Here is a 67308-nt window from a genome sequence, read left to right on the forward strand (position 1 = left end):
CCCAAGACAGCCGGGGAAGGGGGCTTGGGGTAGTGAAGGGAGGTTCACCCCAAGGACCCGAGGCCCCGGATCAGAGGGCAGGGGTGCGGCACACACAGTCCAGGGCTCCCCCTACCCAGCCCAGCGCCGGCTGGAACGTGGGCCATTTCCCAGAGTAAACCACACCTGCCCCTCGGTCCCGGCTCCCCACTGTGGTCCTGGCAGACAACCCCCCCCCCAGAGGGCTGGTTTTGGGGGGGACCTTCTCTTCAGCCAGGGGTGAGGGAGGACCAAGAGGCCGCTTGGCCCTGAGTGTTTAATCAAGACTGGACACTGGGGCGGCTTTGGGGGGGGGCACCACCTACGTCATCCAAAGTTTCCCCCCCCCTCCCCGATGCTAGATGCTAGAGGGAACAGAAGCCCTGTCCCTCCCACCCTCAGGTGACAGGCTTAAAAGTTAAAAAAAAAAAAAAATCATCGTCATTGTTAACCACTGCTGTGCTGGATTTGTTGTTTTGTTTTTCTCCAATAAATTATTTTGTACTCACTCACCTGGACGTGTGTGTCGGCGGCGGGGAGGGGAGGCGTGGGGCGCGGGGAGGGGAGGAAGTCTGTCTTTGGGCCGCCCCCCCCCCCCAGCCGCCCCGTGGGGACGCGACCCGAAGCAGAGGGGAACACACCTGCTTGGGGACGAGGCTGCCCGGGGTCGAACGCTCGCGGGTCCACGGAGCACCCCCAACCCCGAGGGCGTGGAAGCCCCCCCCCCCCCAGCCGCGCGCGGCGTCCCCCCACCCCCGCCCCGGGGCGGCGGCGGGGCTCCTCCTGCAAATCCCGCCTGGGCCACTAGAGGTCGGTGTTCGGGGCTTTAGCGGGAAAGCCGGTCGCGGGACCGCGGACGCGACAGGTGCAGGAAAGGAACGAGCCTGGCGCAGCCCTGGGGAAGGTGGACCCTGGTTTATTAGCAACACAAAGGGACGTGGAGCCTAGTCCCCCCGGGGAAGGCCGCGCAGGCCGGCGGGCGGGTGCGACGCGGGGCGGGTCACTGCTCCTCGGGGGTCGGGGGTCGGGGAGGGGCTGCCCCGCCGCCTCGGGCGCCACTGCGCCCTCCCCGGGCCCCGGCAGTCACCCCCCGGGGGACACCTTGCCCCCCTCGTCCGCGGGCTGCTGGGGGGGCGGGGGAGCCCCCGACGGCCCCGGCGCGCTCCCCCTGGACCACCGTGAGTCCTCCCGCTCCCCCCGCAACGTCTCCTGGGACGCCCCGGACCGCCAGCCCCCGCGGGGAGCCGGGGATCTGAGGACGGCGGGCTGCTCGTCCCCCGTCCCTCGAGGACACCTTGCCCCGGTGCTGGTGCCCCGTCTTCCCCAGGAACGACATCTTCCTGGAGCACCGGGGGGACTCCTGGATGCTCGGGGACGGTTCTTCGTGGCGCGGGATTATCTGGCCCCTCAGCATGTCGCTGTCGCCCCCCGGCGCCCTGCGCAGAATCGTGCCCTGCGTGATGAGCTCCGCGTAGCCCTCGCGGTGGGAGAAGGCGTAGCTGGAGCGCCGCCGGCGCGACTCCCGGCGGAGGTAGGGCGCGGCTTCCACCGCTGTGATGTCCTGGCTCGGGGCCTCCTCCACCTCCTGCCCGGCCCGGAGGAAAGCGGCGGTCAGCAGGCTCCCACGCCGTGCCCACTGCCCTCAGGTCCCTGCTGCCGGTGGGGGCAGTCGGAGCCCCTCCTTGGCCACCACCCATCGACCAGGCCTTCCCTCCCTGAGCAGAGCCGGTTAGAGTCCCCTCCCAGGCTGACTTTGGGCCAACCCATCAGATTCCTTCCCCGGCACCCCACTCTGGACCAGCCGCCACCAGGTGCCTCGGGTGCCCTCTGGTGGCAAAGCCGGGAGAGGTGAGCCGGGGACAGCCAGGTGTGGCAGAAGACGGCAGGTTTATGGCCATGTTTGGTCGCTATTCCAGTCACTTCTGGGGCCCATGGCGGCTGCAGCCTGCCCTTCTGGGTCCTTAGGGTCACGTGAGCCCCTAAGTTCCCACGCACGCCTTTTTGCACGGCAGCAGAATGCACATAACACGAGATGTACCCATTTAACCGTCTCCAAGCACACAGCTCAGAGGCGTCAGGCACAGTCACACTGTCGTGCACCCACCCTCCATCCATCTCCAGAACTTTCCATCTCCCCAGACTGAGGCCCTGTCCCCATGAAGCATGGACTCCCCGCCCCTGGCTCCCACCATCCACTCTCTGTCCCTGTGGACGGGACTCCTCCGGGGACCCCCTGTGAGTGGGGTCACGCGGGACGTGTCCTTCTGTGTCCGGCTCCCGTCACTGTGCACGGTGTCCTCCGGGTCCATCCACATGGTGGCAGGATGTCCTAACTTTCTCAGGCTGAACGAGATTCCAGCGTGTGGAGGGACACGTTGCGTTTACGCTTCATCCACACGTGGACCCAGGGTTGTTTCTAAGTCCCTTCTCTTCCCTAAGCCATTTCCTGGTTTCTCTGTCATCTCGACCCCCAAGCCCCAGTCGTCTGGGCAGAAGTCCGGTGATGCTGGAGTGCGCCTCGTCGTGCTCCTGGCCAGCCCCACCCTAGGAAGGGGTGGTTTTCCCTGGGGAGCCTGGGGCCTGTCATTTGGTCCCCCTGAGGGCCCTGGCCATGCACCTGGGTCTCCATTCCCACCACCCCCAGCCCCGCATGTCCGGGAGTGTCTGCTCCGGGCACAGGCTCTGCCTGGTGGGGTCCCGGGAATGTGCGATGGGGACCCCAGCCCTCACCTTGGGGCGTGGCTTCTCGAGGGCTTGGTAAATGACACGCAGGGCCAGTGTAGGCAGGGTGTTTAGTGACACATTCAGCAGGATCACCAGCAGGATGGAGGGGTGGGACAGCACATTGCGGTCAGCATCTGGGGACAAGACAGGGTCACAGGCCGGCCCGGGGTGGAGCCTCCCCAGAGCCTGCTTGGTGGCCCCTCCTCCTGTCACCCCACCTCTCCCTCCTCTCCCTCACCCCCGGACACCTTTGTGCAGATTCCCAAAAGGCACCGATTCCCCCTGCACGGGACACCGCCCCCCCCCCCACACACACACACACAGTCGAGAAGACAGAGGCTCACAGAGGCACGAAGCGGACATTTTGACGTGGACGCACCCGTCCCCCAGGGCCCGCCACCCCACCCCCTGCTGGGGGCTCACACAGGAACGGGAAGGTCTCAGGGGAGATTTGGAAGAGCCAGAAACTCTGGCAACCCCAAGTGACGACCATGTAGAGGCAGAAACTGAGGAGTATGGCGAGCACAGACAGGGCCGTCCAGTATTTGATGATGAGTATGGCCTGAACAGGGAGAGAAGATCAAGCCAGGGTGGGGGCCGGAGGCTCGGGGCAGGGCTCATGGAGGCGGGTGGGGGCTGAGTCCCCAGGGCCCACGAACAGCAGGCCCTCGGCAGGGTCACCTGAGCAGTGACATCTCAGTGGCTCACGTCCAAGGCCCCACGGGGGGGGGGGGGGGGGAGACAGGCCGGTGGCCCCGCCTACCTCCATGGTGATGGACAGCAGGCTCGACAGGGCCACGACCGCAGAGAAAGACTGATAGTCACTGAAGCTGGTGGGCCCGGCCGAGTCGTGGCTGACCCACAGGGTCACGAAGAAGTTGACCAGGGAGGTGGCCGTGCCATGGGCAAGGGCCTGGAGAAAGACCCAGTAGTTAAAGAGCTCGTCCTTCTGGCCTGCGATGTATAGCTGGGGCAGCTGCAGACTCCGCTCGGCACTCACGTCCTGGGGGTGGGGCACAGGGGGGAGGGGCAGGCTCTTGGGACCCGGTGGCGCGTGGGGGACGGCCCCAGCCCCGCTCCCGGCCCCCAGGGGGAGGAACGTAGGGCAGAGACAGGGGCATCTACCGGAAAGGAGGAAGCGAGGCCTTGACTGGCTCACCTGCTCGAAGAGACCAATGTAGAGGACCGGGAGTGTGCTGAACAGCAGGTTGAAGAGTGCCAGGAACCAGCCTTCATACAGAGGCTGGCACGGGAGGGGGAGGGAGAACGTGGTCAGCCTTCAGGAGCCAAATGGCCAGAAACAGAAACGTGTGTTGCCCGAGGAGACCCACCCAAGCTGGCTGGACCCCCTGGGGAGGATGCCAGGTGAGCTGGGAAGTCAAGGCACGATGAAGGTTGGTGCTAAGGCCGGGGATGGGTCACAGGAGGCTTGATAAAGGCCGGAAGAGAACCAGGCAGAGAGGAAAACATAGTCTGATTGTTTCGAAACTTCGCCTTTGAGCCCTTGTTTTAGCTGGATGGCTGCGATGCGGAACTACAGCGGGGGGGGGGGGTGGAAATGGCTAGAGAATGTGTTTTCTGGCCGTTCCCGGTCTCGGGGGATCACCGCGTGGAAGAGCCCTCAGGGACAAGTAGCCCCCCTAATGACCAATCCAATCCGGTTGACAGAATAAGGGCTTCAGTTCCAAAACCCGCTTCATGTGCGTGCTGGAACTGAACGCATAAGTAACAACCAAACACTTTACAAGAACCAAGTTTTTCACTGGGGCGGAAAAGAATCACAAAGTGGGTCCGTGGAAAAGGCTAAGCTGAGCCCGGTCCCGTGGGACTGGACTCAAACATATTGCTGTGGACTCCGTTTCCAGTATTCACAAAGACAGAGGGATAGATACAGACAAGACAGAGAGACGGATGCGCCTCTCTACGAGGTCAATATGTGTCCACCTCCCCGCTCTTGTCCACTGAGAGAGTAATCCGGCAGCATCCCGGGACCGATGAGCACACCAAGCACTTAGATCTTGGCATCTAACTACCAAGAACCGGGGCTCCTTATGGAACCCGCCGATCGCAGGGGCGGGGCGGGGAGGGTACAAAATGAGCGGGGCAGTTCCGGTGGCACCAGAAAGAGGGGGTGTACCCGGAAAAGACCAGGTGCACGTCAAAAGGACAAACTGGGGATGATGTCAGCGACAAAATATACAAGAAAGTAATATCCGCGAGCCTGCACTGACAGGCGTCCGTACTGAATAAATAAACAGAGGAGAAGGAACAAATGTGGAAAAACCGAACGCCGCCCCCACGAAGATCCAGAACAAAAGAGGAAGCCTGCGTTCGACACTGGACCGGAAGTCCTAGCCAGAGAAATTTCCTCAAGAAGAGGAAATAAATGTTCCTCGAACAGAAAAGGGAGAAGTGAGGTGCCTGCGGGGGGCGCAGTCGGTTGAGCGTCCGACTTCGGCTCAGGTCACGATCTCGCGGTTCGCGGGTTCGAGCCCCGCGTCCGGCTCTGTGCTGACGGCTCGGGGACTGGAGCCCGCTTCGGGTTCTGCGTCTCCCTGTCTCTCTGCCCCTCCCCCACTGGGGTGTGCATGCGTGTGTGTGTGTGCGCGCGCGCTCTCTCTCTCAAAAATAAATAAACATTAAAAAATTATAAAAGAAAGGAAGGAAGGAAGAAAGAAAAAGGAAAGAAGGAAGGAAACAAAGCAAGAGGTAAGACTCTCTCTTTGCAGAGGACACAATCCTATATGCAGAAACTCCCCGAGGATCCACAAGGAAGCTGCTAGAATCAACCAACAGACCAGCAAAGTTTGTCTCCATACACCTGCTGGGGTGAGCAATCCCAAAAGCAAATTAAGAACATTCCAGCTTACAGAAACATCGAAGAAATACCTGTACACGAAACAGCGGAGCAGCCAAGCAGTGTCTACTGATCTACGGCGCCCCCCGTAAAGCTCCCTCTCACACGCTGGGGTTTGGGGGACAGGGAGCTCCTTCCCTGTCTCGGGCCGTCTATTTTGAGACAGCTTCCTGGCACGCAGGGAAAACTCCCCTTCCAAAGCTCCAGAGTCTTGCGGTCAGGGACCCAGCCCCCCCCCAGCCCCCAACCTCTCAGTGGCTCAAATCCTCCTCTTCTCCCCTCGAAGGAAGGACTTTGGAGCACCTGCCCCCCCCCCGCCCCCCACCCCCGGCTTCAAAGCTCCAATTCGCCAAGCATCCCCGGAGACCTTGGGCACAGAGCGGGGGCAGGACCCCTCCTCCCTGCCCGGCGCGCGTGGCCGCGCACCTGGGCGGTGAAGCCGCTGTAGAAGGCGAACCAGACCTGCGCCATCATGCTGGCCAGCGTCTTGTAGACGAAGTAGCGAAGGAACTTGCACACCCGCACGTAGGACCAGCGGCCGTGCACCAGCAGCAGGCGCTTCAGGAAGCAGAACTGGGCCAGCGCGTAGTCGCTGTTCTGAACCGCCTGCATGCCCTCCGGGCCCGCCAGCCCCACGCCGATGTCCGCGGCTGCGGGGACGCGCGCGCGCGGCCGGTCAGCCCGGGCTCTCCCCCCCCCCCCCCCGCAACCACCACCCCCATCCCGCCGCCACCCCCCTGCTGCCCCGCCACGCACTCTTGATCATGTTGACGTCGTTGGCGCCGTCCCCGATGGCCAGGGTCACCGCGCGCTGGTATTTCTTGACCAGCGCCACGATCAGAGCCTTCTGCTTGGGCGTCACGCGGCAGCAGATGACCGCTTGGCAACGGGCGGCCAGCTCCACGAAGGCCCGCTCGCGCCGCACCTCGGGGCCGTCGCGGGCGCCGGAGTCCTTGACCCGCGGCCCCAGCCCCGTGCCCCTCAACTGGGTCCCGAGGGTCCGCCACATCAGGGACACCCTCTGGGCGCGCAGGAAGTCCGTCGTCCGCTCGCCGGGCTCCCGCCAGGCCTCCTCCACGTCCACGTCCACGTCCTCGTCCCGCACCAGCGCCCGCGGCTCCTTGCGCAGGGACAGCAGCAGCTGGTCCTGGCCGGCGGGGGCGGGGCGGGGCGGGGGCGCGTCACCCTGCACCCCTCCGCTCCGGGCAAGGCCCCGCGGCCCCAAGCCAGGCTGGACTTGACCGCGACCCGCCCCTCCCCTGCTCCGGCCCCTTCCGCATCGCCCCGTCCAGCAGCTCCCGCGGCCGGTGCGCCTCCCGGCCCCCTGCCCTTCACCAGGGGCACTGCCGTGGCCCCGAGCGGACACTGACCAGGAACTCCCCGTTGATGACCATGGCCACCTTGGTCTGCTGCAGGAAGCGGCTCTGCAGGGGGCCCTGGCCGGCCAGCAGGCCGCCGTTGCTCCCCCAGTAGGCCTCCAGGATCCGACTGCGGGGGGGGGGGGGCCGGGTCAGCAGCCGCAGGGCACGGCCTCCCGCCCCCCGACCCCCCCCCCCACGCCCCTGTCTCGTTGTGCCGGGGTCCCCTGCTCCGGGAGTCCCGCCGGGCAGCGGCTTCGGCACTCCGCAGACCCCCCGGGGCCGCTCGTATGCCGTGGGTGCGGCCCCCTCCCCATCCCCGGCTCGCCCGCCCGCCCGCACCCCGACCTCTTACGTGATCTCCTTCTCCTCCAGAATGAGCATGTTCTCCGACAGCAGCTGGCAGGCAAAACCGACGTTCACGGCCGTCTCTGCAAACCAGCCCAGCTCAGCGCCCCTGGGGGGCCACGCCCACCCTGCTGCGTGGACCCGGGCCCCCACAACCACATCAGCATGCCCCTCCCCCTGGCCACGGGGATCGGTTCAGAAGAGGGCCCGTGACTCAGGCCGGCCAATGGCAGCCAGCCCTGAGTTTTTTGGCTGCCGCTCTGAGCAAAGGGGGCTCGGCTTTGGTGCGTGGCCGGGGCTGGGCTCCTGGACGAAGGGAGGGTGGGGCGCGGGGCCAAGAGGCCATTGGGCATAGCCTGCCTAGACCCCACGGGCCCTTCTTGGAGCCCACGCAAATGACTTGATTTCTTTTAAAATCAGAAGAAAACATAAATGATAATGACTGTGATCCAGGTTGGATATTTGTCTTGGTCCCAACGCAGCTGCAAGACGTCATTTTAAGTATTTTGTGTGCATGTGCCTGGTGCCCACGTAAGTCCCAATGCGGCCCCGGGGGGCCACAAAGAACCCACAGGGCAGTGGAGGAGATTCGGGGCTCCAGGACCAAGGGACCGGCGGGCCCACGCCACTTTGGCCCCGAGTCACTGGGCAACCTCCAGCGCCTGCTCCCAGCCCTCTGAGCCCGGCTCCGCCCACCTGTCACACAGGGGCAACCCGGCCACTCAGGAAGCCTCCGCACAGGGCCAGCCCGCCCGACGGAGGTGTCGGGGGGACCCCGGCATTAATCGTGCCCGTTCCTCCCTTCCCGGCTTGACGCGGAGGGCAACGCCGAGCCGGGACAAATGGGACAGGAGGGCGGTGGCCTGTCCGGGCAGGTGAGGGGCCCTCTCCCACCCATCCCCCTTCTCTCGGCGCCCCGGGGACCCACCTTGCTTATCCCCTGTGAGTACCCACACTTTGACGTTCCCCTGCTTGAGACACCGGATGGTGTCGCAGACGCCGTCCTGGAGTCTGTCCTCGATGGCTGTGGCTCCCAGCAGCTGGGGGCGGGGCCGGGGGGGGGTCAGCGCCCTGGCAGAGACGGGGCGCCCGGCCCGGCCCCTCCGCGCTCCGCCCACCTGCAGGCCTTTCTCCATCTCCTCGTACACCTGGTGCAGGGCGTGGGCCCGGTTCTGCATCCGCAGGCTGGCTTCCCGGTGCCGCTGGCGCCACTCCTCGTACGCGTCCTCGTCCACCCTCTTGTAGGCCAGGCACAGGGTCCGCAGGGTCTCCTCGGCAAAGGACTGGGGGCCGGGTGGGGGGGCCCTGGCACCACCCCGTCGCCACTCTGCCTCCCTGACACTCTTCCGGCCCTGCTCCCTGCTTGGGGTCCCCGAACCTTGCCCCCCACCCCCAGGGGGGCTGCTCTGGCTCAGCCCCCCACCCCCACCCCTACCCAGCTCTGTCCTGCCTCCACACCTCTGCACCTGCCCTGCCTCTTGTGGGGAACCCCCTCCCTTTGCTTTGGCTTTGCATGGCCATTTCTAACTGTTCCTCAAGACCCTCAGCACAGCCCGGCCAGACCCTTCCCCGGGACCCCGACAGCCCCTGACCCTTCCCCTGATCCCTGGGCTTTGGAATGTCCGCACCGCACACAACCTGGACAACTGCACGTGGCCAGCCTGGGTGCCTGCCACTTCTCGGCACACTCTCCTCCTCTGCCCGCCCCTCCCCGCCCCTCACCCCCTGCCTTACCCCAACAGCCTCTCCCCCCCGCCCCCCAAGCAGGGACTCACAGCCAAGGCCTTCTCCGTGGTCCACTCTGTCATGCCTTTCTTGCTCAAGCGCTCAAAGATGACCACGTCGGCGCCTTTGGTGTAGAGGTAGATGGCGCCCTCGGGGTTTCGGACTGCAGAGGGAGAGGCCAGGCTGCCCACACACACTCTCCCCTGCCCGCCCACCCCCCCCCCCCCGCGCGGGGCGCGAGCACTCACCCAGCACCGACATGCGCTTCCGCATGCTGTTGAAGTCCATCATGGCGAGGACCTGGTACACCCGTTCGTCCCCCAGCTCCATCACCGTGATGCTGTCCCGCGTGCGCGCCACGAACACGTAGCCAAAATTCCGGGCCGCCGTGACCAGCGCCTCCTCGTCCGGGGATGCCGCCTGGTACACCGGCTGGTCTGCTGGGGGAGGGAACCGCGGCTGGGGCGGGCGTGTCCCCCGAGAGCTTTCCTCCATCGGGACCGCCGCCCAATCTCCAGAGCGCAAAGGAGGGAACCAGACGTTCACAGGACGGTGGTCTCTCGGGCCGGTACGAGCTCTAAGCCCGGCAGAGGGAGGTAGGTGCGTGGACCCCGGTCCGAAGGGCCCCCCGCTTCCCACAGCAACAGATCTCGAGCCTCGGGCCTGGACACCCCTAGGCCCAGAAGAGGTGGGGCTTGGGACAGGGCCTAAGCACCCTCCAAGCCCAAGGAAGGGAGCCCTGGGGAGTGGGCTGGAGCGTCTCGGGAGCCCCAGGGCCGGAGCACCGCCCCAGGCGGGGAAAAGGAGGTGGGCGCACTCACGGTCTTTCTCCTGGACCATCACAGTGTGACAGATGGCCAGCAGACGCCAGAACTCCTGCACCGCCTCGTCCGTGCGGCCCCGAACGGCTCGCAGGAGCTCCGCGTTCCGGTAAGGGAACTTCCCGTCGGCAAATTTGTTCCAGAGGTAGGGGCTCCCCTGAGGGGTTGGGAGGGGACAGGCCGGCTCTGGGTGGGCCACTGCCCACCCCCACCCCTATCCCGTGCTGCAGGGCGGCCGGGGCTCACCTTACATGGGGCCGCCTCCTCGTCGTCGGGGCCTGGGGAAAGACCCAGCTTCAGGCCTCAGCCGCCGCGCCCACGGGGATCCCGCAGCGCCCACCCCCCACTGACAGGCTTCCCGGGGCCACTGAGACGGCCAGACAAGCGGGCCCGGGCCTCTGGACCCGACACCCCAACAACCAAGGACCCCCCCGGCCACAGCTTTGCCTTCTACACGAAGGAGAGAAAAGAGTGGCATGGCTTCCAGAGGTCGCGGCAGCACGGCCGGGGTGGAGCCCAGCCTCACGCAGGCGTTTTGTTTGATGTCTTCACGGTGTCTTTTTACAACTTGGACCTGCCTGCCTACTTTGAAAGATTGGGGTGATGTCACACACACACACACACACACACACCGGGTCCACAGCCCTTCTAGAAACATCAGAAGACCTGGCCTGGGGCCGATGCTGCTTGCCGCAGGCCCCGCTGCTCCCTATCGCCCCTGAGACCCCGGCTGAGGGTGGGGTGGGCTTTACCAGAGGGCATGGGCCCATTTCCGTCTTCCTGTTACTACCCCGGTGGGTGCTCTGTCACGTCCTGACCAAAACTACGTCCCCCACGTTATGACGGCCAAGAGGACACTGCCCCACCACTTTTTGCGTGGTCTGCGAGCCAAGAATGGTTTCCACGTTTCTGGGGCACCTGGGTGGCTCAGTTGGTCGAGCACCTGCCCTCAGTTCAGGTCATGATCCCGTGGTTTGTGAGTTCAAATCCCACATCAGGCCCTGTGCTGCCAGCGCGAGGCCCACTTGAGATCTTCTGTCCCCCTCGCCCCGCCCCTCCCCTGCTTTCGCTCTCCTAAAAATAAATACATATTTTTTAAAAAGAGAGAGAGAGGGGCGCCTGGGTGGCGCAGTCGGTTGAGCGTCCGACTTCAGCCAGGTCACGATCTCGCGGTCCGTGAGTTCGAGCCCCGCGTCGGGCTCTGGGCTGATGGCTCGGAGCCTGGAGCCTGTTTCCGATTCTGTGTCTCCCTCTCTCTCTGCCCCTCCCCCGTTCATGCTCTGTCTCTCTCTGTCCCAAAAATAAATAAACGTTGAAAAAAAAAATTTAAAAAGAGAGAGAGAGGGGCGCCTGAGTGGCTCATTCGGTTGAGTGTCCGACTTCGGTTCAGGTCATGATCTCACGGGTTCAAGAGTTCAAGCCCCGCATCGGGCTCTGTGTTGACGGCTCAGAGCCTGGAGCCTGCTTTGGATTCTGTGTCTCCCTCTCTCTCTCATCCTCCCCTGCTCACACTCTGTCTCTCTGTCTCTCTCTCTCTCAAAATAAACATTTTAAAAAAAGAGAGAGAGAGAGAGAGAATGTTTCTCACATTTCTAAATCTCTGGGAAAACATCGCAAGACAATCATCTCGTGCCACGTGAAAATGTTAATGAAATTCCAAATTCAGGACTGGCCCGGTCGGGTAGGCGTCCGACTCTCCATTCTGGCTCAGGTCGTGATCTCACAGGTCGTGAGTTCGGGCCCCGTGTTGGGTTCTGTGCTGACAGTGCTGAGCCTGCTTGGGATTCTCTCTCTCTCTCTCTCTCTCTCTCTCTCTCTCTCTCCCCCCCCGCAGCCCCACCCCACTTGTTCTCCCTCCCCTGCTTCGCAAAAATACATAAACTTAAGAAAATAAAATAAAGAAATTGCACATTCAGCGTCCCCAAGGAGAGGTCTGTCTGTGAAAACTGAAAGAATCCTATTCCGTGACACGTGTAGACGCTGACACCCCACGTCCCGCGTCCACACGCAGGCTGCTGTCGCGGGGCAACGGCCGACCCGAGTCTCCGCTGGGGCCGGGTGAGCCGAGAGGCCCACAGTATCGCTCCGTGGGCAACGTGGGACGATGCCGCGTGGCCACAGTTCCGTGGCCCAGAAGCACAGGGCGTGGGGCCGGCGTCCCCGGGACCCGCGGGGTGGGACCCACCGTAGATGATGCCGCCGATGCAGCACTTCTTGAAGGTCATGACGTTCTGCGTGAGCGTGCCCGTCTTGTCCGAGAACACGTACCCCACCTGGCCCAGCTGGTCGTTGAGGCTGGTGCTGCGGGCCTTGGCGGGCACGTCCTGTGGCGCGTAGTACATCTGTACGTCCCAGTTGATGAACATGCTGTTGCCCAGGTAGATGAACTCGACCCTGCGACACACTCCGGGTCACAGCTCCGCCCCCGCTCCTGAGGGGAGGGCAGGAGGGGGCGGGGCGGGGGTGGGGGGAGCCGGCCAGGGCCTCACATGATGAACATGGCCATGGGCACCATGACGCTGAGCAGGATGAAGAAGCCCCAGAAGGTGAGGAAGGTCTCGGCGGCCACGCTCTGCACGTGCCTGGGGGACACGTAGTGGTGCTTGGCCTTGAACTCCTTCACCTTGAACCAGAAGCCCAAGCTCAACGCCACGGAGATCAGCACCAGGGACAGAAAGATCTGGAAGGCAAGTGGTGGTGACACAGGGGCGCCCCGGGGGACTCACCGACAGGGGCACTCAGTGGGGACGGGTGGGCGGGGCAGGGGCGCTGCGGGGGGGGGGGGGGGGGGGTGCGTACCCGGGGAGGGGAACTTGCAGGCTCTTTGTCGGCCTCCTGAGCTGCTGTTGTTTCAATTGTTATTACAATAACTTCAGAAAAGAGAACTAATCGGGCAAAACCCGCCAGCCGCCTACGTTGAGCGCAGGCCATCTTATTATCTCCTGCGGGCCTGGAGGGCGTCAGAGTTGGGGCCACGAGGACGTCACTGCTTGGCCCTCATCCTAACAAGAGATCCTCCGGCCCACAGACCCGTCTGAGGATCAGGACGCACGCGCTTTTGCACAGGAGGGAAACGGAGGCCCGGAAGAGGACGGCGGGGGCCCCGGGCGCCTCACCAGGGCCACCAGCCTGTTCAGTAGACGATCTATCCTGCTTCTCTTCGGATGGATCTTGCCACAGTTCCTCATGATCTTGGTGTCGAAACCTGTGGGGTTTGCGTCCGCTTGTCGCCCGCCCGTCCTCCTGGCCTGCACCCCCCGCCCCCCGGGCCGCCCCGGGCCGCACCGGCGTAGATGACCAGCCCGTAGCAGGTGTCCGTGTTCCGGACCTTGCAGCCGCGCAGGAGCACGTTGCCGATGTCCAGGGGGTGCTTCCTGCCCTTCCACTCCAGGCACCCCACAAAGTGGTGCAACCTGCTGTTGGGTTCCTCACACACCACCTTGCCTGGGGGCCACGTGGGGGGAATGTCAGGTAGCCACAGGCTCGTTGGGGGGGGGGCTCGGCCTGCCCTTTCTGAGTTGGGGCGGGGGGGACGCCGCTGTCCCCCTCCGGCCCCAGCCACCCGCACGGGGCCCGCCCTGCCCCACTCCGGCCCCGCTCACCCCTGCACCACCCCCAGGCAGCCTCCTCCTGCTCCAGAGCCGGCCCCTTCCAGCCGCGGGGGTCTTGGGTGCGCGGCCCCCGGCCCCCCGGACTCAACCTCCTCAGAGAAGCCCCTCCCTCCCTGAGCCCCCTTCCCCATGGTGACACCCCTGGGACGACATCATCAACCTGAGCTCTGCGGGGGTAGGTGCCAGCCTGGTCTTGGTGACGCGGAGGCCCCGGGGCCCAGCCTCGCGCCTGGCCCACAGCAGGTGCTCAATAAATGTGTAAGGAGGGAAAGAAGGAAGGGACACCGACATCCAACTCCCTGAAGCCACAGGGGACAAATGCAGGCACTGTCGTTTTCCAGAAGGTGGTGGGAGAGGTCCTTCCCACCACCAGTCCCGCTCGTGTTCGAGGAAATCAAGGCAGGAGGAGAGGCTGGGCCAGCGCAGGGTTAAAAGGGCCACGGGGTGTGGACCGGGACCCTGGCAAGGAGCAAGCCCACACCTCCCGCCACCTCTCTGACCCCAGTCTCCTCCTCTGAAAAATGGGGCCACGCCTTGCAGCACCGCTCAGTCAGGTCAGGGCCTGGAGGGAGCGGTGGGGACACGGGCAGCCACCGTCCCCACGAGCGAGGCTTTCCCCCAGATATCAGGCATGCAGCCGGTGCGTGGATGTCAGGGGCGAAGGGGCTGTGGCTCAGGACAGACATTCGGCTCCCGAACCAATCAGAGCAGCCTGCCTTTGCAACGAGACAGGAAAAAATAAGGCATCCCCTTGCTGGGTCACCGTGCAGGCGAATCGCGAGCCCATGTGCGCAGGCCGCCTTCTCAATTAAACCACCAAAACTGTTGGACCCGAAGCGGCCGTGTTTCATAAATAAAATGTAAAGCCTGATAAGACGCTGCCCTGCGTATCGTAACAATAGAGAGAATGTCCCGAAAGTCACGTTGATTGAGGGGCCATGAAACACGAATCCCGACCCCCAACGCCCCCTAGACGCCCCATTGCCACGCCCCAAAACCCAGCGAGGTGGGGAAGTTTTGCACCCGCTGCCCAGAGGGGCAGGCCCACACGGGGCGGGGGTGTCTGCTGTTCCTTGCTTGCCGCCTCTCACCTTGGAAGGATGCCATCTTCCCTATACTGGTCAGCTCGTGGTGGGTGACCGGCGGGGCCTGCCTGAACTTCAGGTTGGTCTCCCTGGGGATGAGACGGGGAGCAGGTGAAGGTACGGATGGACGGTACCGGGGCAGGACACCCGCAGCCCTTCCCAGAGTCCCTCAGACACTCTCGCTAAGCACCGACGGTGTGCCGGCTGCCGACCAGAACGCCGAGGCCCAGAGAGGGAGAGGGCCTCGCCCAAGGACGCACAGCGTTTTTGCCACAGGGCTGAGGCCACGCCCTAGGCCTTCTCACGCTCAGGCTGGCGCACACGAGGGCCTCCAGAAACGTCGGCACAAAGGTAGGTCCCTTGCTCTGGCCCAACATTTGGCCCAGCTGGCTTGCAGGCACCCCGCCACCGTCCCCGGGGCGAACGACCTAACCCTTCGGCCGCTGGGGAAGTTCTGGCTTAGACCCCTAGTGATGGCCCACGGCTCACCCATCGATGTCCGCAGTTTCCACGTAGCACAAACTGCTGGGCTCGGTGCTGGCCAGCAGGAGTAAGTCGGCCTGGGGTTGGGAGGGGTGGGGGGCAACAGCATTGCTCAGGGGGGACACAGGAGGAAGGCGAGCAGGAGGCAGCCCGTCCCCCCTGCGGTCGGCCGCCAGCTCACCGGGACGATGTTGTCTTTGTGCAGGCAGACCACGTCTCCCACGTACAGGTCCTCCCACTTTCTCCACAGGAAGCTGCAGGGGCGGGGGCGGGGGTGGCAGCGGGGGGGGGGTCCCTCCCAGGCCCAGCCTTGGCCACCCCAGCCGGGAGAGCGGGGCTTCCGGTCTGCAGGTCCTGGCCGCCCGCCCCCGGTCCTCCTGGAGGTCCGGCCTTCCCGGCCCCCCGGCCCCGGGTCCCAGGCCCTTTCAGATCTTCCCCGCCCCCGTCTTCAGCTGAACCCCCATCACAGGGCCCGTCCCGGCCTTGGTAGACAGCAGGCGCTTAAGTAGTGCCGGCTGGGCCGCTGTCAGGCTCAGCCAGGATGTCCAGGAACACAGAAGGTTCCGGGCCCTCTGAGAGGCACTCCTCCCTGGCCTGTCCCCGGTCCCGGCAAGCCGTGCTGGGGGCCTCTTGCCCCGGGATGGACCCCACACATCCACGGGGCCACGAGGCCTCACCTCTTCCCCACCAGGATCTGGCAAGGCCTGTTGTTGATGATTCTGTCGCTTCTGTGTCGCCCCTGGGCTGACAGGGGAGCGGGTCAGAGGGACGGCCCCGCCCCCAGCCGGGCCCCCACGCCACCCCGGGGGGGGGGGGGGGGGCGGGAAGGGCTGCTGGGCAGGAAGGCAGATTCTGCCTGGCCACACCACGCCCCTGGCGGTCTCTCATGCGACCTACCACAGCCCGGCACCCCCCCACACCCAGGGCTCTGAGGACCCAGCCGGCCCCCTCCACTCGCCAGGCACCCCGGCCACTTACGATGTCGTCCACCAGATCTCGGGTGGCCCGGATGACGAGGAGGCAGATGAGCGGGACAAAAAGAGTGAACCAGGGCAGCGTGGAGATCTCGGGGAGGCCCTGACGTGGAGGGCGGGTCATGCCGGCCGCCCCCCAGGCACCACCCTGCCCGCCTCCCGCTGCCCTCCCACCCGGCACACCCAGCCTTGCAGCCTGGCATCCCGTGTCCACCTGCTGACCACCCCAGCCCAGGGCCAGGCCCCTGTGCCCCCAGACCTTGGGACAACCACCCTCCTGTCCCTCTGGCCCCGGTCCCCATCACTGGTCCCTACCCCGTGGTTTGATGTCACCCCTGCCTGCCCGAGGCACCTGAAAACACGCGTCAGGGCCACTGCTGGGTCCCCAGTGCCCAGCACACAGTAGGTGCTCAATAAACGTTCACTGGATCTTTACTCGGAACAGAATGAGACGCTGGGTCAGGGTTCCCTGGAAACTGCCCACCCACCGAGAGAGGAAGGTGTCCAGGCTGGATGCCGGCCCCCCTCGTGCCCCACCCAGATGCCCCAGACAGTGGGAAGGGCCCCCACAGGTCCTGAGAACGCGCTTTGACCCCTGATTGCTCCTTGCCCTCTGGGTTTGGCTCGGAGGGCTGGGGCCAAAGGCGGTATGTCTGAAGCTGTCCATCCTGACGGGGGGGGGGGGGGGCGGGGGCGGCGTGCCCTCCTTGACCTGAAGGAGCCACGCACACACCTCCCATAATTCCTCATGCATCGAGCACTCCTCTGTGCCAGGCCGTGGGCTGTGCAGTGGGGACCCAGCAATGAGCGTGGGGGGACAGACCTTGCTCCACAAACCACACAGACAACTGCACAGTGAAACTGCCCTGGGTCTACAGAGCCGTGGGGCAAAGGGTAGTCAGGGAGGGCTCCCTGGAGGAGGCAATGCGGGCAGGCGGCTGACCCCTCCACACCTGGAGAATGATGATAAAAAGGAAGTAGAGGTTGGACACGCGGTGGAACTGCTCATACAGGTTCAGGGGCAAGAAGGAGAAGACGTTGTACTTGGCCGTGTGGATGACATTGCTCTGGAACGACAGCCAGCGTGGGATTGCTGCCCGGGCCGGGAGGCCCCACGCCCGCCTGCCCCGCCTTCTGGCCGCTACCAGCATTGATTGAGCACCTACTGAATGCAAGGTCTTGAGCCAGAGTTTACTGAGTGCCCAAGGGAGGCAAAGCCTTAAGCCAGCATTGACCGAGCCCCTCCTGGGCGCAAAGACTCGGGGAGCAGAGCCGTGAGCTCAGCGTTTCCCAAAGCGAGGCGCACGCAAGAGGTTTTAGGTGGGGCCCCGTGAACATATTGCACTTTAGAGGTTTCGTATTAATATAACTTAACCCAAACTGGGGTGGGATGGGGGGGGGGGCGCCAGCACCCAGCTGGGGGTGCTACAGTCCTGGGGACTGAAGTTCAGGGCGGGTGCTGCGGGGGAGGGGGGCAGAGACCGGGGCGCCCACCTTATACTTCCTCCTCTGCCAGCACAGGAAAGACTTCTCCTTGAACTGGCTGTTGTAGTCCCTGCTGTTGGCTTCCAGCTCCCAGGTGAACGCTGAAGCCAGAGAGAGCGGGGCATCACGCAGGGCAGCAAACACAGGCTAACGACACCCCAGAGGAGGGCCCGAGGGGCCCCAGGGGGACCCAGCCCTGGGGACACTCAGCTCACGGACAGGGAGCTGGTAAACAAACAGGACGGCCCGCGGCCCCCCCCGCGCACAGTAAACTCAGGGGGAGCGCCCCTCGTCCCGCCGCCCTGGGCCAGTCCCTAGGCCAAGAAGAGAACAGGCTCTGGGGGACCCCTTCACACCCACTCCTTCCTCAGAGCGCTAAACTGGGGCCCAGCACCGGGCTCCAAGGTGTCCAAGGCTACAGGCCCCGAATCCTGAGTCTAGCATTCGGCCATCGGCTTTGGGACCGTCAGCCGGCGAGCACCCACACTGGGCCTCCTCGGTCCCCCCCCCTCAGCCACTGCACTTCGTGATGGCCCTCGGCCCCCTCGCCAGGACCCAGGACACGCACCGGAGTTCTTCTCCTCCTCGAGGTCCTCTCGGTAGGCGAGGCTGCCCATGCTGGTGGGGCTGCGGGGAGAGGGCCCCAGGTCGCACCAGCAGCCCGGACGGTGCCCACTTCTCTGCCCCGTCCCAGGGCTCTGACGTTCCGGCCGCCGGACGTGTCCTTCTCTGGCCGTCCTCAGGCCCGGCGGGGCCCCGGCTGCCCCCCAAACCTGCGACAGCCTCACACCCAGCAGCTCCCAAGCTAGCAACCCAAGGTCGCCTCGTCTGCCCCCGTTACGGCCCATCGCTGGGGTGAGGGGTTCTACCTCGGGCCGCTGCTCCCCGCCAGCCCCCGTCAGCTCTCCTGGGAGGCCCACACCCACGTCCTCCCGGGTCTTCCTGCCGCCCCTCCTGCCCCACTCCCCGCCCGGCACACCCAGCCCACGGAGGTGCTCACCAGTGTTTGCTGAGTGACTAAATGGGGCCCCAGGGCTGTATGTTAGATCTCACGTACACGAGGGCCAAGCTACCCAGAGAGGTCTGAGCATGGTCTCGGGGCAGCTAACCCTGACGGGGGAGATGCAGGCGACCCCAGACCTCCCACGGAGCCTGGAACCTTCCCACCATCTAGCTCACGCTTGGCCCTTGCCCTTAGACGCCAGGAATCGGAGTCCGCCCAGGGGACCCACAGCAGCCACCAGCACTCAGCAGCCCCCCGCCTCCGGGCACTGGGCTGGCTGTCCCCCTGGAGGGGCTTTCCCCGCATGCGCGGTCAGTGCGTCCTCACCGTTCTGGTCTCAGCTCGTACTTCTCAGACCGGCCGCGCTTCTTCAGGCGCCTCCTCTGGGCTCCCCCTCTACCTGGGGCGTCCCCCATCCCAGTCCTGCTCCCCCTCCCTCCTCTGCTTCTCTCCCTGTCTGGGCTGCCTGCTGAACTCAGAACCTCTCAGGGCAAAGACGGCTGGCATCTGAGCCAACCGTGTCCCCAGGCCCCGAGTGGGAGGACCTGGCTCACCACCAGTCCTGCTGCTCCCGGGAGCCTGAGCGGGGCCAGTGCCCATTCACCGGATGGGGAAAAGTGAGGCTCAGGGCGAGCGAGGCTTAGCCCGCGGGACCCAGAGCCCGGGAGACCCAGCGGAGGGCAGACGGGGTCGGAGGAAAGCTGAGGTGGACGGAATCCACCCCACGTTTATGGGGGGAGGGGGGACAGGAAGACGCCCCCCACCAGGGCTGGCTTCCCCTTCCTTCCCACCCTCAGCTCACCGGAAGCCTCGAGCATCCCGCAGCGGCGGCGGCCCAGACGCCGGGGCCTCCACAGGACCCCGGGCGCTCCGGCACCCCCACTGGGCTCCGCTCCGCGAGAACCTCCAGGGACGCCCCGCCGCGGCCGCCGCGACCTCACGCCCTCAGGCCGGGCGGAGTCCAGAGAGGGTGCGAGGGCACCCGAGGACGCACAGCAGCGGGAGCGCCGCCGCTCACCCGCGCGGGCCGGGGCGGGTGGTCCTCGGGCGGCCAGGGCGGCGGACGCGCCGGAGCTGTTAGCCGGGTGCCAACCGGCCTGAAACGGGCGGCGCGGGCGCGGGACGGGGCTGGGGCGGCGCGGGGGCGGGCCCGGGGGCGGGGCCTTGTCACGCTGGGCGGTCCCGAGGGGCGGGGCTTTTGCCGTGCTGGGCGGGCCCGAGGGGCGGGCCCGGGTGGGCTTAGGGGCGGGGCTTTGTCGTGCTGGGCGGGCCCGAGGCGGGCCGGGGGGCGGGGTCCTGAGAAACAGGGCGGGCCCGCGGGATCGGGGGCAGGGCTGGTGGGGTCTTGCAGAGAGCAGGAGGTGAGGCGGGGTTTCACCGGGCGAACCTAGACAGAAGTCAAGGTGGGGCGAGGCGGGGCGGAGACTTACGGAGAGGACCGGGGTGGTGGGGACCCGGCAGAGATGGAGGCTTGGCGGGGGTGGGGGGGGGGCCTCTGGAGTGGTGGCAGGCGGCGGTGCGGGGGTGGGGAGCGGCAGGCCCAGATCCAGGGTTGGGTCTTTGCAAGGAGCTGAGGGTTGTCAAGATAGGGGCAGGCTGGGACTGGGGAGGATCAGTGGGCGGGACCTTGCACCGCAGGGCGGGATAGGGGGGCCTCGATTCGGGCCTGGGTACTAATCGGCCCGTAATTTAGGGGCGGAACCTTGTAAAGCAGACCCTCCGTAGAGTGGATTGGCCCTGGCCGAGGTTGGACGGGACCAGAGTGGGGCTAGGGACACAGGAAGGACCCACAGGTAATCACAGGTCTGAGCTGCGTCCTGGGTTGTCACTCCCTCATCCGGCAGCCATTAATGAGCACCTTCTAAGCTCAGGTGCAGTGTTAGGTGCTGGGCTGGGGGAGGTAAAAGAGACCGTTAGAGGAAGCCCACGAAGTTCTGGCCCGGTGTGAACCCACCCAGCGGGCGACCAGGGCTCTGAGGGCCTTCCTGAAGGTGACAGGGGTGGGAGACAACCAGGAGGCTGGGGGAGCTGGGGGGGGGGGCTTGAGCCAGGGTGGGGGGACTGCTGAAGCTAGGGTCCCCAGCAGTGGGGACTCAGGGAGAGGGGCAAACTTGGGCGGACACAAGAGATGATTGAACGCTTTCATATTTTCACTCTTAGAAATCCTCTGGGAAATATGGAAATTAGGAAGGTAGTTGGTTCTGGGCACTTTCACACTGTCACCACCTTACCCCCTCTGCCCTGCGCTGGACTCCATGCCCAGCCTCCCCTCTCCACCTGGCACTGGGGCCCTTCATAGCATCACCTATGAGCAAATGTTGGTGATGAGGGAGCGATGGGGTGGTGAGGACAGCACACAGGCTGTGACCACCCCCCAACCCCCCCCCCCCGTCAAAGCAGCAACCTCCCCACTCCCTCTTCCTAGGAAGCCTGGTGTGCACACCCTCCTTGGCCTTTGAGGGTGGGCGGGGGGATGGGCACTGGTAAACCTCTTATTCATTCACTCAACAAACACCCAGCCCGTACCCAGTGGTTAATGAGAAGGACCCAGGGGACCCCATTCCCTCCCTGCAGCCCCGAGAGCCTCATTGGCCAGCTGAAAGCTTGCACCCCTCCTCTGGGTCTCCCTGGGGGGCTCGTTATGCTCTGGGGAAAGGGAACGACACCACACAGAAACAGAAATGGCCCTGCACCATTTATTTAGAAAGTTACTTGTTTACAGAAGAGGTGGGAGAAAGTCAAATGGTCAGAACAGCCTCAGGGGGACACAACAGTGGCCGGGGGCCCCGACTCAGTCACCACTCCCCAGTGAGGGCCCCTCAGGATCTGGAGGGCACCCAGTCCTCAGCAGCGCTGGCCCAGGGCGCTTCGGGGGTAGAGGCTGCCGTGTCCTCGGCCTGGGACCCTGCCCTCTTGGCCTTTAGCAGAAGCCAAAGTGGGAGTGGCAGGGGCCCTCCTCCAAAAGCCCTCCTGCCTCCACACATAGGGCGCCCCCCACCTGCCCCTCCACGGGCTCATCGCTGGCTGCACTTTGTGTCTTAAATGGACTAACCGTGGAGACCTCAACACCCCCAAGAGGCACAAGTGACAGGCCGAGTCCATCACTGAGCCCCGTGCACACAAGCACCTCCCGGGAGCAGCGGGCCGGCACTTGGGGAGGGGGCAGGTGGCCACCCTCCCCTGTCCGCGTTAGCTCCTCAGACACAGCACGGTGGCTCTCCAGGGCTCCTCGCTCCCCACCCCACGGATAAGCAAGACAGCCAGCCAAGCCAGCTCCGCTCACAGGACTGGGTCACCACCTCCACCATCGCAGAGCCCCAAGGGGGCCAGAAGCGTGACGGGCCCGGGGACCGCAGGAGATGGTTTTCGGGAAGATGAACAAGGTTCCATTTCCGCTTCCCCAATTAGGGGCAGACCCGACCCTGGGGGCAGCTGAGTGTGGAGCCTCACCAGGCACCAAGAACACCACCAGACGCCACGAGATCTAAAATCCATACAAACATTTATTCTGTTCCTGCCTCGGGTCAGGGGACCAGGGGTCAGGGCCCTAGGGGGGCTGCAGGCCTTTACAGACAGCCCCTGGAGGGGGAGGGCGGGGCTCCAGCAGGAAGACAGGGTCCAGAGCCTGGTGGGCCCTGGAGGGGTCCTGAAGGCGAGGCCCTGGGGGGTGGCGGGGGTGGGGGGCTGGCTTCGTTCCCAGAGGTCACGGAGTCCAGGTGGGTCTGGGGAGGCCAGTTTCCACCCGCTCGGCCCGGGCCAGACTGGACTCTCCGTCCTGGTGGCTGCCAAGGTGCCGGCTTCCGGCCCCCCGACTTCTCCCCCCCCCCACCTGCTCCCCCACCCCCAACGGGGAAGGCAGCACCAGGGTCTTCCTTTTCCGGTGGGGAAAGACAACTGTGCGAATCGCCAGGTTTAAATTACAAATAATAAAAATAACAATACAAAATAAAAAAAGACAGCCCCTGTCTCAAACACACCCGTGAAAAGCCTGCCCGGCAGGAGAAGGGGCAGGGGCGGGAGGCCTGGCTGCCAGGGACTCCGCGGGGCCCTCTGGGTGCCGGTGGGGTCTGTCCCGGTCCCGTCTGGGAATGAGCAGCAGTCTCCGGAGGGCAGAGTTGGGGGGGTGGGGGGGAGAGGCGGGGGCGGCGCAAGGGGGCCATGTCGGGGGGGTGGGGGGGGGGCGGTCAGGGCTCCAGGTGGTCTCGGCTTGGGGCTCCTGTGCCGCCGGCTCGTCCCGCTCTCTCTGTTTCCATGTCTCGGCGACGTGGACAGGGTTAGCTCTCGAGATTTATTGCACTGTTTTGGAAGAGGCCTGGGGTAGAGGCCGGGCCGGGGCTGCGGGAGAGGCGGGCAGGCGGCGGTCACCGCTTGGTCTTGGCGTCTTCTCGGATCTTCCAGATCACCAGGTGCATGCAGGCGCTGGCGTCCTCGCTGGAGCTGTGCCCGTCCACTGCAGGCGGATGGACGCGTCAGAGTGGGTGCGCCCCCGGGCCCAGCCACCGCCCCCCCCCCCCCCCCCCGCCGCCCCCCGCCGGCCGCTCACCGTTGTCCTGGATGATCCGTCTGAGGTAGTCAGCCATGAGGTTCCGCAGGGAGCGCTTGTAGGGGAGGCCCAGGCGGTGCGGGAAGAGCACGGACGTGTCCACCACGGTGCTGTGAATGACCTGCGGGCGGGCGGGCAGAGACCACAGGTCCAGGGCCCCGGGAGGGCCAGGGTAGGAAGGTGCCTGGGGCTCAGACCCGCCCCCACAGCTCCCATTCCCAGGACCCCCGGGAGCGGGCAGTACCTTCAAGGCCAGCAGGTCGCTCTCCAGGCTGTGTCCGATGAGGACGGTGTCAGCGCTGAACATGCTCAGCAGGACGGCCTGGACATCCCGGAGCGAGATGCTCGTGTCCACGAGGTCAGCCTCAGTGACCCCTGAAAACCTGGCGTGGGCGGAGCGGGGAGCCTGAAGGTAGCCAGGGAGGGAGGCGGGTGCCCGCTCCTGGGGGGGGTTGGGGGGGGCGTGGCCACACCTGGTGTTGTAGTCGACGATCTCGTTGTCCGGCTTGACAAAGGTGTCGTAGACCACCCGCATGTCTGTGTCCACCACCGTGACGCGCGTCAGCTCCAGGCCATACGTGGTGTAGGACTGCGGGGCCGAGAGGGCTCCCGTGACCGTGCGCCCCGCCCCGCACCCAGGGCTCCCAGGACGAGGCCGCCCCGGTCCCCGAGGCCTCTGGCTGGCGTTCCAGTACCCAGCAAGGGCCGTGTCATACAGCCCGCAGCGTGGGCTGAGGGGGGAGGTCAGAGCGTCTACTTGGCTGGAGGTGGGGGGTGGCGGGGGGGGGGGGAGCCCTCTCTCAGAAGTTGCCGGCAAGGCCTCGAGGAGGCGCAACGGACGCAGCCCGGCACACGGCGTGGGCGGGGTGGGGGGGGGCGTTGGCAGGACCCCCCTTCTGCTCCCGGCTCCTCCCTCTACCTGCTCTCTATCCTAAGACCCCCCACCCCCACCCCCACCTCAAAGCTGTGGGCGCAGCAGCGGGACGACCACCGAACAGAACACCCACGGCAGCCAGCTCACCATTTCACAGTCAAGGGCATAAACGCCCGGGTGAGCATCTTCCGAAAGCTCTTTGTCAAAAGTTTTCACAAAGCCTTCCAGGTTCTCCTTCCGGCCGTCCTGCACATGTTGCTGAGGACAGAGAGGGGAGGGGAGGGGAGGGGAGGGGAGGGGAGGGGAGGGGAGGGGAGGGGAGGGGAGGGGAAGGGAGGGGAAGGGAGGGGAAGGGAGGGGAAGGGAGGGGAGAGGAGGGGAGGGTGGGTGAGGGCGGCAGGCTCCAGGGTCCAGGCTGGTGCCGGGCTTTCTCCAGGGGATGTCCCCCTCTTTCCAAGGCCACCGCCAGAGTCGGGGACAGACCGATTGAAGGACAGAAACGGGGGATCAGGGGGCCGGCCCTGGTTGCACCTCATTTCCAGGCAGGCTGGGGGCCCTTCCTGAGATGAGGGAGCATCGGCGGGCCCAGGAGACCTACCTTGGCGACCTGACAGCCGGCAGAGCCAATGGCAGCCGAGCAGCACGTGTACTGAGTCTCCCAGCCGCCAGCCACTGGAAGGGAGGTGGCAGCGGTCAGGGCCGGGCCTCCCCCGTGCCCCAGGCACAGCCCCGACACCCACTGTGCTGGGGTGGGGGGGGGGGGGGCTCACCTCGGTTCCGGCGGAGCCGCCCCCAGTGGTAGTAACACTCCTCTTCGCGCACGCAGCGGCCGGATGAGGACACCAGGTACTCGGTGCCACAGCGGCAGCAGATTCTACAGGCGGCTACGGGGCGGGAGGGGAAGCATCAGGCCCTGCCACTCCCTGTCCCCACGCGGCCCTCCCGGAGCCACCGTCTCCCTGCCCCTCCTCGAGCACAGGTGGGGCTGAAGGCCACTCACAGTCCTTGGGCTTCTTGTCCTCGGCCGTGAAGATGACTGCGCCCCCCGGCCGCTCGGGGTGAGGGAAGGGGTAGCCGTTCTCCTTGAGCTGGTCCTCGGTGAGCAGGTATTCCTTGAGGCGGCCATACAGGGCGGCCCCTGGGGACAGCGGGCATAGGTGGTCAGCCCACAGGGAGGCCGGAACAGCCGTGGCGGGGAGGGGGGGACAGGAGCTCGGCCACGGCAGCCACTGCTGGGCCCCCAGGTGGCCCGGGGGTGGGGGTGGGTGGGAGGGGCAGGCAGGTCACCTTTCAGATCCTCCACCCGGGGGCTGCTCGGGCGGCTGAGTGAGAAGCTGGTTTTGGTGGCCAACTTGCCCCCCAGCACCATCTCGTGGGACACAACCCTCCGGCCGCTGGTTTCTGGAAGGGGGAGGGGTAAAAACTACACTCAGCCTCCTTCGTCCCTCCCACATGCACCCTCCCCCTCCATACTGCCCTGTCCCCTGGCCTGCTCCTCGCTGGTCAGGAGAGGCCTGACCTCCTGTGACCTCAACTCTTCTGGGACGGGCTGCAAGTGGCCTGGAAGTCCCGGGCCTCCTGGGGCCCCTGGAACCTGCCCAGGGGGAGCTGTAGGGGGTGGAGGGGCCGGGGCCGGAGCCAAGGCAAGAGCAGGAGAGCCGGGAGGCCTGCAGACGGACACGGCAGCGTGCCCGCGAGAGGCAGTCCTGAAACGTCCTCCCCGTCCCCACCCCGAGCTTAACGCACAGAGCGGGCCCCACCGAGCTCCGCCTCTGAAGAGGCCGCCCCATTAGCTGGTGGCCTTCGGCTCGAGAGACCCAGCTCTCTAAGGAGCGTGGTCAACAGCGAGAAGAGGCTGCTCTGAGGGCACGGCACCAAGCCGTCTCCGACAGAGGCCCGACAAGCGGGAGCCTGCACCCGCCACCCACGTTCCCCGCAGGCTTTTGTCCCCGTCTGCTCCCCCCCCCCCCCCGGCCCCGGGAGCGGCAGAGAGCTGGCGGCTGGGGTCCCCGCCCCACCGCTCCCACACCCCGGGTGGGGAGCAGCCCCAGCACGTCGGGGGAGCCCGTGGCCCTCTGCTAGAGGCGCAGACCCGAATCTCGCAGACGTGACACCCTGGCCGCCCAGCCCCGATTTACTGTTGAGACCAGGTGTGGAGCTGGGGACCAGGCCCCGGAGCTTCTTGAGGGTATTCACAGCTACGTTCAGATAGATGTTCTTGCTGGGGCTGCGGTCGTAGGCCACCTTCTCCTCGTTCAGCGCCTGAGGACACACACCACAGCCCTGTGGCCCTGTGCTCGGCGGGGGGGGGTGGGGGGGGTGGGGGGGGTGGAAGGTCCCAGCCCCTCGGCCTAGGACCTGGTAGGACCTGGCCACCCCTACACACACCCCAGCCCGCTGTCCCCCCAGCCAGCCCGCGGCCACCTCCCAGGGTCACGCACCTTCTCTACGGCTTCCTGGTTTGAAGAGCAGAATTTGAGACACTCCTCAATAAACAGGTTGAGATACCGCTGGCGGATGACGGTGGGGACCTTGCCCCCAAACTCTTTTGGGATAATGGGCTTCTTTAAACTCTAGAGAAGACAGACCCATCACAGACGGCCTATACCGTGCCTGGTCCCCTGACGTGTATCTCAGAACCCACGGGACACCGCACACGCAGGATGGACCCTGCTGGGACCTCTGGGCTTCGGGGCCCGAGAGAGCTCATCCCTGGCTCACTGAGGCCAGCACAGCCACGGCAGCGTTGGCCAAAGGGGAAACTGAGGGCAGGCGTGGCGGGGGGCAGGGGGGTACGTGGCCGCGTGCCCGCTGCTCAGTGTCTATGAACTGAAGCCGCCCTGGGCGAGGGGAGTCTGTTAGCAAAGGCAGCAGAGGGAGCCGGAAGGGGAGGAGCGCCCACGCGGCACAGGGGCGTCGGCAAGCCAGGCGCCCAGGTTCCCGCGGCAGGGGACCCGGGGGGGCGGGCGCTCACCTGTAAAGACGGGCTGTGGGCAACACGCTTGGGGGTGACGGTGGCGGTGGTCTTGGACGCCATGCCGGACAGCGTGCGCGCCTTCAGGGGCTGGCCGCCCGGTTCGGGGCCATTGGGAGGCTGGCCGCTGCTGGCGGCGAGGGTCCTCTTGGCACCTGTGGGGGCTGGCGGGGCACAGGGGACGTGAGAGCAGGAAGAGAGCACACCCATGACCGAGCTGCACAGCACCCAGCAGCCGCGGTCGTTCAGCGTCAGCAGGACGTGCATCTCGGAGCACAGGGGGACGGGCCGGGCTGTGGGGCACGGGCTACGGAAGGACATCAGGCTCTATGTGCGTTCGGGCAAGTCCATCGAGAAGGGGGGAACGCAAATGGGGCTTCGGAGGCCGGCTCAGGCAACGTCTCCGCCGGGGCGGCCCGGCGAGTGGCAGGGCGCGTGGGAAGCCTCTGCCACATGCTCCGGCCCCCGACTCCGAGGCATTGACCTATGAGGGAGGAAAGGCCCTCACTCCTGGGCTGCGGACCAGAGGGTACAGGATGGCCCCGGCCCAGTCACTGTGACCAGCGGGGCCGGCCCTCCGCTGCCTGTGTGTTCTGCCTCTCCCTTTGATGAGGTCACAAACCAAACAGTCTCCCGCCTCCCCGGGGAGGAGGGCACCCGCCTGCCGGGCTGTTTCCGAGGGCTCCGGGGAGGCGGCGGGGGCCGGAGGCCGGGGTGCGGGCGTGCGCACGCACCTGCACGGGGCTTCTGTGCCGACAAAAGAACGGGAGCGGGTGAGGAGAGCACGGGGCCCAGGTCCCCGGCCTCTTGGAGGGACCATGGCACCACAAGCCGGCGGCGGCCCATCCCACGCCAGGGCCGGCCTCTGCAGAGTGGGCGGAAAACGCGTGCTCTTCCGGAACGGAAAGACAGCTCTTAGGTTCATTTACACGCGGACTGTTTGTGCAGCGCCCGGGGTGTGCATGGGGAGGAAAGCCAGCACGAGGCATCGGAGGGGACTCCTCGACTTCGGGTGACCCCCTGCAGCTCGGGAAGCGTGCCACTGGGTCTAAGGGTGCCGGGCCATCTGCGGGTCAATGCCACCCCGAGTGTGTCTGGTGAGGACTGTGGCAAGGACTGTCCCGAGCCACGGAGGATGACCCAGGGGACCCAGTCACGTGCAGAAGGGAGTCCGCGTCCCAGGATCCACAGTTCGGGGTCCTCTCCTGTCCCTGCAGCTAAACCACTGCTGAAGATCCACGGTGCACACTTCTTGCCCTCAAGTTCTAACTCGGGAGCTCCGGGGAGGGGAAGGAGCAGAACCCAGACAGTTTATCCTAAGGCAGGGAGAGGCAGGGGAGGGCTGTGGAGGACCACCTCGCGGGGCCCACCCCTCGGGCCCTGGTGACTCCAGGGAGTATCTGAACCAGCAGCAAGGACGCCCCCCGTGCCCCCTGAAGCTGGTCAGATGGCAGGGGGCCTCTACAACCCAAGAGAAGCTGAACGTGCATCTGAACGGGGCCTCCAGGTGGCCGAGTAGCCAGGGGCCCCCCTCACGTGTCCCCAGCTCCAGATGCCACCGAGTGTCCTGCCGGTCAGACCACGCAGGTCTGACCTGACTCTCGCACAAGACCAAGCAGGGGAAGCACCCACAAGACAGAAGGAAACACAGCCCCAGGGGCCTCCAGACCATCTGGCTCAATTCGACCAAGCTGAGCGCCTCCGGGGCCACAGCCTCGCTAACCCCAGCCCCACAGACCACCGAGGCCAGCCCCCCCGTTCCCGGTATCACGGTATAGAGCCTGGTGCCCCCACTCAGGAGCCCGGGGGAGGCAAGGACAAAAAGACCAGGCAGGCAGGGACAGAGTGGAACTCACAGGGAGATCCCTGGGTCAGGGCCTCAGAGGGAGGCAGGAAGCCGGCACGACAGACTCTCTGGGTCTGTTAGACAGACAAGGGGTGGGAAGAAGGCACCCCGCAGACCCCCCCAGAGCCAGCCCAAGGCTACCAACACCAAGGCCGGGAAAGGCCCGGAGCCGCTGGGCACTGCATCAGGCCTGAGTTAGCCTCCTGCTAACAGTGGAGGGAAACTTTTATCCCCATTCCACAGACCAGCACACCGAGGCCCCAGCTGGGCCCTGCTGGAGTTCACCATCGCTGGCAGAAGCAGAGCCTGGCCTTGGGCTCCTGTCACACCCCCGAGCCCCTGTGCCCCGGGACTCACCTGCAGCCAGGCGGGGGTTGGGGACGTGGGCGATCCTCCTCTTCTCGCCGGGGGCCGAGATGTGGACGGAGGACGACGGCTTCTCGGCCGGCTGCTGGGTGGCCTGGAGCCAGGCGGCGGAGTCCCTCTGGGCCTGCTGGGCCCGCCGGTAGCACACCTCCTGGGCGGTGGGAGGCCGGGCAGGGGGCGCTGGGCCTCTCCTCCCGGGCTCTGCCTGGGTGATGACAAATTCCCGGGGGGGTCTGTATGCTGGGAGCACCCAGAGCAGGCCACACGGGGCAAAAGGCTGACGGTAGGGCCACGGACAGGAAGGCAGGGGCTCCGGGGCCAGGGCCAGGCACGCGGCCCCGGCGCCCTCCTCTGAGTGCTCAGATACCCTGGCGGGAACCAGCCAGCTCCACGCATTAGCCCTCAAACTCATGTTGCCTCTCGCTGTCCCAGGGCACCTCGGCTGCCCTGCTCTCTTGGCTCCCGGCCTCGGAATGCCTAGGCCCTGCCCTTGGCCCTGATATAGGCGCGGCGTGGGTGGGACTCATTAGGCCCCTGATTGGATTGGCACGCTAATCCAATCCCACTTGACTCCGTTTTCTCTGGCCTTCAGCTTAGCCAGGGGAAGGGTCTGGTGATAGAATCCACCAGAGCTCCCAGGTGCTTGGCAGAGAGCCCGGTCCTCTGCCCCAGCCTTCCCTATGCCACCGACAGCTGTTTCTCTCTTTGGGGTGGGATCCAGCTCTGCAAGGTCGGGCCACCGGTCCAAGATCACACAGCACAGCTCACAGCCAGCAGTCCCCCCGTGCCCTCCGTGCCCCGCGCCACCCACCCCCCCAGCACCGAACCGAAGACTGGAGGTGGGCCCCGAGCACGTCTCTGCCACCACAAGGGGAGTGCCAGGCACGTGCCGGCCAGAGGAAGCCGTCAGCAGAGGCCGGGGGCCTTCTCCCTCCCACCAGCCTCCCCTCAGGGCCCAGCAGTGGGCTTTACCTCCTTGCCTTGCTTGGAGAGATGAGAAATCCTCCGCTTCTGCCCCGGGAACAGAGTGGTGAGGCCCGAATGCCCCTGGGCTTCGACCTTCTCTTCCTTGGGAGGCTGAAACACACATTCCACCCTCGGTGAGGTTCCTCCCTCAGACCAGACCTCACCCCCACACCAGCGCGGCGACTCCTCTGCCCTCCCCGCCGCGAATAGCCGCGAATACGTAACTCAGAAAGGACACGGAGAGTGAGGTGGGAAAGCGGGAACACAGTCGAGGGAGGGCCTACCGGGTCTGGAAACACGATGTGGGGCTCTCACCCCCAACCGGGAGGCGTGCTCTGCCCACTCTCACCCCCAACCGGGAGGCGTGCTCTGCCCACTCACAGATGGGGAAACCCCAGTGGCGGCCAGTCCTGCACGCGACTCCTGCAGACGCACCCAGCCCGAGTGTGACCCAGGCCCCGGCCAAGGTGGTCTCGGGCCCCAACCACTGCCTCCTGCTCCCCTCCCTCGCCAGCTCACACGGGGCGACTCAGAAATGTGGGAACAGGGGGAAAAATCTGAACAGCAACACCTCAAAGGTCTGTGAACAGAGCAGAGCACTGAAGGACCAAGCAGGCGGCCCGATCTTGTGACACGCACAGAAGCTGCAGGTTTCCGAGCAGGGACTAGCCCCTCTGGCTTTGTTCAAAGCAAGCACCCTCTGGTGGTGGGACGTGGGCACACTGGAGTTTGGGGGGTGGGGGAGGAGAGTGAGAGGAGAGGGAGGGGGGAGGGAAGGAGTGGAAAAGAGGTGGGAAAGGAGGAGGAGGAGGAGAAAGGGGGGGAAGTGGGGAGGGGAGGAAGAGAGGAGTAGCCTGGGGAAAGTGGAGAGAGGGAGGCAGGTGGAGGGGGGATGAGAGGGGCACAGGGGGAGGGAGGGAGGCAGAGGGAAGGGAAGTGGAGAAAGGGGGGGAAAGGACAGAGAGGGAAGTGGGGGGAGGGGAAGAGAGATCGTGGGAAGGAGGGGGGCGGGAGATGAAGGGCGAGGGAGAGGGGAGCTGCCCACCCCCCCCAACTCTGCCCAGTCTCCCTGGTTTCGGGGCCTCGGTGGCCACGGGCCCTGCCTGGGGGACCTGGCGCTCTGTTTCTGGACAAGGTGCAGGGGCAGCAGGGCGCCAGCAGGGGCTCCTGGACGGGGAGGGAGGGGAGCACCCCCCCCAGCAGGGCCCACCTGCCGGGCCCGCCGGCCTCTGTCCTCTGTCTTGACACTGGTGGATTCGTTGAAGATGCGCAGACACTCCTCCAGGGGGTCGGAGTCAAAGTCGACCTCCTTCTCCAAAGCTGAGTAGTCCACATCCCCGCCAGCCCCGGAGGAGGAGGAAGAGGAGGAGGGGGAGGGGGGGGCGGGGGCGGGGGCAGGACAGGGGGGCTGCGGGGCCTTGAGGCGCTTGCGCGGCCCCTGAGCGGGGGAGCAGCCCAGGCTGCGGTCCGAGTCCGAGTCCGAGTCCGAGTCCGAGCTGGAGCTGAGGCAGGGCAGGGCGGGGGGTGCCGCGGGCCCCGGGCCCAGGCCCTCATCCTCACTCTCGTCCCCAAAGAGGTCCGCATGGCTCAGCGCCCGCTTCTGCAGCTTGGGGGCGTCCCGGGAGGCACCCTCGTCCAGCGAGCGGGCCTTCCGCTCGGCCAGCTTCCCCGGCGGCGTCTTCCCGCCCGTCCTGCTTGGCAGCTGGTGGGCACCCCCGCGGTCGGGCCGGCTGTTCCCTGAGCTGGCCACCGGGGTGGCCGAAGATGGCTTTTTCTTGGTCCCTTCGGGCTGCTTGGCCCTGTGCCGGGGGCTGCCGGCCCGCGCGCCCCGCCGGTCTGCACAGGGTTTCCCGGCAGGCCGCCCCTGCTCTCCGTCTTTACCCCGGTCCTTCCTCCGGACACCGTCCTTGCGGCCAGGGGCGGGCAGGGCCCCGCCTCTCTTCTTCTTGGGTCTCCCCTCCTTGGGGCCGCTGGGGTCCTGCGAGACCCTGGCCGGGGAGGCAGGCTTGGCCCCGGGCTCCCCACCGGGACCCTTGGGGGGCTGCCCGAGGTCCTCGACGTCATACTGCACGGCCATCTCCTTGGTCTCGCGCAGGCTGCCCTCCTCGGTCTCCTGGCCCTCCCTGGAGGCTGGCTTCCCGGGGGCCTTGCCCTCGGGGCCCGCCTGGGCTCGCGGGGGGCTCGAGGTGACCGGCCCATCACCCGGAGCGGCGGCGTCATCATCCGAGTCTGAGAACCTGGCGTCGCAGCCGGCAAAGGGGTCGCAGGGCTTCTTGAGGGCGGGCGTGTAGGGCTCGCTACCCCGGGAGCCCCGGGGCCGCTTGGGGGCCCGGTCATCTTTGGAGCTGGCCCTGCTGAGCAGCCGGGCAGAGAAGTTGGACAGAGGGTCATACTCCAGGTCCGTGGACGGCTTGGAGTCATCCACCACGTACTTGCCGCTGGGGACAGGGCGGCTGTACCGCTGGGGCTGGCTCACAGCCTTGGGCACGTACTCCAAGGCGCCGCCAGCCCCTCCGCCGTGGCCCTGAGCGCGATCCACAGCCAGCGAGTACTTGCCGGCCGCCTCGGCGGCGGTGGCCAGGGGAGTGGGCTGGTAGCCGGCATCGGGGCTTAACAGGCCCGGGCGGCCGCCAGGGTTGTAATCGAAGGACAGCGGGAAGGCGTCCTCGTCCAGGCCCGCGGCGGGACTAGCGGCGGGGCCTCGGGGCGCCACGGCAGGGGCCTCGGCCGAGCGGTGCTCGCGAGCCGTCTCCAGGAGCTCCTGGTACCGCCGCTGCTCCAGCTCTACCTCCGAGCGCACCGCCTCGATGGCCTGGTTGACCAGCTCCAGCTCCAGGATGTCCGAGCGGGGCTCCCCGCCGCTGCCCAGGGCGCCATTCTCCCTCTGCACGGGGGGCTTGGGCAGCTCGGGGTTGTACGGGTCATATCCAAGCCCTGAAACGGGAAGCGGGAGAAAACGGCAGTGAGCAGGCCCCCCGAAGAAGCCGCAGCCACACGGGCCAACGTCGGGCCACAGCCTCAGCCCGGGGCCTCGCCCCCGAGGCCGCCGGGGAAGAGCGGAGAAGCAGAACCAACTGGGGGCGGGGCCTCTGGCAAAGCCCTAGGGGGGCCGGCCCGGCCAGGAGGCAGAACTGGGCCCCCGGGGGCACGGCCACTCGTCCACAGACCTCCCGGCATGGGGTGGGGGCAGTGGCGACCTCACAGACTGGACAACCAGCTCCAGGAGCTGGCGTGAGAACGGGAGTCCCACGGACCTGGCCCACACCGAAGCCACGGCGTGCTGCCTCGTACGGACGGGAGCCGGGAGGGTGTGCGCGGAAGGCCGGCCGGCCAGGCAGGGAGCGGCCACGGCCCTCGCCCACCTCCCCTGGGTCAGGGCCACCCCAGAGGTGTCACCCCTAGGGCTCTGTCCCACAAACTTGCTCCCGGCAGTTACGTCCACGGGGCCGTGCACGCGCCAGGAGAGCACGGAGCCACCGAGGGACCCACCGTCAGGGAGCGCGGAGGCACGAAGGACACCCACACACGACTGTGAGGGGACGGGAAAGGCAGAATGCCGTCCGTGCTGCGGCCCCACGGAGCAAAGCGGCAAAAAGCATTTACAGCCCCGTCGCATTCTGAGAACGCCAAGTAGGGTGGGGAGCAAGCCAGCATCCGCCTCAGCCCACGAGCCTGGGATGCAGAGTGGGACCCCAGCCAGTTGAGCCACGCAAGCGCCCCCCTCACGTCCTTTTAACGTTTCTATCAGTCTGAAGAGTCACCCCCCCACCCCCCACCCCCCCCCACCCCGGGGCGGCTGTGAGACAGATAATCCTGCTTTTGTTCCAGGTTCCAGGGCATGGTCTACGAGACCAGCACGACCAGTGCCACCAACGTCGGCACGAAACCCACCAGAGACTCCCTCATGGACAGAGGTGCGGAAATTCTCCATAAAATGTGGCCAAATGAAGCCCGCCGTTCCAAGAAAGGTACAATACACCAGATTCAAGTTCGCCGTGTTGACGTATTCCGGAATTCAGAGACTTTGTTAGAAATCCCGTCTAAAGCGTAGAATATGTTTAAAAAAACCTAGCGTAACGTACAAACTTTTCAAACCGCTAAGCAGTATGCCTGAAAGTAACGTAACGGTGTAGGTCAACTACACTCACAAACTCAAAAGACCTTACCGGAGATACTTCTAGACCGTCACCGAAGAATGTCAGTAGATCCGATGCCCTGTGGTTGACCGTGTGGCAGCGACTCTCCCCTGGAACCTCCAGAAAGGCCCAGCCCTGCCCACACCTGGATGTAGCCCGGTGAGACCCATTTTGCACCTCTGACCTCTTCGGGTAAGGAAATCTTGTGTTGTTTTCAGGCCCCGGGTGGTGGTGCCGGCCACCGTGGCCCCAGGAAAGTGGCCCCAGGAAGCTCGAGAAAGGAAAGGAAACCAAACCCTGGGGCTGCCTGCCTGCCTTCAGGGGACAGGGAGCTTTGCAGGGGACAGCACTGGGGCTGGGGCCGCCTGGGGCCCGAGGGAGGGAAGAGACTGCGGCCTGTGGCTTGCCTTTTGCCTTGGAGCCCATATCTTAAGTCGTACTCAGGAGAAAGGGAGCGGACAGAAATGCTTCAGACGCAGACAGGGAGGCAAAACCAGAGGGGTGGGGGGGGGAGCAGCCACTCCATGCCCCCCACCTCACGGCTGAACACTAGAGGGTACGGGGGAGGGAGACTGGGGGCTGGGCGCACAGCCGCCCTTGGTAAGAGGTGGAGGGACCACCCAGAGGGGGGCCTCCCTCCCAGCCCACCTTGACCCCCCCAACCAGTCCAAAGGCACCAATGGAGACCCGCCCCAGCCTAACGACCCCTGAGTGAACAGAGGGAAGACAGTGCCCTGCCCTCTCCTCCCCACAGAAGTCCTGGCTGCCAGCAAAGCGGAAGCGCCCAGACCAGCCACAAGCTGGGGGGCGCTTACTGGGCACGTCCACCAGGGCCTTGGAGGGGCTGGACTGGCGGGTCTCAGAGGGGCCTCTGGCCCGGCCCACCTCACTCCCCACCCTGCCCTCCTTTGGCTAAGAGTCCTCCCCCTGGTGGGAGAGATGGGAGTTAGGGTCCACCTAGCGGCAATGCCCCTCCCCCAGGGGCCGGTCAGGGAGGCACCGATGGGGGGGTCTTTTCCCTACCCTTCTCCAGGGAAAAGGGCTACAAACAATGCAGGGCAGCCAAGGGCCCCTTAGCCAGGTTCCAAGCAATGAAGCCACTTTACATTTTGAAAGGAAGGGTTTCCACCCCAAGGGAGGGAGAGAGGAGGCCCCACAAAGAGCCTGAGGCCACCTTAGCTCTGGGGGACCGGAGGCAGAGAGGCCAGGAGGGAGGCCGTCTCGTCTTCCACCTTGGAGCCCATACCGGCATTGTAAGGGCAGTCACACCGGCTCGCTCCACCCTCTCTAGCCTCCAAGCACCCTGGCCTCTCAACCGGGAAGGGGCGAGTGCACTTGGGGTCCCAGCAGCTCAGACTCTGAAGGGGGTGCAGCCCCCGGCTGAGCCCAGTCCAAGCACCCAGCCCCTCGGTATGAGCCCTGCCAACACAGGGCGCTTTCAGTCCCAGCTGGAGGCTGCCTTCACAACCACAAAGCAAAAAGCAACACCCTCGGTGGGCCTAAGAAGGTCAAGGCCAAGAGCCTGCCCCTGTGGGGCTTCTGGTTCCCCACTGGTCCTGTAAGTTTTCGTCAACAGCCTGAGGGTCTCTAGACAGGTCTAGAAGCTTTGAGTGCAGCTGCCAGGAGCTCTGTTACAACCTCGTGGCACAGGGAGCCCGGAGTTCAGTCCCTGCAGGCAGGCGCCCGCTGAGCCCCAGCCAAGGCTACTTGAGGCTTCGGGGAGGGGAGAGCAAAAGCTACCGGTTCCCCAGGCACGTGGCCCCTGCCCCGCCCTGCTTCGGAGGGCCGGGTCCCTGGCAGAGCCTGTGGGAACTGGAGGAGCTCCCCAAGAAAATGTTTCGCGAGCCGCGGGGTGCCCTGGGGGCACTGCCCACCCGCCTGCGGGAGCACAGCCGAAGGCTCTGGGCAGGTGGCACCTTGTGAGGTCGGCCCTCGGGGCACCGTGGAAGGCGTCTTCCAATGGTCAGGGGGTTGATCCGGATGGGAGCCAAGAGAGCTCCCGTGGGGGTTTGCCCCTGGAAAAGCAAGATCAACTGGGCTGATTTTTGGAAAAGGAAAGTCACCAAATGCCTCTTCCCACCCCCGCCGCCAGCCCACACAGGCCAAGTCTTCCCCTGGCGGTGCCTGAGCCTCGGTTCTGTGCCCTCGGAGGCCACGCGTCCACCAGACCTGCCCTGCTGAAGGACAGAGCCGCCCTCCTCTGGCTCTCCCGGCCGTGGAGGCCCGACACCCTCTCTGACCACCAGCCTCTAGGACAGGCTTCCAGCGTGGTGGACACCAGGCCTGCTTCCCCATCCCCACAAGGGAAGGCCAGACGCCCGCTTTCCAGGGCTGTGGGTCACTGAGTGCAAGAGCCCATGTGGGGCTGGGTCAAGGCTCGCCATGGAGACCACAAGGGGCTGAGAGAACAGCAGGACAGGGCAGCCGGCCCCAGTCACCCGACCCTTCCCACTGCCGGGAGACACCCAATTCTGGCCGCACCCGCGCCTCTGCGCCTCACTCCGCTCCGGACAACACCGCACAGCCTCCCGTCCACGACGCACGCGGACTCGACGAGACGGCCGAGCACGGAGGCCACCCTGGGGGAGGTCCGTGAGCCCCACCGGGAACTTCAGGCATGGACAGAGCACTCCTTCCACAGATAAGGAGCCGGAGTCTTGGCCAGCCTAGCTGCCAGCCCCGCCCAGCTGGAGAGGTCTGACCCCAGAGCCTGGGTCCTCTCCCCCCTCCGGAAAGGAGAGCCGGCGCTGCCTTCTGAAGGGCTGGCCGTCGCCGCTCCCCTCCTTCTACTCGGCCCAAGGTCCAAAGCCGATAAGCACACAGCGCACAGCGGTCCCACCCTGGCTTTGAGCTCTGATAAGACATCAACGGGGCTCTCCTCCAACCCCGGTGGCGGGTGGCGGTGACAGCCGGCTGACCCCACACGGGGGCGGCGGGGACACAGGAGGAGACGGTCCCTACAGCACCAGAGATAAGCAGGATACACTGGCTGCTTGTGTGGAGCCTAAGTGGAGACACTAAACCCACCCATGTTCTGAGGACTCCATAGGGGGCGAGGCCTCGCAGAAAGGGGGGACATCCCCAGAAGACCACGGTGGCAGAAAGGACACTGGCTGACGGCCAGCCCGGGCTGGCTCGGCTGGAATGCAGGGTAGACAGCCAACTGGGGCACAGCGGTTCTGAGCGCTCACCACCCCTATGGGGGGCAGGGCAGTCCCCAGGTCCTCAGAGGGGCTGGCTGTCACTACTCCCCTCCAGGCCCAGAGTCTCTGTTCCCGGGGCCCCCCACACCCCACTCCTGGACATCCGAGTGCCCCACTGGACAGAGCAGGAGCCTGAAGCCCAGGGAAAAAGTACCTGGCCACTCACTCATTCCGAAGCAGACGGCAGAGGCCTGTGGCTGCCTGTGGCACCCCGACACGCAGGAAGAGAACCGTGACAGCCAACAGAAGCAGGTGTTTGAGAGTGCACGTGAGGGACACCTGGGCTGTGCCTGGGGAGCGGGGCCTGGGGTCCACCTCCACCTTGGGCTGACGACACTGGACGGCCCGACCCCTGCACGGCCTCCCCTCACTGCCCTCTGCCCCCTGGAGCCTCCCCTCAGCTCTAAAGCCCCCAGCCCAGAAGCAAGCTCGAGGCCAGGGCCCCAGGCACACCTGGGAATACCGGTCGCTCGGCACTCCGCGCTCTCCCCAGGGCCTGCTCCTGGGAGGACCAGGACAGCAGTACCCACGTGGAGTCGCGGAGTCTAAATACGACGGGGCTCAACCATGCTGCAAAAACACAGGGAAGCACACAGCACAGGCCAAAAAAACAAAGAGAACCCAGAAATCCCGAAAGAGCACAAAAACGCAACAGAACAGCACCCTCGAAGGACTAGGCCGCACTGGCAACAACGGGCCTCCCAGGGGCGCAGCTGACCGTGGCCCGTTCTCTGCGGCCCCCCCTCTGCCCTCACAGCCAGTCCACGGCAGGCGCAGATCGCTTTCAGGGTCCGAACACACGATTTCAGCAGTTCTCTCGCTCTGGCCCTGGTGCATTTCCAACACGCTGGCCAGTGGATGTTCCTGGGGTCACCTCCCTCCACAACACAGGCTCCTGGGAGGTCCTGGGAGGCCTGGAACGTGGAACAGTGTCCTCTGAATGCCCCAGGTGAAGCTGGCAGGGAAGGAAGGCCACGCCCGTCACGGCCATTCCTGGAACGTGGGTTCAAGACACAGGGGGAGCCGGCTGTGTCCCCTAAGAGCCCACACACCCACATCGCCCATCAGCATCAGTGGCTTCTATTACTTGATCCCCCAGGAAGGTGCTGGGCGGGGGGGGGGGGGGGGGAGTGATGAGGACAGATTTCCCAGGTAGGCCAGCCCCTCCCCCACCCGCATATTTGGACAGCTTCCTGCCCAGAGCCCGATGGACTGTCTCAGCGGCTCCTCCAGGCAGCCCTCCGAGACTGTCCCTGCAGACGCGGTGGGACTCAGCTGCTTGGGCAGGCCTGTGCTCATGGGTGCGTGGGGATGGGGGCCCCAGAGCTTTTGGGCCCTGTCTCCTGAAACAGCACCCACGTTCCTGCTCTTTGAGGGCCCTCTGGGCCAGTCCGCTGGAGAAGAGCACACAAGTCTCCCAGGACAAACAACAGTGTTGTGGGACCGTCGACCAGGACACATAGGGACAAGCTTCACCCGGATGTGCCTGGAGTGAAAGCGGTCCTGGTGCTGCCCGGACACGCCCTCCCTGTTACCTCCTGGGCCTTGCCTCCCCCTGTCCCCTGCACCCACCCCCACCTCCCAGTCTGCGGGGTGGACTCCCAGACCACAGCAGTTCTCAGGGGCCCCGTGCTGGAGGAGTCAGAATCAGTGTCGCAACACTGACCCCTGCTGGAGCCGCCGGGGATGGCAGCAATGCTGGCGAGCAGCCTCCCCTCCCCCGCCCCAGTTCCCCCCAAACCACAGGACAGAAGATTCCAGGCCTTTCACTGCACTGTCTCCCAGTCCCAACCAGGGATTACCATCTCCCCACCCCCATGCCCACCCCTGTTTCCAGCCGCCAGGCAAACTTCTACTCACCCTTCAAAACCCAGCTCGGCAACCACTGGCCTGGGGACACCCGCCCGATGTCCCTGCAACCCCCAGTTCCCCAGACCCCAGCCCCTATCTGTGCTGGACACCAATCCTTTGCTGCCACGGTGCCCCATCCCGGTCCCCAGGTATGTACTGAATTCAGATCCATCCGGAAGAGCCCTTGCAGGGTCCTGGGGCTAGCTCCTGATTTTACAGAAGACACCCAAGACCCAGGTATACCTGCGTGTGTACGCACGTGTCCAGGCCAAGCCCCACCCCCAGAGCTGGGCCCCCCATCAGCCTCCCACCCTGTTCTCCAGCAAACTACAGCAACAAGCAGGTTCCCCCAGGTGCTCCACGTGGCCGTTTCCAGAAACCTGCAGCGCCTGGGGGGCCACCAGACCAGAGGCCCTCACACGGCAAGCACGCGTGCCCGCTTCCTCAAAAGGCACAAGCCAACGGCAGAAACTCTGGAGGACGCAGCTATCGCGAAGGAGGAGAGCGGTGGCCAGGAGACGTCTCCCTGATTCCCCGGCAGTCCGCCCGGGGGGCTCCAGGCTCCGGTGAGCCCCATGCCTCCTACCCGCTGCCCATTTCCTTCTTAGCGCCCGGCTGTTTGTCGTGCACCACATCACACCGACCAGTCTGCCCACTGCCCACGCACACGGGCAAGAAAGAATCCCCGTGCGCGCACCCCTCGACAGCCCCAAGGATTGTTCTGCAAAGGGGATACGGGCTGCAGAGGGGAGAACGTTCCCGCAGCTCTGTCCACCGAGGGCCCGTGTCATTACTCGCTTCACGGAAGGGATAACTGAGGCCCAGGCGGTACCGCTGACCTGCTGGAGGCCCCCTGCCAGACGGGCTCTCTGCACAACAGAAAGCGGAGCCAGGAATGCCCTCATTCGGGGCCACGCACCCCCGCCTTGGCCGCACCTCCTCCCCGAAGCTCCTGGAGAGCCCCCCGCAGCCAGCCCCACGCGGGGGCTGGGTGCTCAGCACCACGGGGAGGGGCGCCCCCACCCGCTCCACGAACGGGTGGAGCTCCTCCAAACCGACAACCACAGACCTCCCCAGACACCACTCCGAGTCCCCTGGGGGCAGGGTCACAGGGCCATAAGCAGCTTTATGTGCAGACACAGCGATAGGTGTGTGGCTCCAGACCGGCTCGGGGCGCGAAGGCAGGTTTTTTAAGGCTCCTCGGGCATCCAGAGGACTGCCAGGTGTGGAAAGCTGGGGACTCGGTCCCAGGACGGCCCCTCTCCTCACCGGGGCTGCGGAGCCTCGGAAAACACGATCCGACGTCACCAGTGCAGCAGGGTCACAGCTACATGAAAGGACAGCAGGCCTCCTCCAGCTCAGGCCGGGGGGAACACCGCAAGCCAGGAGGCACGGATTTGCAGCAATTTCCACGTGTTTCTTCGGATTTTTGGGGATCGTCCAATGTTTTTAAAACAAACGTTACCCAAGTCCTGAAAAGAAGTGCTTTGAACAGAGGTAACGTGCAGGCTTCACCGGCTGGGACTCTGCCCCTGAGACCACAGGCAGGGCGCACCCGGGGGCCCAGAAAACCCCCACATCTCTCCTCTAATGCCATCCTCACAGAAAACCAGCAACGGCACAGCAGAAGCACCACCAAGGGTACCAACGGCTTCTCCCGTGGGAGGCCTGCGCGGCTGGGCCCCTGGGGGCTGCGGCATCTGGGGAGCGGCAGGGGCTGAAGTTGAAAAACAAAGTAAAGTGGCTGCAGTGAGAATCAGCCCATGACCAAGGGATACGGGGTGACACCGGGGAACGTCTGTTGTCACTGCAGCTGGGGTAGGGGCGTCACGACCGGGGGCGCCCAGCACACCCCCCACGGCAGGCCTGGCCCTGAGGACGGGGGACTACTATTCCTCCAACCAGCTTGAGAGCTCCCACCCAGACCCCGCAGGACTCCCAGCTCAAGCCCACGTGCCCACCAGCGAGCAAACGGTGCAGGGTCCTTGCTCGGCCGGGCCAGGCCTCCAGACACCAGGCTCTGCTGGGGTTCTCCCGCGGCCTCAGGGCACAGAAACGCTCACAGCGCTGACGGGCCGGACGGACGCAGGAAAGCACACTTCCGTGGTGGGGGAGTCGCCCCCTGAAACCCACCGGCACCCCGCCCACAGAGGAAGCAGCAGAGGGGCAGCGTGGCCACGCCTCGGGGGCTGCCTGTTCGTTGAGGCCGTGCCCTTCCTGTCCCGAGTCCGCTGGCGGAGGAAACAGAACCCACCCTCTGCTGGGAGGCCCTATTTCTCTGGCTCCAGCCCCCTCCTCTGCAGGACTCTGTGGGCTCAGAGCTGCCCCACAGAAGCGGTGCTCGCTCTCAGGGCTCCAGACCACGCAGGGCCTTCGAGGGCCTAAATGTGAAGCCCAGGGGCAGGGCTGCCCTGAGAGCCGCCGCCCCTGCCACGGCCGTGACCGCTCCTGCCTTCCAGCCTGTCCTCAGGTTTCGTGTTCAGATGTCACAATTCTGTGTCTCCCAAGACTCGCTGTGACCTGCCGGCCCCAGGGCAGAGCGCAGAGCGCTGAGCCTGACACACAGTGGGTGCCCAGGCGTGTGCGAGACACGCAGGTGCCGGGCAGCAGAAACTGGAGGAAGGTGGTGCGTGGGGCAAGGGCCTGACTGCCCAAACTCAATCCCATAACCCCACTTACCGGCCACGTGCACACAGGAGAGTGGCTTCCCATCTCTGGGCCTCAGTTTCCTCATCTGTGAAATGGGGACAATCAGCCCTACCACTCAGAGTCACAGAGAGCCTGCCCAAGTGCGTGCTGCCGAAACTGGGCAATATCACACCGAAGTTCGGAAGTGGGGATCCTGAATCCCACACTGGGAGGCACGGGGCTGGAGCTGAAGGTCTGGAAGGAACAGGATCCCTGCCCCGGCCCCTCACGGGCCTCAGACTCTGCCAAAAGTCTCAGGCGCCCAGCGGCCCAAGACTGGAGGTGCTGGGCCTCACGGGGACCCCAACGCCCCACCTGCAGGCTGCGTCCACCAAGCACCTTAGCAACGCTGTTGCTTAAAAATGAGTCCAAGCAAAGCTGGCCCAGCCCACCCTGGCAAGAGCACCTCCCTGTGCACATCTGGACCGCTGCGGCCTCTTCCGACCCATAGGAAACTGAGCTTGTCAAAATCTGGAGCAGGGGGAAGCTGAAAGGGAGGGAAAGGACTAGGCACACACTCTCCCCTGGCGTCCTCACAGGGCAGCGACCCCAGAAGCATGCCACGGAGAAGGAAACAGAGGGTCAGAGAGGCTGCACGGCAAGGAAGAGGCTGAGCTGGGATTTGGCCCTGCCCCTCTGCAGGAGAGGCGGCGCTACCAGAAAGCAGGCCTTCCCTCCCCTCCCTCCCGTCTCTCCCCTCCCTCCCTTCCCTGCAAAAAGAAAATGCAGACCCACCATGGAAAGGGGTAGACAGCTGCATTTTTCCCCTATAGCAAGTGGGGCACACAGGACTTCCTCACCAAACAGGCTCCTAGAAATGATCCTTTAGGAAACTAACTGGCCATTCTTGACGTAGAAAGAAATCTGAAAAGTGACTTACCACGGGAGGGACACACGAGGACGGAAATCAACACCCCAGAACGGAAGGCTGGAAGGCAACATGCAGACTTGGGGCCAAGTCAGAACGTCAGGGGCAAAAGGGAGTGGGCCGTCCCTCTCTGGACTCACCCAGAGAAACCCAAAACCCAGGGGCTCTTTGCAAAGCAATGCGGACGACACCAAGAGGCAAACAAACGGAGTCAAGAAACCGCGCCTCCACACGTGAGCTGGGCGCTGACTCCCAGATGCCTCCAACGTGCTGTCCGCCACCTTCCTGGCCCCCACGAGAGACGGGAGTGATAATGACCCGATGCTGAGGTACCAGGGGGCACCTCTGTTTTGTCTTCTCAAGTGCAGGTTCCTGACGGCCGCACCCGTGGCTCGCAGCTCTGAATGCCCCGTGCCCAGAGCAGGTGGGGAGCCAGACCATGAACGCTCGCATCTGGCTGTCTGCAAACCGTCAGCTGCAGGTGTGGGGGGGCTAAACAAATTCGTGCGAGAAATTTAAAAAACCCTACTATTCTTTCCTTGGCAAAATGGGAAAACAGGCCTATTATTTAATCCCAGCCGGCGCACTCCTCTTTCGAAGACGATTCTGAAATAAAAAACATTTTTCCTGGGGAAAGACAGAGAGGGAATTTGAAATTGAGGCTGAATGAGGGAGTCTGGGTCTGATGGAAAGGGAGAGCCAGTCCTGAAGGACAGAGATCACCAGCGGGAGCCCGAGTTTCCCTCAGAAGGAATGACACCACTTAATCCTCCCTCCAGGCCTTTCCCTGTGATGTCCTCCTTCCCCCCACCCCTCCCCGTTCTTAAAGTCTCCGCTGAAATCCCACACCTCCTACAAGAAGCGCTCCCAGCTTTCACCAAACTCTGCCATGACAATGACAATCACCGCGAGGATACGACGTGCAGCCCGCTAACGTTCTTGCCCAACCAAAAGAAGGTAATTTCCTGGGAGCCTATCCGCCCTCCCGTCCCAGTCCCTCGGGTTTGGCTTACTCCCTGTCCAGCTGCGTCTGACACAGGGCTCGACACACAGTAGGTGCTCCTAAGACCCTCCCGACCCCACTACTGGAGGCGCGGAGGGGGAACGCAACGCAGCAGCAGACAAGAGCTGTCACAGCACCTGGGGTTGGGGGCGCGGCGGGGATGGTCACCCCAGCGAGAAACTCGGGTGCGAGTAAAGGCAGGGGGAGTCCCGGGCCTGCGGACCAGTGTCAGCCGCGCTCGTTTCCCGAGCCCCGTGCTCAGCGTTCGGCCTGCGCTAGCTCACTGCACCCTCGCGACAGCTCTAGGACGGCATGCCCCCCTCACGGTTACACCGTACGCTCATGGAAACGGAGGCTCGCACAGATCCCGCGACTTGCACCGGGCCCCGGGGTGGGTGGTCCCGGTCCCGGCTGGCGAGACGACGCCCACCAGCGTAAGAAGAGGGGTCTGGGCCGAGAACGGAGGAGCCGGGAAAGTCCCAGCCGCGGAGTCTAGCCCCGGGTCGGGGAGCCAAGCCCAGGTCGGGCATTACCTGCCGCGGGGGGCGCCGCTCCACCGCCGACCAGCGCGCCGGGGCCCCGGGCCCCACGGTGCCGGAAGTGGCAGTAGGGCCGCCGGCAGGGCCCCCCGGGCGCCCCAGCCCAGTAGGGGCAGTCGATGGCCCGGAAGAAACCGGTGGAGCGTAGCATGGTCCGTCCCGAAGCGGGACCCCGGCCCGGAGCCGCCCGGGCCCCCGGGCCGCTCACTGGCGCCGCGGTCGCCGCCGCCCGCGCCTCACGGACCCCGCTGCCGCCATCTTGCTCCGAGGCCCCCGCAGGCCCCCGGGACGCCGCCGCAAGGGACCCCGGGAGCGGCTGCCCGCAGCGCGCCTGATCAGAAACTCCAGCCCTCGAGGAACAGAGGCGCTTCGCGGACCCGTGGGCAGGGACAGGTGGCCGCGGAGGGAGGGACGGAGGGTGCGGGCGGCCCCGCCTGCGGTCTCCAGGGGCTTCGCCGGCGCCGCCGCCCGGCCCTGAGCTATGGCAGCAAAGCCATCTTGAGCCCGAGGCCCCGACGGCGCCTGGGCTGTCTACTGCGCGCCTGATCAAAAACAACAACAACAACAACAACGAAGTCCGTCAGGACCAGCTGTCATGCATTTGCTATTAATTTGCGTTTTAGGAACACGTTGCCCTGAAGTGCCCCCTGCCGGACGAGGCGAGCCCTACAGGCGCGTCTTGTGCCTGGGAACCTGCGCTGTTTACCCACAAAGCTCACCTCCGCCCTGGTGTGCAGCTGACTTGAGTCAATGAGTGCTTCCTTTCTCCCCGCTGGACTCTTGTCCCGGACCCACAAAAATCCCGTTCTCACTCATTCATGTGTTCACATAAAATTGCGATGGGGACAGCCCTTATCTATCAACAGGTGAGTGGGTACACAAAATGTGGTTTGTCCATGTAATGAAATGTTGTTATTCAGCCTGAAGAAGAAAGGACGTCCTGCCACCTGCCACCACGTGGATGGACCCGGAGGACACTGTGCGCAGTGACAGAAGCCAGACACAGAAGGGCAACACCCTGTGTGACCCAACTCACAGGGGGTCCCCGGAGGAGGCCCGTCCACAGAGACAGAGTAGATGGTGGGAGCCCAGGACAGGCCAGGGGACAGGGAGTCGGTGCTTCATGGGGACTGAGTCTCAGTTTGGGGAGATGGAAAGTTCTGGAGATGGATGGTGGGGGTGGCTGCACAGCAGTGTGCGTTTGCTTAATGCCAGTGAACTGTACTCTCACAAGTGGTTAAAAGGGAACGTTTTGTTATGTATTTTTACCGCAATTACAAATAAATTGACTAAGAAGGACAGTAATGACTCTCCAGAGGACACGATCTGATTTTTGTCCGAAGTCTGTCTGGTGGCTGGTCAGTGGGCCCTGAGGGCGGAGAGCCCTTGCCTCTTTGGCCATATCACCGAGAGCCCCTGGTTTCAAACACAGTAAGCGTTGACAGTGGAGGGTGCACGGAATATTGTGGGGGGGGATTCTGAGCACAGACACTCTTTCTTGAGCAAGTGTCCAGGCAAGAGGCAACCTGCGGCTGTGAATGTGTGAGGGTGCTTGTTGTCCAAACCAGGAGGGCAATGGGGAGCCACAAAGGGTTGGGAGCCACGGAGGAGGATGAAGTGGGGTTTCTCCAATTGACAACCACATTTCTCCCCGAGGGTCTCCCGCCACGGCAGCCTCACAACATTTTCTATCCCCGACAGCGAACACATTTTTTTCACATCTGCCTCCTCCCACCCCTCATCGGACTAAGGGAACCTCAGGGCCAGGGCCCGTGACCACAGGACCTGGCTGGACACAGGACCTAAACACACATCTGTAACATGGATCGATGAATGTTCAAGGAAGGAATGTGTCCTCAGTTCTAGGCGGGTGCGGAAAACCGCATGTGATGTGTGCTAACTGGGATAAGACTTTAGTGACTGAAAACAAATGCGGGCAGGGGTGGATGGGACAACAGGGCATCCTGGACAAATTCTTCCCCGCTTCGTTCCCCTTTTTTATTTAGGGGAAGTTCACATTAACAAAACTAATCATTTTATTTTATTTTTTAAGACTTTATTGTTAAGTAACCTCTACCCCCCACATGGGGCTTGAACTTATGACTCTGAGGTCAAGAATCACATGCTCTACCAACTGAGCCACCCAGGTGCCCCCCAAAGTAATCATTTTAGAAGTGAAAATTCAGCACCTGGGTGGCTCAGTCAGTTAGGCATCCGACTTCAGCTCAGGTCATGATCTCACGGTTTGTGAGTCTGAGCCCCGCATCAGGCTCTCTGCTGACAGCACGGAGCCTGCTTGGGATTCTCGGTCTCTCTCTCTCTCTGCCCCTCCTGCATTGGCACTTTCTCTCTCTCTTAAAAATAAAAATTAAAAAATTACAAAAAAAATAATTACTTGATTTTAAAAAGTGAGAATTCAGGGGCATTTGGTACATTCACTGTTCTGTGCAACCATCACCTCTGTGTAATTCCAGAATATTCTGAAACCAAAAAGAAACCCCGTCTCCATCAGCCATCACCTCCCCCAGCACGCCCTCCCCCTCCCCGGTCCCCCCTGAGCCCCCCTCCTGTCCGTGGACGAGCCCGTTCCGGACGTTTCACACACGAGGACTCACACCCCGTGTGGCCTCTCGCGTCTGGTTCCCTCCCTGAGCGTCGTGTGTTCAGAGTCTGTCCCGCGGCGCGCCTGTGTTCGGGGTCCCGTCCACGGGGCGCCGGGTGTGGGCGCCTCCCTCCTGCTCCCGGCCGTGGGATGTGCGCGTACGTGGTGGACACGGTCATGTCCGCTCACCTGTCAAGGGCACCTGGCTGCCGCGTCTCTGGGCGTTGTGCTCTGTGCTGCTGTGCAGCGTGTGTTTGTTTTCAACGTGCGTGTTTGGGGACTAGGTTTTTTGAGTGCTGTACTAGTTTTTCAAATGATATAAATCTGTTGCCGCCCATGTTTAAAACTTGGGGAGATGTTACCTAAAAGCTGCCGTCCCAGCCTCTGTATGAACAGTTGGCCACCCTTGGGTCCAGCGGCTGGTGATGGCCACCGACCCCTGTGAGCACACGGGGAGCCCCCTCCCAGCCTACTGCCCTCCTCACCTCAGCCACCTGAGGCCTCGAGGCCCCTCATGCAGGGGTCTCTCAACACCTGTCATCGCCAATAACAGAAGGGTGAGCCCCTGAGAGTGGTCTGACGGCGCGTGCGAGGTGAAGCGAGGGGCCCCCTCTGCGAGAGCCCGCCTAGTCTCCATCCACGCCCGAGGATGGCCTTGGTCATCCATTCAGCAAATATTCACCGAGTACCTACTATATGCCAGACACAGTGCTAGAAACATGGGTGAACGAGGCAGAGATCCCGACCCTGGTGGGAGTAGTGTTCTCAATGGGGGAGACAGACAATTGGAAATAAGTAAATGATGTAGCATGATTTAAGTGCTATGGGGGGGGGGAGTAGAACAGGGTAGGGGACTAAGAGGTGGTCCGTGTAGTCCTCTGAGGACGGTGGGATATGAACAGTTCTAAAGAGGGGGAAGGGTATTCCAGGCAGCAGGCACAGTCTGTGCAAAGGCCCTGGGGGCAGCACCAGGCCTGCGTGTTGGAGGAACCGAGGGGAGGTCCGCGTGGCTGGAGCAGAGTGGGCAAGAGGGAAACACGGGGGAATGGAAGGGATGCAGGGGATGGGGGCAGGTCGCACAGGGCCTTGGGGACTTCCGTGAGGACTTAGGCTTTCACAAGGAGGGAGGTGGGAGCCTCCGAGGGCTGCAGGCATTAGGGGGCGGGACCTGACTCGGGTGCTCACGACCGTCCTCTGGTGGCCGCTGAGGGGAGGGCGGACGGGGGCGGGGCGACGGTGGGACCGCGCGACCCAGGGGACCAGGGTGGGGGAGACTGCCTGAGATGAGGAGACGAGGTGGTGGACTGGGAGGACGCCAGGACCGGGTACAAGTGGGCAGATCTCGGATGTGCTCTGAAAACTCCGGGGAGACTTCCTGATGGAAACGGGTGTGGTAGTGAGACTGAGTCAAGGTCAAGGATTTGGGCCTCCGCACCAGGAAACATGGGGGTACCAGTGCCCGAGGTGGGGATGGGACTGGGCGGCCTGGGGGTGAGAGTTGGCACCTTCAGGGTCTGGAGTTGAGGGTGAGGTCCTGGTGTCGGACCAGGGAGTATCGTCTGCACACAGGGGAGGTGAGCGTACAAGAAGCCCAGTCAGAGGGGAACATTAGCCTGGGGCGGGCATCGGGGAGGGTCAGGGGTCCCCGAGGCCGCATGACCAGGGAGTGTCGAGAAGGCAGGAGGGGGACACCTTCGAGCTGTTCGGAGCACGTGGGATGGTGTCCAAGAGAGACTGGAGGCAGGGGCTGCGTTCCCCGAATTCCAGGAACTCTGCCCAAAGGGGCAGAAAGGCCAGAAGAGCTGGAGAGGGACAGTGGGACAGGGGTCCAAGGAGCAACGTCGGCGGGCCTGCGGGGCAGAAGCCAGTAGAAAGGGGGACAAAGTGAAGCAGGAGCCAGGGGGATGCAACAGGGAGGCCGACCTCGAGAAAGGGCGAGGGCCCCGCGCCCAGGTTGAGGGCCACCTGCGCGGCCGCCAGGGCCGGACCCCCGACCCCGAGGAGGGCGCGGCGGGAGCCGGCGATGCAATGACAGGGGCGGCCGCCAGAGGGCGCAGCCTCCGCCTTCCCCGGGGACGGACTCCGGGGAGGCCCTGGCTCCCCGCCCAAGCCACACCCGCCCTCGGGGCTCGGGAGACCGCTGGAATCTGGGTGTCTATCTCCTAGGAAGGGGTCCGAGACCCTCATCGGCTTCTCGGTGCTGCCGGGGACGCCAAGCCCTCACCAAGGGCCCCCCCCCCCCGCCCGGCCGCCTCCAGGCGGGAGCTGGCACACGGCCGGCGTGCGGAACGTGGGCAGCCCCCTGGGCACAGGGGCCAGGCGGGGCACAGACAGCGGGGGCGGGGGACCCTCTGGGGAGGAGCCCTGTCACGCCCACGAGCAGCCCCAGCGGCGCAGGCTCCCCTGCCGCCCGGCTCCCGGTGCCGGAAGGGGGCGGGCGCGGGACGCCCCCGGGCGCCGTGTCACCGCGCCTCGGTTGCCGGGTAACCGAGCGGGAAGGAGGGGGGCGCAGCTGCGAGAGGCGTGGGTGACACGGGACGGCAGCGCGCTCTGCTTCCAGCAGCCCCCTTCCCAGGCCTTAGGGCTGAGGGGGCGTCATCCCATGCCCCCACCAGGTCCAGAGATTCAGGGCCCCACTGCCTCACTTTCTGCAGCGGGACGCTGGTGACCTGGGGGCTACCCTGTTGCGTGGGACACAGAGACTCAGAGAGTTCTCCGGTTGAAGGCCAGAGGTGAGAAAGACCACACAGTCACCAGAGTCGGGTTTAAAAAAGGGCTTGTTTAATTAAATACAAGGAAAAGGCCAGGCAGGGCAGGGTAAGGTGGGGGGGGGGGGCGCCACCTGACAGCACGAGTCCCTTGGGGCCCTCCCCTTGAGATGCCACAGCGAAGTGGCTGGAACCAGGTCCCAGTGACCTCCAGCTCCTTGGGGGAGGAGGGGCACAGGTCTGGCCAGACCCCTGGACACGGGAGAGGGGCCAGGGACGCGTCCTCCGCCTCCTGGGCCCTCAGACCCACACTTCACGTCCTGTGGACAGGCACCAGCCAGGGATGGGACAATCAGGAGGACGTCCGTAAAGACATAAAGGAAAATGGGACCCCAGCCTGCCCCCACAGACTAAGGCATCTCACCAACACTGCTGGCAGGGAGGGTTTAAGGGCACGCATGGGCCAGCCCTGCCAAGATCTGCCCAGAGACTGGGCCAGAAGACCCTTCCCAGCCCAGCTCCAAAGGGCTTCCCTGGCCTCCTCCCCAGGACCCCAGGCACCCACCCCCTGATCCTGCCGAGGCAGGTCCAGTCCACACCGCCATCCAGATCCCCAGCCCCCAGTGGGGAGACAGAAGGGTTCTGGAACACACGTGGGTGCCAAAAACCTCCTGCAGCCAACAGTGGGCGATAGGTCCTTTCCGGGTCTTGGGACAGGGACCCTGGGTCTGTCCCGTTCTAGGGCATGGCCCTCAGTCCCTACCCAAAATGAAATCCAACCGAAGCCACAGTGGGAAGACACCAGGAGGGGTCATGGCGCTTACCCCTCCCTACCATAAGTAGGGATCATACAGACCTTCCCCCCAACACCCACACCCCCTGAGGACAATGGACCACCCATGGGGCCCAGATCAAGAAAGGGATTGGCGCCTGAAAAAATATTCTATCCGGTCCAAAAAAGCGAGCTATCCCATGGGGTTCAGGGGTCAGCCCTCATGCTTCCTGCCCTTGCAAAGCAGGACCTCAACCTCTGGTCCAGGGGCACCTGCAGGGAAGGGCTGCCCGATGCTCAATGACTGTCATGGTCCCAAACAGGAGGGATTGATTGTCATGTGATGCTATGGAAGGCCAATGCTGGGGACTCTACCCCGAAGGGAGCAGTCCTCACTCACACACTCACACACCCACCCAGAGGGGGGCCGCTCACTGCCCCCCTCCTTCCTACCAGCAGAGACAGAGGAAAATAAATAAGCAGGCATCTGCCCCAGCCCGTGTTATCCACCTTCCCCAAATGAGAGTCAAAATGCTCTTTGGAAGAACCCCTTTCTCTCCCTCCCTACCCCAGTTTTAGGAGCAAAACCTGGACCCCACTGCCTCCCCCCCTCCCGGCCTCCCCCCTCCCCACCCTGCCCCCACTGCTGGGGAGCCGGGTGGCAGGGCAGAATCTGTGGACACCTGAGATTGAATACCCGGATGGGGGCGGCTGGAGCCGCACCCCAATTCCCTGAACGTCTCCAATGGCTTTCAGTGGGGTGGGGGGCCCCGGGCGGGGTGGGGGTGGGGCCGCGGGAACCCCCGGTTCATCTATGGCTCTTTGCACACATCATCCCAACCTGGAGAGGAGGGCTGGGGGGCCAAGTCTGAGCACTGGTTACGTGCCCCTTTCCTGGGCCGCTCCCCCCAGACCCACCCTCTCCGAAGCAGGGAGGTGGCGATGGGGGGAGGGGAGCGCCGGCCGGCTGCCCACCTGGGGTTCCTGTTTAACACATAGGAAGAGAGTTATCCGACATGGCTATTTACACACACGGGGCCCCAGCCACCCCTCCCAAGGGCCACCCCCCCCCAGTGTCGGGGACACCGGCTGTCGGTCCGTGGCCCGCCCCGGGCTGTGGACAGCAGGCGTTTTGCTGGTGCTCCGGGCCCAGGCCCAGCAGGGGTGCGGCAGGGTGGGCTGGACTAGGGCCCTTACAGGCCAGAGGGGGCCGGGCTGGGCGCGGGGCTGGGCGCGGGGCTGCCCGCCAGACTGCAGGGCAGCGAGTCGCTGGGCGAGGTGCTGCGGGCGCCCGGGCGCCGGAGCAGTTCCGGGCGGAAGCCGGGGTGGCGGCGCGCGTGCTTGGTCAGGTGGTCGCTCCGGGTGAAGCGCTTGGAGCAGAGGGGGCAGGGAAAGCGCTTCTCGCCGGTGTGCGTCCGGTGGTGGCGCGCCAGCTCGTCGGAGCGCGCGAACTTCTTGTCGCAGCCAGGCCAGTCACAGGCAAAGGGGCGTTCACCTGGGCAGAGGAGGCAGAGGGCAGACAGCGTGGTCAGTGGGGGGAGGGAGGGGGCGGGGCAACTCGTCCCCCCCCCCCCCCCCGTTCTAGAGGCTGAACTCCGGGCGTGAATTCAACACGTGGAAATGTGCAGAGGAAAGCCCCACTCACTTCAAGAACCCCTAATTAGTATTCCTGCCCTTTCTTTCCTATGAACCCATAGTAATTCCACGAGCAGTTTCCGTGCGTTAAAAGAAGACCGTGCGGAGCCCGAGCCCTTCCAGGCCCGCCCCCGCGGCACCACCGCACCGCCTCCGTGACATCCGTGACAGGGTCTCGCGGTGCACGAGCCACACACACGTGCGCGCCTGCTCGGAACGCATGCGGGGTTTTGCAGGGGCTTCTCCCGATGCAAATGGATCCCGCCGTCCCCACCTCCACCTCCGCTCTCCTTTGGAGCTTACCGGAGGCTCTCAGGTGTTCACAACCCGTTGGCCCCTTCCTTTTGAAAATGACCACCCCGGACGCAAAGTCGGTGTGGGGGTGCCTGGGCGGATTCCCGTGGCCCAACGACCTACTGACCCTTGTGGCCCCTCTATGGATGGAGAACACGTGAAGGGCCTCTAGGGCCACCTGCAGCCCCACACAGGGGCAGAGGGAGGAGAAGGGCACGAGGCCCAGGCACAGACGGCCGCCGGGAAGGGGAGGGCCTGGAGGCCACGGCCACTGGCCTCACCCCGCCCCCGCCCCCGCGGAACAGACCGTGAGGGGAGGGGCGGGCCGCCACCCTGCAACTTCCTCTGCAGACCCCTCCCACCTCCCCGGCTGGCCTCGCCCATCCTGCCGTGAACCAAACGGCGCTGCGAGCCCCGAGCGCCTGTCCCCACCCACCCCTCGCGTCTGGGGTCTCAGCCCCAGAACGCTTCAGCCCGACCCCCAGCGAGTGTTGTCCGCATCTCCCCGGCCGACCCGGGAGCGCCGAGGGCCCCACCTCTACGCAGGGTCCACCGGGGACCCCGCCACGCCCCAGGCCAAGGGGTGATAAGCATCCTGGAGCCTGCACCCTTGCGCCCCGCGCCCGGCACCTGGAACCCTGGACTCCCCAGGCGTTGCTTTGTCCACGAGTTCTGGAGTGTGTGTCTGCACCCCTGTGCTATACCCTTTGTGGCACTGGATGGAGCCCCACATAGGAAGGTAGAGCGCTGGGATTGGGGGAGGCCACAGAGCGGTCAGGGTGGTCACATCCTGGGTTACATGCTGGCCCTGCAGTGACCCAGGCTGACCTTGTCTCAGGGAACACACCCAGAAGAAGGTACACGGTCTAGGATCAGAGAAAGGCTCCCCAAACAGGACCGATGCCAGCAGCCAGCAGGAGGGCCCACGGGACAGACCTGTGGCCGTGGGGGGAACAGAGTAGGCCAGGAACATCTCTGCTCTGAAAGCTAAGGGACTGTCCCGGGGAGAACCGCTGGGGAGGGGTGGGGGAGGGGAGTAGGGGTCAGAAGAGGCAGAGGGGCTCCTGCCATCTCCCAGGGCCCAGGAAAGAGCGGGACCAAAACCTCCCCTCCCCCACCCCTTCTTCCTGGCTACCACCAGCACCAGAGGAGGAGGTGGAGTCCAGCGGTCCCCCCAAGAAGATTTCTTGTGGGTTGCCTGTGGCTCAGGCTCACGCCTGGGGCAAGGGCATGCCCCAGGAGACTGTGAATCCAGGTGAGCTTGTCACCTACCCCTGGGGGGGAGGGGAGGTTACACAACTATGCCCAAGACCTCGCAGACCCCAAATCTCTGGGGCTGCACCCTTCCCTGGAACAATCCAGAAGGCAGGAGGAGGGGTCTCAGCAAGGGCATCGTCTACGGAACCCAGAGCTCAAAACAGCCCGGAAAGGACCCCTACCCCACCTGGATGGCGGAAGGCTTGGATCTGACAGTTCCCCGGGGCTGCAGTCTGGGGGAGGGGAGTCCGGTTTTGGAGGCGGGGCTGCTGGCTTTAGACCAGACCCGGTGCCAGGGGGAGCGGCGCCCCTTCCGAGGGGCGTGCAGTCCTGTCGCCATCTTGCAGGGCGCAGGCGGGGCGGAGGGGGGGGGGGCGGGCATCCCGCTGCTGGCGCGCCCCGCAGTTGGCTCACTTCCCCATTTCGGGCGGCGGGACTAGTACCCGCCTCCCAGCCTCCCCTCCTCCGGCAGTTCTACTTTGCGATGAGCAGGTTGCAAGAGCGGTGCCAGCGCCCACTGGGGCAGGACACATGCAGCCGCCGGGAACACAGCTGCCGCACGTAGCTCGGTGGCGGCGGGGACATCCGCAGCCCAGCCGGCCTCGCTCACGTGGTCCCGCTCCCTCTAGGGCGGGGGGGGGGGGTGGGGTGGGGGGGGTCGGGGTCGACTTGCCGCCGGCTGGACGCCCGCCAGCCCCGCCCCACACCCAGTTGCTGGGGCGCTCACGTGCACACGCGGGTGGCGGAGACCTGGGCGCGGAGGCTTCCCGCCGCCCCCACAACGTCGAGCGAATGCCTGCAAGATACCAGGCCCTGTCACCCTCCCACAGCCCACTAGCCAGGAGGTTGGTGGGGAGCAACCAGGAAGCTCAGAGCCGGAGGGGACCCTAGGTACGGCCACCGGCTGCCCCAAAGCAGACTGGAACAGGGACTAGAGGAAGATGTGGTGGGCGGGGCCCTGGTGGACGTAACCTTTTGACTTGGGCTGGGGTGACCTCGGGACAGTTGGGGCCACCACAGTGCCGTGCAGGCTCAGAAAAACGGAGGCCAAGAGGTCCTGAGACCTGATACAGGACAGAGCAAAGGTGGTCCCTGAGCCAGGACGGCTTGGCCTGCGTGGAGTGGGTGCCCCACCTCCCCCCCGCAGGGCCAGGGGCCAAGGACCAGGGCTCTGACAACTAACCTTCACCGTGACCTCCTGAGGTCATCCCTAGGGGTAGGGAGGGGTGTCTGCCAGCTGACCGGAACAAACGCCCACCTACCAGGAAGACTGCATGGGGGAGGACAAGTGAGGGAGCACTCTCGCAGAGCTACAGAAGGCGGGGAGCAGCTGAGACTACCTGAAAACGGCCCCTGAGTAGCCCAGAGAGCAGTTCTGGAAATACAGCAGAAAGGTGGAAAATAGATGCTGAGGTCTGGAGAGCAGGGCAGGGGGTCCCCTTCAAGTAGCCATTATGGCTTTACAAAGACCAGCCCACGGGAGGCTTGTCTATTCTGCGATTTTGTTTCATAGTTTTTAAGTGATCTCTACACCCAACGTGGGGCTCAATCTCACCCCGAGACGAAGAGTTCCATGCTCCACCTACTGAGCCGGCCAGGTGCCCCGTTCTGGGATTTTATTATTATTATTTCCTTAATTTATTTGAGAAAGGGAGTGCGCAGAAGCGAGGGGGGACAGGGAGGCAGAGGGAAAGCGAGAGAGAATCCCAAGCAGGTTCTGTGCGGTCAGCTCCATCCCCGGAACCGTGAGACCACGACCTGAGCTGAGATCAAGAGTCAGACGCTCAACTGACTGAGCCACCAAAACGCCCCATGTTCTGTGATTTTAACCACCCCCGGGCCCTGCCCCCGAAAAGCCAAGGCTTCCCACCTACCCCACCCCACATCCCAGCTCCTCCCATAGGGTTCCCCTTTCAAGCACTGTGCTGTTGCCACGAAAACTAAGGCAGGCATCCCCCAGCCATCTCTCTATCCCTCACCTTGGCCTGCGTGGCCTGCGTGGCTGCGTGGGCAGCAAATCCCATCAGTAACGCCTTCACAATATCTCCAGACCCCACCCTGGCTCTAGACTCCAGCTCCTGCCTGGACTGGTGCAGTAGCCCATAGGCTTGGGGCTGAGCCGCCCAGTCTGTGCTCTGCCCTCCGAACTCCCAGAGCTACTCCCTGATCCAGGATCAAAGCCGAAAGTGTTTACCTTTTACCCCGCTGGTGCACTTCACTGTCCCCTTTCTTAGCTTCAATAACCTTGCGCTTAGCATCTCCTAGGTGTGATATCTGCCCCCTCACCTGACTGCAAAGCTGAGGGCACAGGCCTGGCATGCCATGGGCACCTAACGCATCTGTGGAGAGAGTCTACGGCTGGGAGAGCTCCCAGCCAAGCTTGGGCTGCTGGCTTAACTGTTGGTTCATCATGCGGTTCACCCCTCCTCCCCGCCCTGCCCCCACCCCCCCAGGTAGGGGCTCCCACTACCATTTGTTTAAAGGGCCAACCACGTGCAGCCCCTCATCCCCCCTTCCTCCTTGAAGACCCACACTGCCATCACCCGCTTGGCACCCAGACGGGCATCCTTGGCATGGGGGCTCTTGGTGCCTGGGGATGAGAGGGTAACACCGCCCCCAGCCACCCCCCCACCCCCCCACCCCCAGCATGTGTGATGGGGAGAACAGTGCTGGGCAAGGGTGACAGTGAGGGCCGGCCCTCCAGCCCTCACTCCCCTGGCGGCCGCCTCCTGGAACTGGTATCACTTGCCCGCTCCCAGGCCATCTGGGCCACGTTTATCAGGGAGCCTGGGCGGGGGTGGTTATCGCCCCCCACAATGTTGGGGGCCCTCCCGCACTCCCCAGTTATAGCACGGGCACCTAAAGTCAGTTCCAGCTGCTCTCTGCACCCTGCCTGCTACAGGAGGGAGCTCACGGGCCACCCCCACCCCCTCCGGCCTGGCAGTGTCCTACCCTGCCCCCTATAAGCCACCAGTCTCCTGAACCCCACCTGTCCTTAAAGGAGCTCACAGCTCTGCCAGGGGGAGAGGGTGGGGTCTACGTCGGCTCAGCCCTGGGAGGGCGATGCCTGCTTCCCCTCCTGGCCTCAGTTTCCCCATCTGCTTCTCCCCTGGGGGGGGGGCTCTTCAGCAAAGAATACCACCTCTGCTGCCCTGCCCCCCTTTGGGCTGCTCAGTCAGAAAAACTACGGTTCACCCCAGCCACCTCCTACTCTCCGGGTCCTGGGGCTTCTTACTGGGCCCCGGTTTGTGGGTTGGCCCACCCCTCTCCCTCCCCTACCACAGCCCTCCTCAACCCCTCTCCCGGGACCCTAATCCCTGCTCCATAAACGGATTTTCCTCTGCAAAGCCGGGCCTGCCTTCCTGCCCACCCTCCACCCTGCCCTTGGGATTAAATGGAACCCTTCACCTGCTCTGACCCTCCCCACCTCACTTCTCCACCTCATCCTCAAAACTCATGCCCCAGGGCCCTTGCCCCCATCCCCTGAGGCCAGGGTGTGGTCCCCTCTCTGGGGACACACCCCTTCCTGCCCCACAGGACCCCATGCTATCAGCTGAGAAGTCTCCACCTCCATCACTGCCACTGTCACCCCCTCCCAAGGTTCCAGAATATAATGGCACAGGGACTGGGCTCTCCCCGCAGTACCTTGCACCACACTGGACCCTTACCTGATTTTCCTCAAACTTAAGGAGAGAGAGTTTTAGAGTAAAACAGGGGGTCTCTCCTGGGGGGTGACCTTGCAACTCCCCCAGGGGACATCTGTCATTGGTCGCAACGCAACCGGGTACGTTCCTGGGATTCCTGGGATGGAGTGAGCAAGGCCAGGGATGTTGCGGAACTCCCCAAGGTGCCCAGGACGCCCCACAGAGAATGGCATCAGCTGTGCCCCGGGGATCAGACCTTGGCCTAGAAGCTCCACTTCCAGATCTGAGCTCCCTCTTGCCAGGAAGGAGCCTGGGACCCCAGAAGGCGCAGGGCTGACCGCGTGCTCAGAGCTGGGGGCTCTGGGGCAGGGGAGCAGTCCGGATCTGGAGGTTGGGAGAGCAGGAAGCAGCCAGCCAGCCTCTCCTCCCACCCCCGCCCCATCTCCTCTCATCTCCGTATCCATAGCAACAGCGTCAACTTCTCCTGAAGCTTCCGAAGTGCCTGCCCACCCCACACAGGAGAGCTCTGTGCTGGGGCTGCAGGCCAGGCCCCGGGGGAGCACAGGACAGCCCTGCCCCTGCAGCTGGGTGGCCCTCTGAAAGACTCCACCGCCCTCCCAGCCTCACCACCCCCAAGCCAAGCGGAGCAGGGACGGTGGGGGCACCACACTTGACCCTGGCCAGGCACCTGATCCCAGTCTGTTCATCTGTAAAATGGAGCTAGGCTGGGATCGGAGTTCATTCCCTTTACTGAGCGGAGGAGTGAACCTCAGGCAGAGCAGGGGGAGACAGGCCTCTGGGGACAATCGGCAGACGGCTGACCTCTAATTATTGTTCCTCGTCACATCTGTCCCCAGGCCAGCCCCTGTGAATGGGCAACACCAAGCTAGCCTTGGGGCACCAGGGACAGGCATGGCTTCCCCACCCCCAAGCCAGGTGTAAGGGCAGCGACTCCCCCCACCCCCAACTAGGTACCAGAAAAGCTACGCGGGGCTCTGTGGTCCGGGGCGGGGGGGGGGGGCCACAGATACACTGAACCCACAGTCTTAAGCAGACGAGCGTGCGGAACCCTCGAGAAACAGAACACCAGGGGTGCCTAAGTCCGGGATTTCCAATCTCAGCAATGGCAGGGTTGGCCCAGGAGCCGCGTTCTCTGGGTCCCCACACCGTAATTACGGAAGAGGGCTTTGGGAGAGGATACCGGAGTTACAGGTCCCACTGACACTAGGGATCCATCCAGGGAGGCCACCCTCCCCTGGGACACTCCCCGGATGAGCCCAATTTTCTCGTTTAAAACACGGATGACAACATTGGTGTCCTGGGCCCAGTGAGGAGTCCCTCCTCTCCCAGGGCTTAGGGAGACGGCCGCCACTGCCTCTGAAGCACTCCAGGACACCCGAGAGGAGGGTCTCTCGGGAGCTGCCGTAGGAGGTGGCCTGGCCACCCCCTTCAACCGACCCAGAAGGGACAAGCAAATCAGCGCACCAGAGCCTCGCCAGGCAACAATTACCTAGGACAGGCGGAGGAATACAGTGGGAGAAACAAGGTCCCTCTCTGGCCGGCCTCCCGCTCCAGCACCCCCATCGTTCAGACAGGCAAACTCACCTAGCAGGAGCCGGAGCTCTGCCCTGACCCCAGCCCCCCACCCAGAGAGGAATCTGCCCTCAGATCCACATAAAGATGCCTCTCTGTGTTCACGGCCCCCCAGGTGTCCCTGACACGCGCCTCAGTGCCTCAAAGCGTAGGTAACACCCAGGGACTGCTCAGAAAAGGACGGAGGACCCTGCAGGAAACACAGACCCTCCCCCCTCAAGTCTGCCCTGGCTGCCCTGTCCTGCCTTACGCCCACTAGCAAGCAGAGCCTGTATGTCCCTGTGGACAGGACGGGGACTGAACGAGACAGGAGGCGGGGAGGGGGGCAGAGCAGGGAGGAGGGCGCCTGGCATCCGAGGCCGTGCAAATGGCCTGAGGCTGCCCCACCATGTCCCCACCACACCACTATGGCCGGCCCTGCTTTCTTGCCCTCTCTCCACAATGAGAGTGTGTCCACAGAGCCAGTGTTGCGACACGAGAAACAGTGACGTTCAGAAGGCAGACTTTCGTGAGCCCTTGACACAGATGAAAAAACTGAGCTCCGGAACAGGCCTCGTGCTGGAGAGGGGCAGGGCTGGAATCGAAGTACATCCTCACAGCCGGTGGCCAGATGCCCACCGCCAGGGCAGGACCGCCTTCCACACTGGAGCCCAGGCCAGCCACCAAGACCCACCTTCGCCCTGACACCCCAAACTCCCAGCTGGAGAGCATTCTCAGCGTCGAGGGTGGTGGACCCAGAGGGGGACAAGGGAGGGGGTGACAGGGTGATGACGGCGGCCCTGCCTCAGACTCCTCCAGGCGTCCCCTCGCCGCACCCCCCCCCCCCGCTCGGCTGTGAGAGGTGACAAATGTCGCTGAACCCTCCCCCAAAGCCTGCCTCCAAACGCGATGAGGACCTGACTCCTTCAAGGGTCCCCTTTCAAATCCCTCTCCCCACCCCACCCCGACTCTGGCCCCAACCCTCACTCTCAGCCCCGCCCTCCGCCGTATTAAAAGTCATAAGGAAAAAAAAAAAAAAAAACGCGCGGGCACCCCCCCCCCACCCCGGCTCCCGCGCCAGGCGCTCTGCTGCCCTCGGGGGTGAATCCTTGATGCCACCCCGGAGGCGGCGGCGCGGCTCCTCCCCCCTCTCCAGATAGGGAAACTGAGACAGGGAAAGGAAAACACAACCATCTCAGAGCTACGTGCTCCAACCACAATATCCACTCCCCAGACCCAAACGCCACAGGAAATTAAGGAGAAACGGAGCCGAGGGGGGAGGGGACGGTCCGGGAGCCCCGATCCCGCCCACGGACCCCATCGCGCCGCGCGCCCCGAGAGCGCCTGCAGCCACCACCGTCGCGCCCGCCAACCGCGCGCCGCCCGACCGCGTGGCCGCCACGCCCCCTGCGCGCGCCCCACCCACCGAGGCCCCGCCCGCCCGGCCGGCGCGGCGGCGGCCCGGGCGCGCCCCCCTCCCCGCCCCCCACGCGCCACGCAGTTTTGGGGTCCCGGAGGGGGCAGGGGCGCAGGAGACCGCGCGCGCGCGCGGGACAGGGGAGCGGGGCTCACCTGTGTGCGTCCGCAGGTGCGACTTGAGGTGTGAGGACTTGTAGTACGCCTTGGCGCAGCCCGGGAAGGGACAGCGGTGGCTCTTGGCGGCGGCGGGCGCGGCGCCGGGGGCGCGGCCGGAGGACGGGGACGAGGCGGCCGAGGAGGAGGAGGCGGGCGAGGCGCCCCCCGGGGCGGCGCCGGGCCCGCTGCGCAGGTCGGCCAGGATGCTGGCGGCCAGCAGGTGGGGCGCGGCGGCGGCGGCGGCGGCGGCGGTGGCGGCGGGGCCCGGGCCGGAGGCGGCGGGGGGCGGCGGTGGCGGGCCCGGGGGCCCGGGTGGGGCGGCCTCGCGGCGCGGCGCGCGCACCTCCAAGCCGGCGGCGGGGCCCGCGCCCTCGGGGCCCGGTCGCCCGCGGTGCACCACCGCGCCGGAGGAGATGGCCATGAGCACGTCGGCAGCGAAGTAATCCACGCACGCCACGGCCGCCGACATGCCGGGCAAAGGCGCGCGGCGCGGGCCGAGCGGGCTGAAAGGAGGCGGCGGGAGCGGTGCCCGTCCGGCCGGCGGCGGCTGCTCGAGTGCGGGAGGCGGAGGAGGAGGAGGAGGAGGAGGAGGCCGGCGCGCGCCGCCGCCGCCGCCGCCCGCGCTCGGCCCGCCCCGCCCCGCCTGACGCGCCCTGACGCACCGGAGCCCGCGGGGGCGGCCGCGGCCCGCCCCGCCCGGAGGACGCCCCCTCGGGGCGCGCGGCCACGCCCCCCGCCCGGCGCGCCCTCCACCGCCCTGCCAGCGGCGCGCGGCCGCCGGGGGCGGGGTCCGGGCCGAAGGAGCCGCCCCCGGCGCGCCCACTCCGGCCCTGGAGCGCGCCCCCGCCTGCTTCTCCAAGCGCGCCCTCCCCACGCGGGCCCCCAGCCAGAGACCCCGCCTCCGTAACCCGCGGCGCGCGCCCCCGGGCCCTTCTCGGAGTACCCCCCTCCCCACGCCGGCAAGCTCCGCCTTCCCCCGGTATGATCCTCCCTCCCGCGAGCGCTCCGCCCTGTCCCGGCACGTCCCTCCTTCCCTCCCCGGACGGCCCCACCCCCTCCCGCGCAGCCCTCCCTCCCTCCCCGGCGCGCGCCCCGCCCCCTCGCGGGCGCGCCCACCCCACGCCAGGGCGCGCGGCCGGCGGGAGCCCGCCCCTTCCCCGGACGCTTCCACCCCGGCCCCGGGCGCGCCCCCGTTCTCGATGGGGGAGGGCTTCGCTCCCCACGTGGCCGGGTGGGGGTGCGGAAGCGGCCAGCCCCGCCCCCCGGCCACGTGCGCGACCCTTCCCCCCCTCTTCTCTCCCCCGACCTGGGCCCTGCCGGACCGCGCTCCCCTTCGTTCCTTCGCCCCCTTCTGCGGGAATCCCTCTCGCCTTTCCCGGAGCCCCGCGGCTGGACAAGGGAGGAGTGGGGCGCCCCGCCCAGTGAACCTGCATTCGTCTCTCTTCCTGCGCCCCGCTCACGGGTGGGGAAGGCCGGTGTCCGCTGGAGGAGGAGCGGGGTCGGGGCATCGGGAAGAGGAGACGGGTGGGGTTGCAAAGGGCCGGGCTCGGGACCCCTCGGCGAGGCAGAGCATTCCGGCCCGGCGGTACACAAGGGCTGGGACCATCGTTCCCCGACGCTGGGCAGGGATCCTTGGGACTCGGAGGGGAAAAGTGGGGCCTGTGGAAGCCCTGAGGACGTCCAGGCCAGGGAGTTCGACAGCGGCTAGGACGCAGATGGCCAGGGTCAGCCTAGCCAGCAGTCCGAGGCGGGGGCGGGGGGCGGGGGGGTCACGCGGAAGTGGGACGACAAGGTGGCCCCCTCCCTGGTGACGATAGCACCGCCCCTTGCTAAGCTGGCTGTGAGGGCCTTGCAATGGCCAGGGTGGGCTCCTGGGAACAGAGCTGCTTGCCCGCGTGTGGACAGAGGCTGGAACCCTGGCCCCATCCTCCACTGTCTTCCCTCGGCCCCTCCCTGCGCCCCCCACCCTGCACGTGGCCGTACTGAGGAGGGCGGGAGAGGGACACACGGCAGACCGAAGGCCGCAGAGATGAACAGCCCCTTTGACAGGCCGTGGACCATCCACGTGGGCACTGGGAGCCCTCGTTCCTGCCGGCCTGGGGCCCCTGGGCCTCTAAAGGTCTAGGAGGTGAACCACCTGGGCGGGTTCCCCAGTCTCCCACCAACTCAGCAGCCCTCAGGGGCCTTAGACATCCCCTCCACACACACCCCTAGGTGCCGCCCAGTCTTTACAGAAAGGGCCCTCCAAGTTCAGACAAGGCAAGAAGCACCTTGAGGCTCCCCCACCCACAGCTTGCACCGGGCACTTAGGCAATGACCGGGACGAGAAAGAGGCCAGGAATCATTTGTTGCTTCCAGAGATGTTTATTGAGCTCAGAGCCGTTCCCCCCCAGCATCTTGCCCTCAAGGGGCTCAAGGTCTAGGGCAAGGCAGCTGGGAGTCAGATCAGGGCATAGGTGGTAGGTGGGCACCGACCTACAGAGTGGAGGAAGAGGGGGGTGGTTGGGGAAACGTGGCATCAGCAGCCCCACCTGGGGCCTGGGGCACGCGGTCCCCCCAGCAGGCGTGGGTCGAGGCCACACTCAGGGCAGAGGCAGGCACCTTCTTGCAGAGGATGTGAGCAAAGCGGTCAGGGCTGCGTCCTGGTTGTTCCCCACAGGGTGGCCCCACAAGTCGTTACTCCTGGCAATAATCGGGATCTCAGACCTCATCTGTGGGCTGTGCCGGCCGCTCTGTGGGCAGGAGTCCCTGCGTGGGAGCCCGTGCGGCACCCGCGGGACCTGTGCTCAGTTGTCACCCGCACAGCTCGACCATCCCCGCCCCACTCTGACCCCATGCGCACCTCTGCCTCATTTTGTCACTGTTCTCACTACGACCCTACAAGTGGCATCCCCATTTCACAGATGAGGACACCAAGGCTGGGGGAGAACAGCGAGGTGGCCTGCCCGTGGGCAAAGCTGAGGCAGCACAGGGTTTGGGGAAAATACAGAGGCGGCCTGAGTGCACACCTGCTGGGACACCCACGGCAGCCAGTGCTTTCTTTCTGCTACCTCAGTTTCCTCACCCGTGACTGGGGGCCGGTCTCTACCCTGCCCTGATGGTTCCCAAGGGGTCAGGAGGGCTCTCACCCGGCTGCAAGACCCAAGCAGGGCAGGCGGCAGTCACTAGCTGTGGAAGGGAGGGACCTCCTGGGGGCACAGGTGAGCGGGGAGTTCCAAAAAGTGGGGGGCGTCCCTGCTGCGGATGCCCCAGACCGTGTGGCCACGAGGAAGGTGCCCCAAATAGGTCAGGGTCAGAATCAAAGCTCCAGTGTGCGAATGTGTGTATACAAATGCTGGAATGACCTTAGCTTTTTTTTTTAAGTGAAGACTTTCTTTTTAATAGTTTTTTTTGTTTTTTGTTTTTTTTTTTATGTTTAAATATTTTGAGAGAGGGAGAGGGTGACAATCCCAAGCAGGTTCTGTGCTGTCAGCGCAGAGCCTGGCTTGGGGCTCAAACCCACAAACCGTGAGATCATGACCTGAGCCGAAATCAAGAGTCAGGTGCTTGGCTGACTGAGCCACCCAGGCACCCACTGCGATAGTTTTAATAATACTTTATGCAATTCAACTTTTTTGGGAACCCGTGTGTGTGTATTATTTGTTCTCTTTAAATGTCAGCAGGTACCTAAACAGTGCAATTACAGGCCATGTGTCCTTTCTTTTTTATGGTTTTCTATATGAAAATTTCTTTTCTAAACACATCCCTCCCACGGAAGTGTAGGCTGTACTCCGGGACTCGATTCCAGAGAACAGAGCAGGGAAGGGGAGGGCAGTAACCTGACTGTGGGGAGGCCTGGTAGACCCCACCTTAGCCAGGTGGTCACGATCAAGGTCGGTCAAACTCAGGATGATGTCCGGGAAGCATCAAGGACTCTTGGTGGGAGGTGACAAAAAGGGCACCTCGACGCTTCGTTCTTCCCCCAAACCCATAACCCTCACGTAGCCTCAGACAGGCCCAGGTCAGGGGACATCTTAGAAAACCCCTGACTAGTCCCCAACACCGTCAAGGTCATGAAACACAAGAAACATGAAGGAGTGTCCTATTTTAAGAGACTAAGGAGACAAGATGGGTAAACAGCACGAGGGATGCTGGAACAGAATAGGACATTAGTGAAACAACGAATACAGTCTGGAGTGTGGTTAACGCTAACGCACGTGAACTTCTTGGTTCCGACAAGATGTTAACATGAGGGGCACCAGGTGAGACGTAGATGGGACTCACTGCTGTCTTTTCTGTAGAGCCCAAAGTATTCCGAGATGAAGGGTTTTTAAATGTTTATTTCAGAGAGAGAGAGAGAGCAAGATGGGGAGGGGCAGAGAGAGAAAATGCCAAGAAGGCTCCATGCCGTCAGGGCAGAGCCATACGCAGGGCTCAACCTCGCGTGAGATCCCGACCTGAGCCCAAATCAAGAGTTGAACGCTCAACCGACAGAGCCACCCAGGCACCCCTGAAATTTTTTTTTAAATTTTTTTAACATTTATTCATCTTTGAGAAACAGAGCATGAGCGGGGAAGGGGCAAAGAGAGGGAGACACAGAATCCGAAGCAGGCTCCAGGCTCCGAGCTGTCAGCCCAGAGCCCGACGCGGGGCTCGAACTCACGAACCGCGAGATCATGACCCGAGCCGAAGCCGGACGCTCAACCGACTGAGCCACCCAGGTGCCCCTGAAATTTTTTTTTTAAGTAATGTCTACACCCAACATGGGGCTCGAACTCACAACCCTGAGATCAAGAAGTTGCAGGCTGCACTAGCTGAGTCAGCCAGGTGCCCCCAAGATGAAAATTTTATTTTAAAAAAAATTATTAATTTTTATTTATTTTTAAGAGAGAGAAACAGAGACAGAGCACAAGCAGGGGAGGGGCAGAGAGAGAGGGAGACACAGAATCCAAAGCAGGCTGCAGGCTCCAAGCTGTCAGCACAGAGCCCAATGTTGGGCTCGAACCCACAAACTATGAGATCACGACCTGAGCGGAAGTCGGACACTCAACCGACTGAGCCCCCCAGGCTGAAAGATGAAAACTTACAAGCAAACAGGGCACAGGGTCCTAAGGTATCGGGAGTTTGCCATGGAGGCACCACGGAGTTTTTACACCCCCCTGCTTCGTCTTGTCAAAACTAAATGTACTTCTTGACCCACCGGTTCCACTCCTAAAAAGGTACCCCCCAAATACTCACACGGAACCAGGCAGGTCTGCGTACTGTTGCATCGTTTGCAATGGGAAAAAAGAAGGCACGAGCCCAAACGTGGGTTCCTAAGTTCTGGAGACCGTGGCTGTGGGAGGACAGGCTGCAGAGCGACAGGACAGCCCTTCCCTAAGGCCCTCTCCTCCTCTCACCCTGCGGCTGGGTGGTGGCCGCGGAGGGTACCGCGGCTCAGCATCCCTGAGCGACAGCGGCCAGGCCCCGACCACCCAGGCCCGACGGGCACGCGCTATGGACACACCCGTGGCTCTGGTGTGTGTTCTGCCCGGTGCCACGCACTGGGGTGTGACAGCACGGAGCCCGCTGTCCGGCAGGGGCACGTGTGTGTCCAGAGACTGAGCACCACGGGAGCCCAGGGCCTAAGCCCAGCTGGGATCCCCGAGACTTCTCCTCCTGGGCCATGTCCCTTGTAAGTGGCGACGGTGGGGACAGCCACCCCGGTGGCCCAGAGTTGGCTTGAGACAGGAGTGCTGAGTGTAAGGGAAGGGGATCCTGACGCTGGGTTGGCACCCCCAGCTACGGGGCCCCCCCAGCTCCCAGGTGGGTCCCGCACCCCGACGGGTAACCCGCCCCGCAGGAGCGCCCAGGCCTCGGATCAGGGTGCTCAGTAGGGGCACCACCAGAGGCCCCGTCTCCGGTCCGGGCCCTGCCGGGCAAGTGCTCCTCCAGCAGCCGGCCACTGTCTGGAGGGAACGGGGTGCTCTGCCGGAATCCTGCCCCCCCCCCCCGCAGTTCACGCGGAGATAGGCGGAGACAGAAAGCAGCCAGGGTTCCACCATCTCCCTCGCGATGACGCGGGGAAGCAGGGTCGCCAGGGGCAAGGAGAGGTTGGACGGACCGGCCCTCGGGTGCCGGGGACCCCGCACGAAGCCCGGTCTGGGCTCCACGGCCGGGGCGAGCGGCACCCACACTGCCCCAGACCCGCCCCTCGAAAGGGGCCCGCGCCCGGCGAGGCAGCTGTGTCTGTCACCCCCCAGGCAGGCTGTGGGCCCCGGGGTCTCCGGGCCCCGGGGCGAGCCCAGGCCAGGCGACCCAGGGGCCCGCGTCTGAGGTGTGCCGGGTCAGGTGTCTCAGGGGGGGGACCAAAGGTGCCGGGGAGCCGCGGGGCGCCCTGCCGGGGTGCGCGCTAAGGGACCTGCCGGGCAGCAGGGGAAGGCTGCCGCCGGGTGTGCACACATGTGTTCTGGAAAATCCACAAAATGGAGAACCGAAAGTTGGCCCTTCTCCCAGGCAGCCTGGCCCATGGGCCATACCAAGCAGAAAGGAAGGGGGGGCGCATCCTGGAATGTACCACAGGCGTCCCCCCATCACCGCTCCGGCATGGCCCAACCCCTCCCCAACTCCCCCACCCCCCCACCCCCAGTCTAGAGGCTGAGGGTGAGCCTTCCCAGGGCTCCACATGGAAAGAGGAGACAGCGGGGCCCGGGGGCCACAGAGGCCTGCCTTAGTTTATCCCTTCCGAGCAATGGGCAGGACCAGGGGAGAAAAGCAGGGTGAGCACTCCCCAAGGGCCGGTGCTATTCAAGTCAGACTGAGAACAGCCACCTGCGTCGACCCAGGTCACCACTGTGCCCTGTGCATGGCCGGGGGGGGGGGGGGGGTGGAGGGGGGGGGCAAACACTGAAGCTTTCAGAGTCCTTTCTATGAGACTGTCAC

The 67308-nt window shown here is 64.6% G+C and overlaps 3 protein-coding genes across 3 annotated transcripts; all 3 read right to left on the reverse strand.

The window, feature by feature from the left end:
- Positions 1–1018: 1018 nt before the first annotated feature.
- On the reverse strand, positions 1019–18908 carry ATP8B3 (ATPase phospholipid transporting 8B3). The gene is made up of 28 exons (XM_047097565.1): positions 18820–18908; positions 18058–18116; positions 17499–17590; positions 16958–17071; positions 16009–16107; positions 15708–15769; positions 15212–15284; positions 15037–15107; positions 14554–14636; positions 13137–13295; positions 12968–13056; positions 12341–12531; positions 12037–12245; positions 10098–10129; positions 9852–10008; positions 9279–9470; positions 9081–9193; positions 8424–8588; positions 8234–8345; positions 7313–7388; positions 6970–7087; positions 6356–6746; positions 6026–6249; positions 3902–3985; positions 3506–3745; positions 3166–3304; positions 2749–2876; positions 1019–1603 (listed from the first exon to the last, which is right to left on the reverse strand). The coding sequence occupies exons 1-28, from the start codon at positions 18906–18908 to the stop codon at positions 1019–1021; spliced, it is 4146 nt and encodes a 1381-aa protein (XP_046953521.1).
- A 3069-nt stretch (positions 18909–21977) lies between these two features.
- On the reverse strand, positions 21978–44596 carry REXO1 (RNA exonuclease 1 homolog). Its single transcript, XM_047095594.1, has 16 exons — positions 44344–44596; positions 31272–32995; positions 30068–30172; positions 29087–29300; positions 26884–27047; positions 26351–26482; positions 26048–26171; positions 25197–25310; positions 24910–25047; positions 24680–24793; positions 24508–24581; positions 24057–24167; positions 23509–23624; positions 23280–23418; positions 23036–23156; positions 21978–22942 (listed from the first exon to the last, which is right to left on the reverse strand). The coding sequence occupies exons 1-16, from the start codon at positions 44498–44500 to the stop codon at positions 22854–22856; spliced, it is 3636 nt and encodes a 1211-aa protein (XP_046951550.1). The 5' UTR covers positions 44501–44596; the 3' UTR covers positions 21978–22853.
- A 5114-nt stretch (positions 44597–49710) lies between these two features.
- KLF16 (KLF transcription factor 16) lies at positions 49711–61017 on the reverse strand. Its single transcript, XM_047096552.1, has 2 exons — positions 60406–61017; positions 49711–51926 (listed from the first exon to the last, which is right to left on the reverse strand). Exons 1-2 carry the CDS (start codon positions 60875–60877, stop codon positions 51625–51627), a joined length of 774 nt encoding a protein of 257 aa, XP_046952508.1. The 5' UTR covers positions 60878–61017; the 3' UTR covers positions 49711–51624.
- Between the last annotated feature and the right edge of the window lie 6291 nt (positions 61018–67308).

Source organism: Lynx rufus, unplaced genomic scaffold, assembly GCF_022079265.1.
Source record: "Lynx rufus isolate CCGP_SWC_20201006 ecotype Redwood Valley unplaced genomic scaffold, mLynRuf1.p SCAF_4, whole genome shotgun sequence".
Taxonomy (NCBI): Eukaryota; Metazoa; Chordata; class Mammalia; order Carnivora; family Felidae; genus Lynx; species Lynx rufus.

Bases quoted from the DNA above. Each gene is read 5' to 3' on its own strand.
- ATP8B3 (XM_047097565.1), bottom strand. From the start codon at position 18,908: ATGGGGGACGCCCCAGGTAGAGGGGGAGCCCAGAGGAGGCGCCTGAAG. The intron at 7,088-7,312 runs GTAAGAGGTCGG...CCCCCCCCGCAG, and splicing joins CTGGAGGAGAAGGAGATCAC to TCGGATCCTGGAGGCCTACT. The intron at 1,604-2,748 runs GTGAGGGCTGGG...CGGGCCGGGCAG, and splicing joins TCGAGAAGCCACGCCCCAAG to GAGGTGGAGGAGGCCCCGAG.
- REXO1 (XM_047095594.1), bottom strand. From the start codon at position 44,500: ATGCTACGCTCCACCGGTTTCTTCCGGGCCATCGACTGCCCCTACTGG. The intron at 25,048-25,196 runs GTGACCTGCCTG...CGCTGTCCCCAG, and splicing joins CCGGGTGGAGGATCTGAAAG to GGGCCGCCCTGTATGGCCGC. The intron at 24,794-24,909 runs GTGAGTGGCCTT...CCCGCCCCGTAG, and splicing joins GGACAAGAAGCCCAAGGACT to CCGCCTGTAGAATCTGCTGC.
- KLF16 (XM_047096552.1), bottom strand. From the start codon at position 60,877: ATGTCGGCGGCCGTGGCGTGCGTGGATTACTTCGCTGCCGACGTGCTC. The intron at 51,927-60,405 runs GTGAGCCCCGCT...TCCTCTGCCCAG, and splicing joins GCACCTGCGGACGCACACAG to GTGAACGCCCCTTTGCCTGT.